We start from the raw sequence: 72089 nt of genomic DNA on the forward strand, positions 1-72089 counted from the left end.
CCCAAACGAACATCAGAAAATAAGTAGAAATTCATTTATTTTCCAAGAATACATTTTCCTTGAAAACATTTTCCTTTCATACCGAACACACCCTGTAAACAAAATAACCAACTCAATAGAGTTACTGCTTTGTATCTCAACTTCTCAAGTAGAGAACTAAATTAAAGGACATAGCCAACTGGTGAGTTCTTTTTTCTTTTGTTTTTTTTTTTTTTTTTTTAATAAGGTAACATCACTCAACAGTGAGCTAATTAAATTTGACATAGTTAAGAATAGAGGCGAATCCAAGATTTCAATAGGATGAGTTCATCTTAGAATTTTTTTTTTTTAAAAGACACAAAAGTGCATTTAGTAGGGTTCGATCTCATAATCTTAAGGGATTAAATAAAGATAGCACCTAGCTAGTGCTCCATTCGGTCTAGTTTGAGCATATGTTCCTTTAGTTAATATTAGATATATTTTACGGATTATATACATAATATATCGAGTTTAATCAGGTGACTACGTGTTCAAGTGACCCATTTTCTATACCTGGATTCGCCCCTGGTTAAGAATATCAAATTTCAGCGATAAAGGTTTCTTAACACGCTAATTAAATTTGACATGAGAAATAAAATTGAAAGTGAAAATGCAAAAAAGAAGAAGAAACCTTCTCCAGGTTATGAATCTTAGATGAAATGTGGGAAGTCTAAAGTTAGATTTTTCTCAAAAAAAAAAAAGGTTATTCGAATGCGGAAGCCTGCGCATTATAGGTGCGTGGCGGTGGCGCTAATTTTGTTTTTGTTTTTGTTTTTGTTTTTTTTTAAGAAATTGTGAAGCTTCTTTTATTTTTATTAAAAAAAAATAGGGGCCAAAAATGCTCTTTGTTTAACTTTTGGTCCAAAAATGCCTCTAATTTACTAGAAATATGGCAAAATTACAGCAAATTATTTTCGCAGATTGCCCTTCATACGGACTTGTCTTTAATTTTCGCCCCTCACATCACTGGTTTTTAATTTTGCCCCTGCTTCTCATTTAATGAAAATTTGTGGGCCAAAGTAATTTAATTCGCCGGTCTACGAAATTAGAGATTCTAGGTTCGATCCCCAACAGAGTCAAAAAAAAAATTGCAAGACTAAATGTCATATAAATTATGCCTTGTTGGGCAAAGTTACATAGAAACTATGTCTTGTCCAGCATAATTATGTAGAAATGAAGTTATTTGGCATGAGTTGTGTAGTAACTAATTCGTTCGGCATAAGTTTATGGAAACTTTTCCTTATCCGGCGTAAGTTCTGTAGAATAGAAGTTATGACGGTATAACTTAATTTCTACAGAACTATGCTGAACAAGGCATAGTTTTTATGTAACTTTGCCCGACAAGGCATAGTTCTATAAAAACTTTGCCTTGCAAAATTAGATCATAGATCCGAATTTGTTTTTTTATTTTTTTGATGTCAAAAATTATAGACCAGCGATTTGAGCCAAAAATTAAAGACCACGCGGGCATTCGTGCGAATTTCCCAATTCACTCTCGTCATTAGCAAACTGAATGAATTATGTCTCACTCTTGTTAACGGACCTCCGAGTCTATTATATCTCGTCTTAAAACTTATTTCTCTGTTAAGATGCACTACAACTTGAAAAATTAAGGTTATCCCACTTATTTCTTTTCTAAGATGCACTACGACTTGAAAAAAAAAATGTTATCCTACTTATTTTTTTGTATTTTGTGTTTTCTCTTTACTAGAAAGATGTACTGTTTTTGTTCTTGAGCTTTTTTCTCCACAGAAAGTTAGAGAGTATATGAGTGGCCTAATTGTTACTACTAATAAAATGGGATAAAATTTCATAAAAGCCCTAGGTTTAAAATTTAATAGAGAAAAAAAAATATGAGGTGATTTCTTTTAATCTATTTGTCATGTTTTCGGATGACAGAAATTATTGGATTTTTGTATGTTGCTCCCAAATGCACACGCAAGTATACGTGGTCGTACAAGTAATATAGACTGTTAAGTCCAGATATCAATCCCACAAAGACTTAGATTCTACTGTTAAGCTAATTCAAATTCGAATTAAACTATTCAAGAAAGTGAAAATCAAGATGTTTGTTGTACTAAACTAAAACTGAAAAGTAAACAATTTGTGATGGTTGTTTTTGTGACTGGGAATATCTTGACAAAGATTGTAAGAATTATCAGATGAGAGAAAGATCAAGAGTCATGGCTTTCGACAATCCAGTTGATCTGCGGACAATTCCACCTATTTTATTTCCTAGGTTACTAGTAGACGGGTTAATTATACTTTATGATATTCTCTCGAACTACTCACAAGCCTGTAAATGTTACTATAACGCCTATATCTCTATGGTCATCAGAGGTAACAAGAACGCATTTATTTCTCCATATTCAACTAAGTAGGGCTAAAAGGTATATCTCTATCCTCAGTAGCGAAACGATTAAATCGAACAAACTCTATTTATTCTTATTACGTACGTGAATTCCCTTTCTCAAGTCCAATTCGCGCACCACAGATAGTGTCTAACTATTGGCCAGATAATCAAACAATTAAGATCAAGAATAAATAAGCAACCCAAAATATGGAAAATCAATAGATAATAATTGTCATCAAACCAACTTTCAAGTCTTTCGCCACAACCCTAGAATTAAGAAGTTTAACTACTCATGATTCGATCATAGACAAAAGAATTCACGAATAATCTAGGGTTGAAAAAGATGAAAAATAAAATAAACCTAGAGAGAGAAAATAGAACCGTGGCTTACAAGTCTTTGAGTAATCCCAGCACCCCTTTTTCAGCTAATAAAACGTCTATATATAGTCTAGGGTAAAAACAAAAAATAAGTAAACCTAATCCTAGTCGAACCGGGAAAGCTGCGCAGAACTCCGCTTTCCTTCCGCGATGCGGATGAAAAGCGCAATGTCCTGAGGCCTCCCGCTTTCCTTCCACGATGCGGAAGGATCACCTGATGGTAATGCCTGGGCTGGTCTTGTCTGCTTTCTTCACGCGATGCGGATGAAAAGCGAGACCTTCAGTTCAGTTATTTTTCCTTTTAGTTCATCACTTGTGGTCTTCGACTCGTCACCTCGTCTAATCGTCATATGCTCCAAAATCACTCACTTTAAGCACAGTTTTCCATTGTTTGTCATCATCGTACCTATACACTTGAAATATAACGACATAAGTTCAAATACGACGATTGCCTCATGAATTAAGCGATAAAAGTCATAAGAATAGGATGTAAAATAACACAAAACATGATATTTGTGCCAAATATCACCACCCCCCACTTAGACTTTGCTCGCCCTCGAGCAAACTCAAACCAACACTAAATTACACTTCTAGCCTAACTCATTCAAACAGGTCTGCAACGGGATTCGGCTAGTATGACAATCTCAAAAGAAAATTTTCAAAACCAAAACAATAAGCCAAGTTGCGAAAATCATGCCAAAGATTTAAAACCCTCATTTTTAGCACCAAGGACCACCTTCCTAAAAAAAACACTTCAATTTTAAAACCAATTGATCCAACGACACCACTTTAAAGCATGTAAGCAACCTTATGATCAAGAAATCAACACTTCACCACTCTATTGCTAATTATGTGCCCTCACCAAAATAAAGTAGTCCATATCTCTCAAGAATCCGATATGTTTAAATCAATGGACCTAAAATCAATAAGTGAGCTCACTCTCACAAAGAATATCACATGTAAAATACGACATACCATAGGCTTGCCCGTAGTGTAACCACTCCACTAATACAAGTAAGACGAACCTAGAATTAAGTAGGACTTCGAGGGTTGTAATGTAGGCTAAGGGACGGGTAGGAATTTATTTGGATAATATTGACTAACCTCCCTAAGCACTTTATTACATATACTTTTATCATTCTTGCACAATTTTTTCATTAGCCCTTATTCAACACCAACCAACCTTTAAATTTCTCCCAATTCACCCATTTTCTTTGTTTAAGCACCACTCTTTTTAAAAGTCACACAAGTTAGAAGGGAAACTTTTTCGCTACATTTTTTTTGTCTTTTTCAAATTTCTTTCTTTTCTCTTTTTTTTTTCTTTTTCTTTCAATTCCCAACTAACAAATGAATTAGTTATGTTCATTCGGTGCTCTCATTGTCTTCCTAGATTACAATTAACAACCATTTCCCCTCTTTATTTCACATCCCAACTCACATTATACATGTAAATGATTAAAGTGCTCACAGAGAATTTGGATCAAAAATCAAGTTTTATAGAACGAAGGGGTAAAGGCTAATTAACTGCTATCAAAGAAAAGGCTAAAGGCTCAAAAGGGTTAACTAGGGTGCTATTTGCAAGTTGGTGGGATAAATTTTTAGTCTTTTTAGTGACTAATCAAAGAAACGCCTCTATCATTTTCTAGGCTCAACCGAACTTCATTTCGCTTTGTGAACACACAGGGCAAGTTCTAGACGTCAATACCAAACATGGATTCAAATGCAAAACCTTACTCACACATAACACACAATCAACGCAAGAGGGATCCGGTTGTCCCTTGAATCAAACAACAATGAAAATCAACAATGCCAAGTGGGTCATACGAGACAAACAAAAATCATTTTCAAGTGCTTTCAAGAAAAGTGATACAATTTCACGGCATGTTTTCACAAAAAATTTCAAGATCACTCATATGCCAATACTTCACCTAACCCGTGCACCTAGCATTTGAATACACCTATCCTAAGGACTAATTTTCCCTCAAGCAGGTTGTCATCCACCCGTCATTAAGAAAAGCCTTTTCTATGACTAAAGGAAAAAAAAAATCTACCTACGCCCGGTTCAAAGGCCCCCCCTCGGGAAAGAAGCGAGGTCATAAGAAAACAAAGGGGGTGGATGATGAATGCCTACTAATGAGGGACTTAAGAAGTTATCAAAGAAAAATAAGGAAAATAAAACCTTTTTGAATTTTTTTTCAATTTTTTCTATTTATTTTTTTTCAATACTAAGACGCAAAACTACTAAAAAAAATCTTAAGGCATAAAAAAAATCCTAAGGCATACTAATCATCATCCACAACCTCAAAACATGTTGATACAAACCAGGGACGTATTTTCCCACCCCACGCTTAAAATTATGCAATGCCCTCAATGTATATATATTTGGAAAAAAAAAAAACAAAGCGCAAGCAAGGTAAGAAATACACCTTGGGGCCCACTAGGACCTAGCTAGCAACATGCTCTCATCATCAAGGGTCGAATGACCCCACACTTAAAACTCTAGCATGCTTCTCAACTTTCAACTTTGGGTACTCAGACTTCCCCTAATCGTCATGGCACGACATGAATCAACTTTTTCCTCCACCTCGAACTTATGAATTTCACCCCTAATTTTGCATCCAATTTTCTATCACGCTTCTGGGGCGGTGGTGTGAAAATAAAGGAACCAAGCAATAAATATCGTTTCTTGAACTTCTTGGCCCTTAAGTGAGGAATGTCGCTTTGTCTTTTCAGTGTGGCAAATTTCAGGATGTAAGACTTTTGTTCCTCATCTATACACTTCTTCATCAGCGTGGAAGGCTCGATTTCCATGTCGCCAACCACGCATAATGTAGAAAAATGTTTAGAACGAGGACCAACACGCCCTAACTCTAAAATGCATTATATCTGACATCCTCACTTTTGTATACCTCCTCAACAATGACATCATCAACAAAGATCTGATCGAATGGTTGGAATTCCTCTATCTGCTCCACATGCGGGCCACTATCCAAGGTAATATGTAGTTGGGCATCAGACGCCTCAACCTTTTTATTCAATTGTGCCTGCAAGCCATGGATATCTGAGCCAAATTGGTCTATCTCTTGTCCGAGCTCAGTTCTACCTTCTATCAGTTGTGTAGCCATGTTTGTAAGACCATCATGGAGAAACCCATGAAATTTCATTTGTTGAGCTTGTTCTGTTAGCCAAGATTGGCTCACTATCTCTGCTTCTTCAAAGCTATCTACTTGTGGGAACTCGCTCTCTTCTTCTGTTTGAGGTTCGTCTTGAGTATTGGCTAAGCCTGTAACTTGTAGATCATTACAAGTTTCGGCCTCGGCCTGCATCTCTGTGAGTTTGGCACGAATCCTCACTATGGCTTTCCACATTTTTGTGTTTTGCTCTCTCATTAATGCATCATGCTCCATCATTTGCTCCCCTATTTGCTTCATCATATCGCTAACCCGAGCAAGACTTTCCGCATCCTCCACTTCGTTACTCCTGTCAACATCACAAATAACATGAGAATCATAATAGGGGCTCGAGGATGGGGAGTAAGAGTTAGGACAACCATTCGAATAACCGTCTTGACCACCACATATATTACAAATATTCCACTCAAAAGATTGGGAAGGTGCACACAACCCATTCCCGGAAATATTTTGACAGTGATGCCATAAGTGGGGTCCTCCACAAATCAGACAAGGATCACCAAAATAGGAACAACCAATATTCGACCAATTTTTCCTCCAAGATGCCATGTCAAGCAAGCTAACCAAAATATTAAATTAAAAATAAAATAAAATAATAATAAATAAATAAATACTTGAATAGAAATTCAAAAATCCATATTAGAAAAACAGTAATACTGTTAAGTCCCCGGCAACGGCGCCAAAAACTTGTTGCTCCCAAACGCACACGCAAGTATACGTGGTCGTACAAGTAATATAGACTGTTAAGTCCAGATATCAATCCCACAGAGACTTAGATTCTACTGTTAAACTAATTCAAATTCGCATGAAACGATTCAAGAAAGTGAAAATCAAGATGTTTGTTGTACTAAACTAAAACTGAAAATTAAACGATTTGTGATGGGTGTTTTTGTGACTGGGAATATCTTGACAAAGATTGTAAGAATTATCAGATGAGAGAAAGATCAAGAGTCATGGCTTTCGACAATCCAGTTGATCTGCGGACAATTCCACCTATTTTATTTCCTAGGTTACTAGTAGACGGGTTAATTATACTTTATGATATTCTCTCGAACTACTCACAAGCCTGTAGATGTTACTATAACGCCTATATCTCTATGGTCATCAGAGGTAACAAGAACGTATTTATTTCTCCATATTCAACTAAGTAGGGCTAAAAGGTATATCTCTATCCTCAGTAGTGAAATGATTAAATCGAACAAACTCTATTTATTCTTATTACGTACGTGAATTCCCTTTCTCAAGTCCAATTCGCGCACCACAGATAGTGTCTAACTATTGGCTAGATAATCAAACAATTAAGATCAAGAATAAATAAGCAACCCAAAATATGGAAAATCAATAGATAATAATTGTCATCAAACCAACTTTCAAGTCTTTCGCCACAACCCTAGAATTAAGAAGTTTAGCTACTCATGATTCGATCATAGACAAAAGAATTCATGAATAATCTAGGGTTGAAAAAGATGAAAAATAAAATAAACCTAGAGAGAGAAAATAGAACCGTGGCTTACAAGTCTTTGAGTAATCCCAGCACCCCATTTTCAGCTAATAAAACGTCTATATATAGTCTAGGGTAAAAACAAAAAATAAGTAAACCTAATCCTAGTCGAACCGGGAAAGCTGCGCAGAACCCCGCTTTCCTTCCGCGATGCGGATGAAAAGCGAGACCTTCAGTTCAGTTATTTTTCCTTTTAGTTCATCACTTGTGGTCTTCGACTCGTCACCTCGTCTAATCGTCATATGCTCCAAAATCACTCACTTTAAGCACAGTTTTCCATTGTTTTTCATCATCGTTCCTATACACATGAAATATAACGACATAAGTTCAAATACGACGATTGCCTCATGAATTAAGCGATAAAAGTCATAAGAATAGGATGTAAAATGACACAAAACATGATATTTGTGCCAAATATCATTGTACTAATCTCATGAAATAGTTGAGTTGCATGCAAATTGGCTATTAAAATTGTGAATTAAGTCATATACTAAATAACTTCAGTGAATATGTTCGTTAAGTCCAGATTCTACTGAGATATATCACGACTTCACGACTTGAAAGATATTTATTGGTGGAATAACATGAAACGAGAGATTGCATATTATAAGTCTCGTTGCCTTAATTGTCAATAAGTAAAGGTCGATCATCATAGACTAGGCGATTTAGCTCAAGTCACGGAGATACCGGGATGAAAGTTGGAACAAATAAATATGAATTTCGCGATTGGCTTACCACGAACAATCAAGAAACACTAATCAATCTGGTCATTGTGGATTGAGTCGCTAAATCATCTTACTTTTGCTTGTTAAAACGACTGACACATCTCCCTGATATGCAAAATTGCATATAAAAGAAATTGTGTGATTTCATAGTTCTCCGGTACCTATCACATCCTATAGAGATGCACAAATCGTTGCCCAGTTCTGACAGAGCTTTCAAGAAGATCTCCGTAATAGAATTAATCTGAGCATGATGTTTCACCCAGCAGCAGATTTACAGACCAAGTGAACGATTTAGATTTTGAAAGATATGTTACGAGCATGCGTATTTGATTTTAAAGGAAATGGGGATGGCCATTTGCCTTTGATAAAATTTGCCTTATAATAACAGTTACCAAACAAGTTTCAGATGGCCCATAGAATGTTTTGAGACAGGTGAGACAACATTCATCGGATCAAACATAGTTCAAGATGCTTTAAGAACGAGGGAGTTATTCAAGAATGGCTTAAAACAACCCAAAGTCGTTATTTCGAGAGTATCTAAATCTTCATGATTAACTTGGAGAAATTAAAAGGAGAGAAAAGGAAAGTATTTTGAATTCAATTAACCATGTCCTTTAAATTTAAACTATAATATTGCAAGTCCATGCCACATTTTTCAAAGCAGCTTCAGAACACTTACAATAAATGACTAACACTTTATTAACTTGTGAGATTACACTGGTATGTTGTTGTTGCTTCTCAGAACGTTGTCAGAATGTTTTTCCGGTAAAAGAACTGGCCAGAAGTCCCATCTTCAGGCAAAAGAGCTAGAAGTATTGGGCCTTCAGCAGCATCTTGTGGAGTCATAGGCCCAGTATTACAAGTAATGTCTGTCTTCGCAAAGCCTGGGCAAATGCAGTTGATGCATATGGCAGAATACTTTTGGGCCACAATTCTTGTGTATGCATTCATGGCTGCTTTTGAGACTTTATAAGCTGAAAAAACATTGGGCCAGCCTTTTTCTTTTAATAGATCCTCCTTGAAATTCATAAGAAATTCATTTAGTACTTCATCCACTTTTTCTGTTGTAAGGTTTTCCCCGTCACTTAAAGCCTTTATGGCCCATTCATTTGATACCAACTGAAAATGTATTTAGAAAAGAGTAAGAAAACAGAAAGATGAAAAAAAGGCAAGAAAAAAAACAGTATTGTGAACTAAAATTGTTACTTTTATTTCCCGTTTGGATTAGCTGAATGTAAATAGCTAATAAGTACTTTTAGGTGATGAAATTAATTTTGTAAACAGTTACATATTTAGATAAAGGTGATGAAACAGATAAGAAATAATTGATGTGTTTGGTGAAAAAGTGTTGATAAGCTGTATTTTCTGTAAAATGACGAGAAAACCTTTAAAAAAAATTATAAACATATAAATGTAGAAGCATCTTTGTGAGAAAAAAAGACTAATGATGGAAATGGAATGGAGAGAAAGTTAGTGGTTTTGTTTTGAAAAGGTATTTTGAGAATAAAAAATATTAAGGATAAAATATAAGAAATATTGATCAAACTAAAAGTGTTTACAAGCTGAAAAATTATAAGTTAGGGATGACCAACTTATAACGTTTTGCTTATAAATACTTAACTTATAAGCACTGTAGTTTGTAGGTGTTTACTAAACGCGTAAATAAACTAGCTAAAAAGTGTTTATAAACTAGTTTGATCAACTTATAAACTTAGTCAAACACTCTCTTAGAACTATGGCCCTAAGCATTTGCTCAAAAACAGGTGAAATTGTTTTTTCCGAAACTTCTTTTCATATTTTATATCAAGAATTGACAAATTTCTCGAAATAAATAACTTTTCTCTAATGACATCGAGTGGAAACAAATTTCCAACTTTAGCAAGTCGTTATTAGTAGTAAATGGAAAGAAAAGAAAAACTCGTACCTTTATCTTTCCAAGCAAAGAAGAAACATTAACAACCCTTGGTGAAGGAGACAAGAGGAGTAGTGGAATAAAGGCATCAATCATTCTTTTTGCTCCATAATAATTGGTGCTTATACATTCTTCTGCCCATCCAAAGTTCTCGATTAATTTTCCAGTTGACTTGATTGGAGCTTCATCCTCCTGCATTAGTATACTTGAGATATTCAAAATTCAATTACTATCTATGAGTATATTTTTCATACAATTGTATTGTTTATGGCATTGTATATTTTCCAAGGAAGACGATGGCAGATACGAGCTGACACAGTTTGAACCTTAACAGCTAAAAACACTTTGAGATAGGTTGCAGTGAAATGGTTGGGATCCCTCCACCATTAATTAGAGCTCTTGAGTTCGAGTTTATCGGAATGGAAAAAATTATGTGTGGAGCGCCGCCCCCAAAAAAGGGTCCCTGCCATGCGCTATCCGTATTTAGTCAGGCCCTAATGGGGGTACCAAACATCGAGTGACCCTAATGCGGGTACCGAACATCGGGTGAGGGGAAAAAAAAAACAAGCTTTAGACTAATGGTTACAGCGCTCTCTAGAATTCGCAAATGCGAAAAAGGATAGTGGTTATATTAACCATCTGGATATAACGAAAAATCTTTTTCGGAGGATGTTTTACCAAAAAAAATCATATACGTGTAGTTTTTCGTGTTTGGTTGTTAGAATATTTTTTTCCGTTCCCATCAAATGGAGGAAAATAATTTTGCCTTTTGGGCGAAAATCATTCTCTTCATGTAACCATCTCGTTTTTTGTTATAACAATTGCGTGCACCTAGATTAATTTTATGGGATATCTGTTATCTTCCACCAGTAACAAGTATCAGGTAACTCTGTCCACCAAGACTAGGACAGATGAAAAGAAATTTCTTACGATTCTCAACCCACTTCATTAACCACTAGGCCACACCCTTGAATGTTCAATTCTTAACTTCATGTCAATAATTATAGTTAACCAACACTGATACATTAATATCAAGTTTTAATATTCGAAAATTTCGTCATAACATTATTATCAATCTTTAATAAATATTTCTCCAAAAAAAATTCAACTATTTAATCCAAACACCAAAAACATTTTCCAAGAAAATGTAGGGAAAAATAATAATACTAATAAGTAACAAAGTACTAACCTCAGTTGTGTTGCTCAGACCTCGAGCAGCTTCCCGTTCTATCATCTCAGGAAGGATTGAAACATCTCCCTCTACCATTAATCCATTAACTCCTGCATTATTTACCTGCAATTATGCACTTTCACAATTCCTTATTATGAAAAATAATAATAAACTGAGTACTCTCTCCGTCCCATTTTGATTGTCTTACTTTCCTTTTTGGTCTCTCCCAAAAATAGTCTCTTTCTATATTTAGTAAGTGGACAATTCAAACATCCTACATGGCAAATTTAAAACTACAAGATTCAAAAGACATTTTAATACATTAGACATATCTTTAATTTAAGACCACAGGATTTAAAAATCTCTTTTTATTCTCTAAACTTCGTGTCCAGTCAAACTTAGACACTTAAATTGGGACGAATGGCGTAATAAATTTGTAACTCATACAAATAATTTTAAGGTGGTTTATTGTTGGTTCCTAAAGTTAATTAACGAACACAGAAGAATAACCTTTTCAATTATACTTATCGTAGAGTTAAATTAAAGTAAACTTGTCTCGTGTGTAATAAGAAAAATCAACCTTCTGTTTTGTTAGAATTCTATTAACATACCTAACAAATCAAGTACTTGCACAAAGCACATATGTTGATAATGTTGCTTTAAAAAGCGGAGGCGTGAGCGGAGCATTTTACTTAGTACGGATTGAGGCGTAAGTCTCGAGACATGAGCGGTAAGCCTTCTGAATTTTTATTATTTAAACTTATACTTTAATAAAATAGCATAATAACACAAAAATGTAGAAAGTACATTAAAAGTTTAGAAAAAATTAAAGAAACTCATGAAAAATAAAAACAAACAACGCAATAGTGTTAAAGTTATCATGAGATACAAATCAACTACTATATAAGCTGCTTTTTTTAAGATAAGCTAAACGGGTCAACTTATTTTTTTGGATTTATTTTAAGCACAAAATGGCTTATAAGCACGCCAGTCAAACACTCAAAAAAATTAAAAACAGCATATAAGCTATTTTCAACAACTTATAAGCTAAGCCAAACGAGCTCTAATGTCTCCACCGCTCGTTCGTAGAAAGATGGAAGGAAATAGTTTCCTAACTATAAAATATCGTCCACTACAATATTGACTATTCTATAACTTATAATAATAACATGACCAGAAAACGACATACCACAAAAAAAAAAAAAAAAAAAAAAAAAAAAAAAGATAAGATAAGATCGAAGAACCAAAAAAAAAAAAGGAGATAATGATATGTTATTGTTTATTTTTCAATGAATCTTGGATTAAACGATATTAATTAATTTAATTACAAAAGCAATTAGACAAATTCAAGGATAAATTGGACTAGTATCATGAATGGTTACCTTTTGCAATAAAGTAAAAAATTACTGTATATTTTTTCTCACTCAAATATAACTAGTAGTCTGTTTGGTCAAGCTTCTAAAATCAGCTTATTTTAAAAAGTATTTTTTTTCAAAGTACTTTTCAAAAAAACACTTTTGGCGAAGAACAGTTTGTGTTTGACCAATTAATTAAAAAAGCACTTTTGAGCAGCAATTAGTGTTTGACCAAACTTTTAAAAAGTGTTTTTATTTGTATTTTCTCAAAAGTACTTTTCAAAAAAGTACTTTTGGGCAAAAACTGTTTTTTAGCTTCTGAAAAACTGCTTTTGCTACTCCCCAGAAGCACTTATTTTCTCCCAAAAGCTTGGTCAAACACAACACTTTTTTTCAAATAAGCACTTATTGAAAAAATAAATACTTTTGAAGAGAAAATAAATTTGGCCAAACAGGCTATAGATCTTCCTATGTTGCTCAGAAAATTAAAAAGATCAAAAAATCATAAGCGGACTCCCCGAAAGCCAAATGTGATACGCCAAATCAGAGAAAATGATAATGACATATAACGTCCTAAAACTCGATAAAAACTCGATACATTTAGTTTTTTCACCATGCAAAATTTATCCCCTTCCCTCAATAAAATTTATCTCATAAAACGTATTTTGTCTGAGTAATTTTTATATTTCAGTTAAAAAGAGCTTTTTACGCATTGGCCAAAAAATAAATACTTATAAAGATATCAGGAGTTGATGTATTGTTTATGGTACAAGCTTAACAAACTCAGTAATTTTATCTAAAATCTATATTTATTTTAAAGTTTTTACTAATATGTAAAATTATAAATTTAGAATTTAGTAAATTTTAAGCTAGAAACTAGAACCCTTAAGCTTCAAATCTTGAATCCGCTATTCAAAGATATGAATGGTGAACTATGAAATTAACTGTTGTTTTTCTTAAGGCTGAAAAAAAAAAGGGAATTCTTCCAAATTATATAGTCCAACACCACATGTTCCAACCACGTAACTATATTTTTAGTTTATACCGGCACAATCAATTCTTTTATCGCAACAGTGTTTATACATTCGGTGCAAAATATTATACAGTATTTATGGTAACAATGTATCAATCTTGTATAGAAGTGTATAAGAGGTGTTGTACACACTTTTACACTATTATACAAAATTATAAAATATTATACAAACTTACACTAAAGTTGGGTTTCGTGTCCTACGAATTTCAAGTCACGAAACTCCATCGAGATGAGAAAAAAAACACCAAATAGCTCAAATTTTATCTAATAGCTTTAAAATTTAACCACAATTCAAAATGACATCCCAACCTCAATCATCAATTTGTCAAAAATTTTAATAAATCACAAAATGCATTTATGAGTTTTTAAGATTTTAAAACTTACAACAATGGAGTTTTAAACTTTTCACGTTAATTCATCCAACAATGTTTAAATTTGTGATGATAAACACGAACATCACTCTCAATCAGTTTCTAAGCATGGAAAATCGAAGATCAAAATTAAAAAAAAAAAAAATAATAAAAAAAATTTGGTGTATTATTTTTTCCCTAAGTTTCAAGTTATATACAAAATATGCTAATATGGTATCTAAAAATATAAACTTATTTCTATTATAAATTTGAGCCCAAGTGACGTATGAAATTGTGTAATTCCTATTTGAGAACATATGTATGTTGCTATATTTTCATTGGAAAAAGGAGTAGTTGTAGATGATTTACCAGAATATCAAGCTTTCCATATTTAGATTTGATGAAGTCAACCAAAGAGGAAACACTTTGTGGATCCACAACATCAACTTGATGAAACACAACAAGATTCATTTGTTGATAATAACAAGACTCTTCTCTCAATAGCTTTTCAACAGCTTCTTTGCCTCTTTTCTCATCCCTAGCTGTTAACACTACCATCACACCCTTTTCCATTAGTTGCCTGCATATTTCATACCCTATTCCTTTGTTTCCTCCAGTAACTACTGCATTCCTGAAAAAAAAAAAAAAAAAAGAGACACAAATTACTATTAATTACTTTCTCTATTTCAATTTATGTGACACAGTTCGAATTCGAGAGTCAAACAATTTAAGTTTGACCATGAATTCGGGTGTGGAATGTTTAAGTTTTTTGAATAAAATTTAGATATTTGGAAAATGCGTAAAAGGTACAATAAGTCCCAATAATTAAAAGATAGTATATGAAAAGTTACGGTAAAAACAAAGCTTGTTTGAATCTCAAAATTTAAAAGGTGCCACATAAATTGGGACGGAAGGAGTAACAAATAGCTTAATTACTGAAAAGAGAAAGAGAGATTTTGAGGGCAAGGAAGAAGACTTACTTTCTTATTGGATGGTTGTTTAGGGACTCTGCTGCCATTCTTTTTTCTTCAGTAGAATTCTCTGTTTGGTGTGCTTTTCTGGGGGAAAATAGGCAGAGCTGCAAGGTATATATAGTGCTAGTAGTGTTAGGAACTCGAAATCTAAGATATATTATTTAAATTTGATTTTTTAACACTAAATTATTGGTCTAGGAACTTGTATGTGTGGTTCGTATTGAAACTTCAAAGTATTTAATTTAGGTGAACGCACATTAAATATTCTCCGTCCATCCATCTTTACATATATCAGATATTTACGTCAAATTATATTAATTAGAGTGACAAAACTTAAAGTGAGAATATGTATTAGTTATGTTATTTTATGTTGTCTATTACATTGAAGAGTCAGGTTCTTCAGTAACCATGACAGAAGGAAATTGCAGAATAGTAAATCGACATAAGAATTTTTACGCGGAAAATTCAATGTTAAGGGAGCCAAAAATCACGACCTATTTCCAATAGGATTTTCTCAAACTCCCCACTACTCGAGTAATTATAAGGTTACAACTCTTTACTGGTGGAAGGTGACATGTATCCTATGGAATTAATCGAGATGCGCGCAAACTGGCCCGGACACCATAGTTATCAAAAATAAAATATGTCTTTTATCCACTTAGTTCATGTAGACACCGTGCGTGGATAATCGCTTTTGAAACCTAATTTTTTTGTTTTTATCCTAAAAGCATATCATAGTTTACTTTCTCTCTTATTAAAAGAACGGCAAAGGGCAAAATATACCCCTGTACTATCGGAAAAGGTTCAAATATATCCCTATTGTTATACTTTCGGTTCAAATATACTCCTCATCCGTTAAAAATGTTCAAATGGACTCCAGGCCTGACGTGACACTTACAACACGATGAGGTGGACACCACGTGGCATGCCACCTCACCACCCAACCCATTTGCAGTCAATGGAATATTCAAATTTCACCAGTTTGTTTCCGGCAAGAAATCTACTGATACCATCCTATCTCTAGGTGATAATCAGGTCATTCAAGACAAATTTCTCGGAGCGAGAGTTTCTTGGGTTAACAAAGTTGAAAGATTCGATCATGGAGGAATTTGTAATCGGAGTTTCTTGCTGAGGATTAAGAAGATGTCGATCGGTTGATCAACGAGAAATCAGCAACCACGACGACGACCTTGCTGGGTTTGCACAATTTCATGGATGGTATTGTAAATTCGTGTTGCGGCGACGAGAAAATCATTTTTGAGATCAACAATTGCCTCATCAGTTCTTCTACTACTTTCTGAGAACACCTCTGAATCATGATCTACGACAGGCCACACAAATTCCTCGAATTCGCTCTTCATTTTCATCGTACTAGTATGTGTCTTCAGAGCGTTGTTCATTCTAGTATGAATTACAGAGAGGAGAGATAGATCGAAGTAATCTTCTAATCTCTGATTCGTCACTTTAATAGCTCTCGAGTTTCTCCTTCTCTTTAATGGAGATGTATCTAAATTTGATTCGTGCTGTAATTCGTACCTGTCCTACCAAAAACATCCAGATTTTGTATGAGCACTTTGCAAATGAATTATATATGCATAAGTAGCTAAATTGAATAGAGAAAGGGATTACAGATGAGGTGCAATAACAGAGGACGAAGAACACTGAGGAGGGCGATTAAGTTTTTCTCTGTTTCTGTAAGATGTAAAGAGTAAGGGTTGGGTGGTGAGAGTCATGCCACGTGTTGTCCACCTCATTGAGTTATTAGTGTCATGTCAGGTTTGGTGTCCATGTTGGATAATTTTAACGGATGAGGAGTTTATTTGAACCAAATATATAATGACAAGAATATATTTGAACCCAAAATATAACAAGGAGTATATTTGGCCCTTTTCCGTTGAAAGAAAATATTCAAATCAACATACGAGTGTCAAAGAATTCAATTTTCTCTAATAATTTGAAAACATCTATTCCTTTGTTTAGACATTTTAAATAAAATGGAAATTACTTGGGAAGTACCCTAAGTCATTATTTCTCATAACTATAACTATTTTTCAAAAAATGACTTAGCCAAAAAGGTCACCGTATGACTACTGGAATGAAAACGGTATGCATAATTTTATTTATATTGAAATGAGTGGGAAGTGTTGAATGAAGATATTTTGTTTGGATATGATGTTTGCTAAACCTTTATATTATTTTACCAAAAGAACTCCAATTATGGAGAGTGCTCATATTTTATAATCAAGAGAATAGACAAAAAACACGATCTAGAAAAGATCTTTTGCCATCGAGTTTAAATTATATCAACTAGATCATAGATTAGTTAACATTCTAAAATGATGTTAGAAAACCACGTGGCATGAAATGATAAAGACATATAATTATATATTGTCATGGTTAGGAAAATTCAAAAGAAGAATATTTTGTATGCATTTGATGTTTGAATTTTGATTAACTTGTTTGTATCTACTTTTACTACTAATATATAAGCGGTCATAAGCAGGCATCTCAAGGTCAACATAAAGAATATTTTGTATGCATTTGATGTTTGAATTTTGATTAACTTCTTTATCTAACTTTTGTATCTACTTTTACTACTAATATATAAGCGGTCATAAGCAAGCATCTCAAGGTCAACATGCCTGCTTCATTGGGAGGGTACTTTCGTCAATTCAAGTTCTATTACAGGTACAAGCATCCAAATTTTGCTGACATAGAAAGCACTGCTTCTGAATTTCTGAGCACCGCTTTTCCCTTGCGAAGGAGAGCAGCAAATTTTTCTTGGACGCTCAGGTGCGTTGCCCGTAGAGTTATTAGGTAAGGTTTTTTCCCTGTTCCCTTTTCTTCTTCCATCTTCTCTATGCCCGTGCACGGGCCCAACAGATTGAATAGTTGTAATGTTTTTTAATATTCTTCCATCCAAATTATTTTCCTAATAATAGGACTTTTAAATGAACTACAATTTTTATTATTTAATCTCTCCTTCTATAAATTAGGTAAAGAATCTTAATATTTAGAACTTTAAAATCAATTAAAATTCATCAAAACAATGAATACAACAACATTATACATATGTGGAAGTTAAATAAAAAGTTAATACTCTCTTGACGAGAATTTAGGGTTAGTACGTGCACCGTGATAAAGTAAGTATCTTTTTGTATAATTTTGGAACAATATTTTAGATTATAAAATTATTAGTCTCCCATATGGTAAAGATTTTAGTCTTCTCCTGAAATATTTGGAAAAATATTTTAAAATAGAAAATTATTAGTCTCCCTTACGGTAAATATTTTTGTGATCTATTTTTCTCAAAATATATGTGTAATTATACCTAAAAACTAATAATATATATTTTTTGTAAAATAAAAAATTCACCATTATTTTTTAGCCCTTTTTGGCTTTGGCAATAATTATTTTCCTAAATCAACTATAACTTAAATTATTTAATTTTTCCTTATATAAACTAAGTAAAGAATCCTAAAATTTAAAACTTTAAAGTCAATTAAAATTCTATCAAAACAATGAATACAACATAATAAATATATGGAAGTAAAATAAAAAGTCACTACTCTTGACGAGAATTTAGAGGTGCTACCTGTACTATGATAAAGTAAATATCTTTGTGCATAATATTTGGAACAATATTTTAGATTATAAAACTATTAGTCTATCTAAACGTAGGAGCAAATTAATGGTGAAGTAAAAAAATAAGGAAAGTGTCTTTTAAGTATAGGTGACTTCAAATACCTAATTAATAGGCAAATTTCATTCCATAAATAGATAAATAAGGAAAGAGAAAGCCTAATTTTAGGTACATAATTCAAATAAGGTAAGGTTTAATAACCATATTTTAATGAATTTTAATTTTTGAATATTAGAGAAATAGTTTGAGAAAAATAGTAAATGGCAATTCTGTCTATTGGAGTCTTTTAATGAAGGACAAAAAGTTCAAACAACATTTCTAAGATCCTACGTACTTTTAATATAATATAGATTATTCCCTCCGTGTCAAAATGTTTGTCTGGTTTTGATTTGGCACGGAGTTTGAGAAAGTAAAGAAGACTTTTGAGTCCTGTGGTTGTTAACTAAAGATATGTAGGATGTACCAAAATGTCATTTAATCTTGTGATGTACAACATGCCATGTGGAAAGTTAAAATTAATTGTTTGTCTTGTTTTAACTTGAAAGTTAGAATTGTTTGCACAATAGTTTAGTTTAATGACCCGTCCGAGATTTTTGATTCATAGGACCCATTCTCCTAAATAAAACTTCTCGTAGGCTTAAAATATGAATTAAGCCTTGCGGGGACGGGTGACATGATTTACGAGGCAATTAATCGAAGTAGGAAACCAAAAAATAGAGTTTTGAGAGAAAAAAAAAATAAGAGTTAGGCGTGGATTAAAAACCAGGTCCTTGTGAAAACCCACTACTGTATTTCTTATTTTTCTTATTATATATATATGGCTTAACTATAATTGGTCCAGCCTAATGGAATAAAACAAAGATATAAAGGAAAGAATCAGTAGGTGACGGGTGAATCAATTTAATTTCTCACTGGAATTTAATAAAAGGCATCCCTTGAGCCTTGTTTTTCATGATTTTGATGTTGACTGTGAGTATTATTCTGTGTTACATGAAATTGTTGTTTAAAGTAATGAAACCCGGTGATATTTGTCTCATTGAATCTTGTCAGATTAAGTGTTGGACCATGGCTTTTATAAGAACTAGATGGCGTATGCCCGTGCGTAATTATAGTGTATCTATGTGTATGTAGTTGTGCGTGACTAATGATAATATATATATTTTATATTGCTAATAAACATACATAAGTTTGCACTATATATATATATATATATATATATATTAAAAACACGATTAATATAACATTGTAGTTTGTGCTTCGTATCCAAAACATTATTATATTAGTGTTTGCTACCAATATAAAGTTTGCAAAAATTTATTAATACTTTTTAAAAGAGAAGACTTGTTCAAAAGAAAACTATTTTCCTCTCTTTGAGACAAAACAATAGCAATATTTAAGCATCAGTTGATACTTTGAATTTTAATTCGATTAATTTAAAGGTGTAAAATATTATATTGTTAATGTATGTAGATTGGACCTAAACAATACTTATTATTTTTTATCAAATTTTGATTTGGATAATTCTAGTTCAAACTATTAAATTAATTTTACATGATTAAAACGAAACAAAGTAGAAATTTGATTTTCTATTTAAACGAAGAACTACTGTTTTTTAATTTTTGGTGATTGTTCTTGGTTTAGCTCATTTTACTTGTTGTGTTGTCCTTTGCACATTTTTTTTAAGGAAACGCCATTTGGAATTATAATTTGACTAGTTTATCTTATTTATTATTTGATCTCCATTTAATATTATTTTTTCTTTTACGATATTAATCTCTTTTCACATTTATTAGAGTAAGATATATATATATATATATATATATATATATATATATATATATATATATATATATATATATATATGTTTATGATTTTAATAAACATAACAAACAAATAAAGGACATGGCGGAATAGAAAATACAACAGTTAAATATCTAGATTAGATCTGAGGCTAATGTAAGAAAAGAAAGGAAATTATATGGTTTGGCTACTTATCCTTTTGAAGAAACGCAATAATATGGAGTCCACGTTTTTTACTGTACAATGATTTCATTTGATCCTACAAGTGGGTTGATACGCATGTGGCAATGAATCCACCATTATTGACTTAATGAGGATACTTTGGGAATTACATGGATATTGCTTGATTTTTTAATATATGGTTCATAGTTTTTTTTTTATTGCTTGATTTTTTAATAGGGGGTCCATTTTTTTTTTACATGAGTTTGGAGGTGGTGGGGTCCACCTTCTATATATATATATATATATATATATATATTTTAGTAAACATAACAAATAAATGACATGGCGGAATAACAAATACAACAGTTAAATATCTAGATTAGATCTCAGGCTAATGTAAGAAAAGAAAGAAAATTTTATGGTTTGACTACTTAACCTTTTGAAGAAAAGTAATAATATGGAGTCCACGTTTTTTGCTGTACAATGATTTCATTTGCTCCCACTAATGAGTCGATACGCATGCGGCAATGAATCCACCATTATTGACTTAACGGGGATACTTTAACAATTACATGGTTATTGCTTGACTTTTTAATATGGGGTCCATGATTTTTTTTTAATATTGCTTGATTTTTTAAATATGGGGTCCACTTTTTTTATTTTTTATATTACTTAATTTTTTAACATGGGGTCCACTTTTTTTTTTTTAATAACATGAGTTGGAGTTTTTAATATGGGATCCACTTTTTTTTTTTTACATAAGTTTGGAGGTGGTGGGGTCCATCTTTTTATTTTTATTTTTTTAATAACATGAGTTGGAGGTGAACGACGAAACCATCTCCACTCATGCTTGTAAAAATTATTAATACTTTTTAAAATAGAAGACTTGTTTAAAAGGAAACTATTTTCTTCTCTTTGAGACAAAACAATAGTAATATTTAAGCATCAATTGATATTTTGAATTTTAATTCGATTAATTTAAATGTGTAAAATATTCTATTGTTAATGTATGTAGATTGGACCTAAACAATACTTATTATTTTTTATCAAATTTTGATTTGGATAATTCTAGTTCAAATTATTAAATTAATTTTACATGTTTAAAATGAAACAAAGTAGAAATTTGATTTTCTATTTAAACAAAGAACTACTATTTTTTAATTTTTGGTGAATGCTCTTGGTTTAGCTCATTTTACTTGTCGTGTTGTCCTTTGAACATTTTTTTTAGGAAACGTCAATTAGATTTATAATTTGACTAATTTATCTTATTTATTATTTGATCTACATTTAATATTATTTTTTCTTTTACGACATTAATCTCTTTGCACATTTATTAGAGTAAGAAATATATATATATATATATATATATATATATATATATATCGACACACACACATATATGTATATATACATATATATCTATATATGTATACATAACAAATAAATGACATGGCGGAATAGCAAATACAACAGGTAAATATCTAGATTAGATCTCAGGCTAATATAAGAAAAGAAAGGAATTGTATGGTTTGGCTACTTAACCTTTTGAAGAAAAGCAATAATATGGAGTCCATGTTTTTTGCCGTACAATGATTTCATTGCTCCCACTAATGGGTTGATATACATGCGGCAACGAATCCACCATTATTGACTTAATGAGGATACTTTGGGAATTACATGGATATTGCTTGATTTTTTAATATGGGGTCCACGTTTTTTTTAATATTACTTGATTTTTTAATATAGGGTCCATGTTTTTTTTAATATTGCTTGATTTTTTAATATGGGGTCCACCTTTTTTTTACCATGAGTTTGGAGGTGGTGGGGTCCACCTTCTTAATATATATATATATATATATATATATATATATATACACACACATATATCTATTTTAGTAAACATAACAAATAAATGACATGGCGGAATAGCAAATACAACAGTTAAATAGTGATTAGATCTCAGGCTAATATAAGAAAAGAAAGGAGATTGTATGGTTTGACTACTTAACCTTTTAAAAAAAAAGCAATAATATGGAGTCCACGTTTTTTTGCTGTACAATGATTTCATTTGCTCCCACTAATGGGTCGATACGCATGCGGCAATGAATCCACCATTATTGACTTAATGGGGATACTTTGGGAATTAAATGGATATTGCTTGATTTTTTAATATGAGGTCAACGGTTTTTTTTTAATGAGTTTGGAGGTGGTGGGGTCCACCCTTTTTTTTAATAACATGAGTTGGAGTTTTTAATATGAGATCCACTTTTTTTTTTTAATAACATGAGTTGGAGGTGGATGACGAAACCACCTCCACTCATGCTTCTATATAGTTGAAATATTTAATTACATGAGTAATTCTTTTCTCACAGTATGTTATATAGTATGTTATGTATAAAATATTATATAAATTAAGAATCCAATGATTAATAAATAGTTGCTATCACACTGTTCTATTTGTTCGAAATCATTGATAATTTTTAAAGTTTATATATGTGAGAAGATATTAATACATGGATTAAGAATTTTGATTAATAAATCGGACCCATCAAAGTGGTCTATTTATTTGAGTCATTAGATTGTGCTTAATGTATCATATATAAATTGTCTTGATAAGTGTATGACTGTATGCTAGTGATAGAGTTTTATTTATCAAAAGGTAATTTACCTTTAGAGACTAGTAACGCTTAATTAATTCATGAGAAGAGATATTGAGGTTTTCACTTGAAAGGCAAAAGCATAATATTTTGGATTCTTAGGTGTATTAATCGAGAGAATAGAAACCTGAATCAAATTATTTAATCCTCAACTATGCCTAAAACAATTACATTTCAAATTTGGTCATAGTTTGGCGGTCACGAATTTCACGATCTCCAATTGACCTGAAATTTGGTGGGTCCATCGAAAACAACCTAGTGAGCAATAATCACTGCTTTTGCAATGAGTGATGTCGTTCTTTCGGCATTTCGAGGTTGTTTAGATGAGTTTTAGACAATTTGTCGGATTAAACTTGATTTAAGTATGAAAATATTATCATTATATCAGTTTTATGTTAAGTCCGGAACATAATTACACATGATGATTTGACATGAATTGATATGCAATAAGGATATAGATCAAATTATTTTTCCTTGAGTCGCCTGAATCAGTTATTTTCCTAATTTGATTATAGATTTAGAGATCTGAAATATCACGAACTCTGATTGATCTGAAATTCAGCAGGTTCATCGGAAATGACCCATTAAGCAATACTCACTGCTATGATTTGGGATGGTTTAGATGGTGTTTTAGGCATTTTTTCTATTTCTTGAAAATTATTTTAAGGAAAATAACTCGGCTATGATCTAGGGGTGATAGAAATTTGGCTATAATAGAAATGATTAGCTATTTTTAAAATGGCTTAATTGAAATGTCGCTCAAATTGCTTTCTTTAGATTACAACCTCATTTCCATAAATGGCCATGTTTGCCTTGAATTTCATTAAAGAAAGAATTTGGGCGAATCCTCTTTTTAACCGGCCAGGTCCAGTCCAATAACGGACCAGACCAGACCCATTCCCTCCATTTCTACAGCTTTAACAAAACAACCCTCAAATATACAAACGCAAGTTGGGTTTGTATTGTTGAGAGAAGGGTTATGAAACCTGTAGCGGTTCTATTTTTTCCGATTCGCATTTGCACTTGCCTCATTTAAAAAGGAAAGTGTCCCGGGGAAGTACAGTTGTTAATCGTACCGGGAAAAAGGAAAAAATATACTTCTACGTAATGGTACTCTAAATGGACTTATTTTTAGAGTCGCCACCTAATTTTTAGAAAATTAGGAAAAATCGAGTCGAAAAGGGTTCATTTAAAACAATTATTTTATGATTATTTTAAAAGAAACCTAATCTACACAGAGTCTAGGTAAGGGTTCTGGTGATCCCTCGGGGAAGGAGTTAGGCACCCCGGTATTAAGGATCCGCTCAATTGCGGTTTACCTACGGGTTCTGATAATATGTCCATATAGATATAAATTGGTTGTGATAAAAATAGTTTTGTTTTATATCTCCGCAAATAGAAATTAGTCATTTATGCAAAAATATCCCGTTTCAAGAATTAAAAGTGGTAAAATTTTGCCCAAAATTAGACGTTTAGGATGTTGGACTAGAACACTTAGGCTAATACCCGAAGGCTCTTAGCCTAAGCAAGACCGTACGTAAGTCCACCCAAAAAAATAGTTAGAGTATAGGAAAGTAGTTTTAGGAAAATAGGTTAGATATACTATTATAGTCCATAATATTCTACATATATAGTCCATTTTATTTCTATCCTTTTCTAAGTTTTAGTCAATTTTTATTTTTAGGCCTAAGTCTAAATAATCATAATTAGTCCTATCAGTGTTGAGTATTGGTCCAAATCGGCCCATATGTCATAAGTCCACAAGTCTTGTAAATGTTCATTTTAGCCCCAAATTCCACAAAATAGGCAATTTTTGTCCTTTCCAGTCAGTCCCAACTTGTAATGAGGTCTCAAAATTAGTCTTAATTTTTGTAGTAAAATTATTTTGGCGACTTTAAAATACGACAATCTCATAAGGGTCCCAATTGACACAATAACTACAAATAATAACTAAAATGCATAATTTAAAAGAGATATAGAATTTGGGCCAACCAAGCCCAAAAGAAAATGTTTATGCACTCAGGTTCGTCTTAATTTCAACGTATGCTCCATTTTGCTCCAAGTTTGGGGTTGACTCGATCTAGATACGTTAGTGGACCCCATTGGGGCCCACCAACGGGTTTGAGTAGACAAGGATGCAAACGAGTATACACAATATTAGAATACATCCACAAATTAAACTTGAACAATTAAAGTCTACAACTATTACATAGCCAAAAAATAAAATTACAACTTATTGGGCCTAGCCCGTTAATAATAACAAACGACATCAGATAACCAAAATGACCCAAATATGAAATAGACCCAAAATAGTAAGGATAATAAGTCAAAACTGGGGACGAAGATAATAGGCCCAAATAACAGGCCCAAGCCATTCTCTTTTTTTTTTAAAAATCGAAGTGTCAAGTGGTGGTATACATAGTATACCACAAATATACCAGCTGACTTACCCAAATTCTCTATGTATCAAGACTAAGATATATATGATATACGCCAATATACCATTAGATGTGAAGAGCAAAACCTTTCAAAAGGAGGGGGGGGGGGGGGGGGGGGGAAGGGGGCATACCCTTCACGTATACCTGGTATACACCAAATATTCCATCAACCTTAACTCTAAAACATTATATTCTGATCATATACTAGTTATAACTTGCCTAGAAATTCCTAGAAAAAACAAATCAAGAATAGCCAAGGTCTCATTTAACTTCTCAAACCAAAAGCTGGGATTTCTACTCAATTTTAACATCTTAGGCAAGTCCTACATCTAGGGTGTTAATCAAATAACTAGTCAAAGTAAATCATATAGGATTGTATTTAGCTTCAAACTAAAAGTTTAACTAAAAGAAGCAAACAGGGTCTAAATAGATGCCAAGCAGTGCAAGAGTAAGCGGAGTAAAGTGAAGCTAATGTCTAGTCAGACATATGCTAGCAGAACTAGGTACTATAAGTGTCAAGTAAGGCTGAAACAAACACCAAACCAGAGCAGGACAACAGTTCAAAACTAGCATGGACAAGCAGGGGTAACACACCAGAATAGGGACAAAGAAATGCCAAGCCAAGGGGTGAACAGGGTACACAGGGCACATGATAATTTCCCAGGTCCAAAATATTGATCAATATGGTCATATGAGTCACAACAAAGGGAGTTTAAGGTTGAATACTTGGTATCAAGTCCTGTTGAAGGCTATGAGGTGCATGATACTCAATTTAGGTTCAGAATGTTACATCAAGATATGGTAGGGCATGATCAAAATATAGAGAGCAAGTATTTGGATCATAGAATTAATTAAGTAGAAGGCAAACAAGCAAGAAACGGACTCCACACTTAATCTTTTAGAATACATCTTTTAGTCTTTGTATAGGCTTCCCTATGTTCAATCTCTATGTGATTTATAATGTACATGATATCCAAAAACTGTGACCAAGAACCAATTTAGAAGAGCACTAATCATGAAGACAAATCCCAGTGTTCAAATATAATCATAGGCCCCCTAGTTCCACTAATGTAGATCAACAAGTCTTCAAATTCAAACCTTAAGTGAAATCAATAATCAAAGGGATGGAGTGAGGATTAGACAACCTAGGAATTCATTTTTTAAGTCAACAAAGGTTAAATTAGTGCTAGGAACCATTCTTTATGTTCATTTACTATCAACAGGTCATCTCAGAAGCAACTTAGAGGTCCAAAGTCATTTTAGGCTACTTTTGGCTCAAAAGTCTGAGTGTGGTCAAAAGAAATAGCTCAAGTTAAACTAATTCATTCCCAGAACTACACAAACAAGCAAAAGCACAAATGGAAACTTAAATAAGATTCAACAAATCACAGCAAGGATAAAAGAAGACCTGATACTATCCTAGATTCAATCTAATACATTAGGCATAGTTTAATTTCAAACAACCAAATAAGGGCAAAATGCCTAAGGAGCAGCCTTAGATCTCATAAGAAAATAGTAAGGGAAGTATATCACAAAAAGCAAGTATCACACTTGATCTTCTAGAACAGCTTTTAGTTCTAGTTTAGGTTCTTTACACCTAGCCTTATTAGATGATCACATTAAGTAAAGGGAACCAAGAAAGCTATAACAATTTCAAGTATTAATACAAATCATAAGTGGCAAAACAATCATGGACATTGCAGACAAGTAACTATTATGGGTCAAGACCAATGGTATGTAAGGCATAAGCAGATCAAAAGTGAAAGGGAACTCCAGGCAGGAATAGTGACAAGTCCAAAAAAACAAAAAACAAATCCAAGACTACAACCAAAGAATTCATGACATTGTCCTAGGTGTAGTAGATGATTTACTAGCCAAGACTAGTTCAAACAAATCAACAAGGGACAAGTTACTAACATTACAAGGAAGTTAAGTGCAAGCAGGATCATTCGAGCATAGTTCTAGCTTTTAAAACTCATTTTTTCAGTCTACCAGGTGATTGTGATAGGTAAGGGAGATTAAGCAAATTATAGGCAATGTCAGTATAAGGAGGGTTCAATACACAAATGATAAGTCACACAGATACTGTACACAAATAGCAAATAGGACACAAGATGGAAATGAGACAACATTCCCAGCAATACTGATCTTTTCCCAAATTTCTTATCACATTTTTAAGTCAAGAAACACAAGCTTTTCTTTTATAATCTAGAATGAAAAAGGTAGGGAACCAAGGTTCATTTTAAAGATTCTTAGGATTGATAGATTCCATACTCCTCAAACCTTTCTCCAATCCCAGTTACAGATTGTATTAACAAGGAAATCATGAAAAATCATTTATTTTTTTGTACAAAATAGCTACTGGTTTTCAAGGTAAGACAAACTAAGTACCAGAGGCCATGGACATCTATATTTTAGGCTAAATGGTTATTACAGAGAAACAAAAAGCACATCTCAGAGTTTTCTCAAAGTCATTTCATTTTTTGAAGATCATCCTTAGATAGTGTAATAGGGTTCACTTGCAATAGGCACTGTTAATACTAAAAGATCAAACAAGATGCTCCAAAGATGCTTAAACATACCAGGGCACATAAAAATTTGATTTAAAAGTCTTTTAGCTAGTTTCATACTTAAAGTTTTCAAATTACTTTAAAGGACACTAAATATCACAAGACATCTCTAAGGAGGAATTTAGTTCATTGTCAACAAATGAAGGAAAAAACCAACTCACTTTGGCCTCAAGACAATTTCAAACAAAGATAGGAGGATTCATTTTCAAAACCATTTCTTGACTTTTGACCCTCAAAACCTATTTTAGACTCTAAATTATATTAAGCAAGCATGAAATCTCTATCCTTTGGACTAGAACCACTATATAGGATGATCAAAATTCAGAAAAAACTCAACAACTACCTTTAAGTGAGAAACCTCAGAATCTAATGAGAATAATAACAATATAATCAGAATCAAAGATAAACAAAAGAACATCTTAAGAACCCTTAACTGCAACACCAAAGTTCATAGGAATCCACATAAACAAACTTATTTTTTAGAAAATCCAATGTAATAGTAGACTAGAAACAAAAACAGACTCTTTTTCCTCATTTAAAACCCTTTCACTTATTAATATCTACCAACAACGCTACAAGCTGCACAAAACCACCCTTATAACAAAATTTTAAGAAAAAACCTTAGACTCCTATATTCAAACATTTCTTCCTATCTTTGAACTAATAAGTTAATGATATCCTTTTGGCCCAACATAATCTAATACTCAATTCATTTTACAACTAAAAATGATAAAGCAAGCACAGAAACAATAATACTGAACACTAGACTAATCATTTATAATATTCCAAATGGCAAACAGATTTAAACAAAACATTTCATAACTTGAAATCAAAAAGAAAAAGAACTAGAACAGGATTTTACCTTTATTTGGGGCAGCCTAAAGATCAAAATGGAGAGATTCAATCAGCTTTCAAAAACCAGCACTTAAAACCTCTTAAAACAGCCTTACTTTTTCAAAACCTTGTATAATGTGTGTATATTATAATCACATGAGTAGGTATGTCTTATAGCATTCTCAAAGTAGTCTCTTTTTAGTATCTAGGTAGTGTGTATAATATATATATATATATATATATATATATATATATATATATATATATATATATATATATATATATATATATATATTGGTCTTTCTAGTGTATAGGAGAGTTATATATTATGAGAGTTTTTGGATTTTAGCCACAGGTCCGGATCCCCTAAAAATGGCACAAATGCTTTCTATTTATAGTAATCAATTAGGGCTTTAGGGACAAAAGAGGGAAAATCCCTCATCCAAACTGATTTCCCCCCAAAATACCCTAATTTCCATATTACAAAATTTAAAAACGAGTAAAGGACCAGATTTTTCTCTCAGCATTGTACTACCTTCTCCTGTACTCAACAAAAATTAGATAAATTCCAATGGATAGTACTAAAATACACACAAAAAAATTCAATAAATTCCCAAACACTAGGATAGTACAGTGAGTCACACAAACAGCCAAAATTAGTACACTACAACGTTCACACAATACACTAACAGATAAAATCCCCAAAATTCCCTTAACCAATTCGAACGTTTGCGATTTCCCCCTTTAATTCTCCCCATTTGTGTGTCATGGTGCCAAGATAACAGCATGCTCAAAGGCCCCTATCCATGGCTCCCATGACACGGGGAAAACAAGAGTAACCTCCCAAATTAGGGTTTCGAATTGAACATGAAAACACGATTAAAACCTAAAATAAAACCTGCCATTAGTATTAGGAAAACAAGGGGAGCAAAACCCCTCAAGAATTTGCTTGAAAGCAGCCATGAAATGGCTACGATGAAGATCGCAAGAAGAACTCAACCCTAAATCGCCATTGCTGGCCAAGAAAAAAAGAAAGACGATCAGTTCCACAAAATAAACGAGGGGGCCAAAGTTATCTCTTGATAACTTTGGTCCCCTTTAAATATATATAGTACCCCCCCCCCCCCCCCCCCCCCACACACACACACAAATGTCTTAAGAAATAAAAAGGCCCCTCAGGTTTAGAAAATGTTTTCTTAAAGGACCCTGTACACAATTTAAAAAAAACACTAAATACTCAACTTTGTCAAACTACATATTCGTTTAGAACGCCTTCGTAGACCCTTTTTTGTAAATTTAAAATTTGGAATATGTCGCTTTAAAATACAAGCTTTAATATCAGCCCAATATTGACATAGTTCCGGATAATTTTTAAGGATGTGAAAAAATGCGGTAAAAAATGAACCGTAATTTGTATGTCGTTTTAATTGCTGAATTTCCCGAATTTAGACGGAGCGGGATACGCATCTTCTTTTGAATTGTATTTATGAATGTAAATAACTCGTAATTTCTTGCAATTGTTAGTTTTTATACAAATAATGATTAAACGCCAATTTTTGCAATTTTCTCGAGATTTTTAAATTTTTAAGGGCATCTTTACTCCGTCTTGAACTCAGGAAATTTAGAAAATTAAAATACGCATTTTATGAGGTGAAAATTAGGTGTCAACAAAACCCTAGAACCGCCTCAGCCTTTTCTCTCTCTCTACATCATTTTCCCAAGAATGACATCAGTACAGTGTACGTTTTTGCTTTCTCAATGTTGTCGATCCATTTTGGGTAAGAGAAATTAAAGCTCTCGCCCTCTCTCATCTACACCACCGTTGAACAACCTCACGTTGACCTTGTCTCTCTTTGCTTTTTCTGCATTTCGTTAATGGATTTTGTCTGGTTGTAATTTCAAATGTTGGGTTTTGATTGGTTAGTCACACAATTGGAGGGAATTCTAGAAGAATTCCCCCCAATTCCACTATTTTTACATCGGTACAAATCCTAGCTATTGGATTTTTGGAATTCTATATAAACCCCCATTTCCTCATTTTATAGACACGAAAAAAATACTAAAATCTTAGCAAAAACCCATTTCTAGGTTTTACACGGAATTTGTGAGCATACTTAGGGTTTTGGTTTGCTCGAAACATTTATTAGTTTTAAAATTTGGTTTTAGTTTTCTAAAACGTTTTCATTGTCTTTGTGTTCGTGTGGCTGTGAGGTGTGGAGGAGATAAAAGGCTCTCAAACTCCATTCTCGACCAGGCTACCACAGTAAAAGGTAAAAATCCCTCCTTTCTTTCTTTATTTGCTTAATTTACTGCTTATTTGTTTGTTAGTTTGCTTATTTGTTTTAGTTCTAGTTTAGTTCTAGTTCATTGTTTAGTTATATTCTTAAGTATTTTTGCATAGTCAGTATGTGATCAGGTGTTTTTATTTAGTATTGTTAGTAGTAGATTAGTCTAGTTAGTTAGTAGGATTCTAATGTGTAATCTGCTTAGTTTGTTTAATTCAAGCATGTTTAGTTAATATATTCAGTGGTTATCATATTGTATAATGTTCAGTTTGGATCTTCATGTTTGTGTATGTTGATGAGTTTAATCCTGCTTAATAAGAGTAATATATAGCTCGTTTGAAACCGAGTCTGGTCTCATATGTTCATATATTGTGGTACGTCTTGAACTAGGTAAAGATGTAAAACTTGTATGTTGTTTCCAAGTGGTGTTGGATTAGTTCACTGGGGCTAATGTGTCTTTTGTTGAATAGTTTGAACAGCAGTGCTTGTTGCTCCCAAACGCACACAAAAGTATATGCGATCGTACAAGTAATATAGGATTTAAAGTCCAGATATCGTACTCATAGAGACTTATGGTTAACCGTCAACTAAATTAAACTAATACTAATTATCTAAACAAGAAATAAAATCTAAATTATATTTATAAACTAAATAAAAATAAAAGAAAGCAAATAATGAACTTCAACCAAGAAAGAGTTGATTTTTATTAGTAAGGCCTATATTCTTATAGTCGCCAGAGGTAACAAGAATGCATTTACTTCTTTGTATTCAACTAAGCAAGGCTAAAGGGTATATTCCTATCCTCATTAGCAAAACGATTAATCGAACAAGCTTTATTTATTCTTATTACGCATGCAAATTCTCTATACGTAGTTCAATTCACACATCACAGATAGTGTCTAATTATTTCGTCAAATGATCAAACAATTAAGATCAAGAATAAATAAATAACCCAGAGATAGAAAATCAATAGATATAAACGATAATCAAACGTCAACTTTCATGTTTATTTCAAAACCCTAGAACTAAAGTGTTTAGCTCCACATAGACATGGAGGAAAAATAACAAATCATCCAAATAAAAACGTAAAAATGAGTATTACAGAGAAAAGAAGGTAAAACCTGTAACTACGGCCTCCACGGCGGCTCCAAGCCCTGTCTAGGTCAAAAGCTATGTCAAAATCGTGTAAAATATGTATTTATAAGATACCAAAAGACCTGAGCTTTTAAAAATCAAATCCAATTCGAATCGAAAAAAACAGCTGGCTCGCGTTGCACCCGCCTTGCGGGTGCAACGCGCACAGTAAAATTAGAATCAGAGAGTTTCTTTGCTAGCGGCACTGCCGCGACGTGTGTTCATCAGGTACGTTCTTCCTTTTCTTTGCCAATGCTTTCCTTTTCAATTCTTTTGTTTTGTCTTCTATTTGGGAGGCAATGGTTAGGGGACGGACCCCTTCGTCTCCCCTCTTTTTATTTCTTCTTCTTATTTTATTTTTCCTTCCGCGTTTTATTCAATTTTACTCCAAATCTCTTCGTCTTTACCCGCTTTATTCCTACGTAATAAAAATATACTATTAAGCACAATTCAATATAATTAATACGTAAAAAACGACTAAAAGTACAAAAATGTGAGGCACACAATGAATAAATATATATATTTTCGGTCGAACATCAGTGCCTTTTAGTATGATTATTGTCTCTATGTAGTTGTTATTAAGTTCAGGCTATCAAATGTTATCCTATGTCTGAAATGTTTTATGTGTCTGTATGATTAGTTTGGTAAGATCAGTGTAGTCTATTGGCCTCAACAAGTTTCAAATGTGCTCTGATTTAGATTAAATTTGGTCTTCATGGAAAGCATAGACTTGTGATAATGTTAATCATGCTAAAGTACCCTGTCTTGAGTCTTGAACCTGTCATCTATCTTATCCAGTGTCCCTATGTGTGTAAGCTTATTCAGAAATAGCTTAGTCCTTGTTGAATGCTAATGCTTTTGTTTAAAGTAGCTTAAGCATTATTCGACACTTGTAGGTTGTTGATCCAATTAGACGTTGTGCATCTCATGAACTTGCCATTTTGTTTTAACTTAATTTCTCAACATGAACTTGATTTTGTCCTGATCTACAAGCTTATGCTAGCATTGGTGGTTTGATTTGTCTTGGGTTTTTGCATAAATGGAAATCAGTTTATCTCTTACTAGGCTTGAGTCAACACGTCCTATCTGATTTGATGTGAAATGAATATGAAATGACCAGATGATAGTATAGGTGTGTGAAGGTGGTAAATCATAAGCATTGAGTTTAAATGCTTACTGTTATACCCTATTTTAACCGAAGTCAAAATAATTTACAACATTCCGGTAATTCCGGAGTTAATTAAAGTTAGGTAGTCGCCACCTAATTATTTATAGTGAATTAGGACACCTAAAGTCCATTTAAAGTTATTTTCTAAAGTTATTCCGTTTAAGGTCTACGAAACTTAAGATTTTAGGTAAGGGTTCAACTAATCTAGAGGGAAGGTATTAGGCATCCTCTAAGACCCATTAACAATAGTTAACCGACCAGACTTATGTTAATTAATAAGGCCAAGCGTTTGAGAAACAAGTAGGCAAGTACTTAACTTATAAATATTTACAAACCTCAAATGAATTAAGAAGAGGATGACTATCAGAACACTGTATATATAAAGTGAAATTAAAATAACATTTGATATAAAATGGACGTACAGAAGTTGGCCTTTGACTTTAAAAAAAAATGTTGGACTCACAACTTACTTTAGAAGCATATAGCGAAAGCATTTTAAGAAAATAGTTGGCAGAAACATTATTTTTTGACATGGTTGAAGCTAAATTCCAAAGAAAACTCTACTTGTTTTTCATTTGAAGGAGACAAAACTGTTTTTAAGAAAATGAATTCGAGTTCTATTCCGATTACGCAGCTTACGGTTCCTTTTGGTATAGGAAAACAGTGTACATTTGATAAATCCTGGGCTAACTGTCACACCCCATTTTTACCCGAAGGTTAAAGTAGAAGTATGACGTATTGGAGATTCCTGTTTTTTGTTTAATGTATGTTAGGAGTCGCCACCTAATTATTTATGGTGAATTAGGACACCTAAAGTTTGTTAAAGTTATTTTCTAAAGTTAACTCTGTTTAAGGTCTGCGAAACTTAAGATTCTGGATAAGGGTTCAATTAGTCTAAAGGGAAGGTATTAGGCACCCTTTAAGACCCATTAACAATGGTTAACCGACCGGACTTATAATTAATTAGGCTAAGTGTAAATATAGTATTATAGAAAAAGAAAGTAGTCTTATAAATATGACTAAAGTTATAAATAAATATGTAAGAATGCTATTTAAAATGGAACTTGTAAAAAATAATAATAATTCGTATAAAAGAGTACTTTTAATGTTGTTTTGAAATACAACTTATAAATATGATTAAGGTTTTAAGACGAAAGTATAATAGCATTATTTAAAATAACACTTGTAGAAAATAGTAAGTGCATAAAAGAGTTTAGTTAAAATGATCTAAAAGATAATGTTTGTACGTATTTGAAGAAAAGTGAGCTATGTCGACTCACAATTTCAAAGAGTTATTGTAAAATCAATATTGAATAAATATTAAAGGCTTCATATAAAGACTAGCAACTTAATATATATATATATGGTGCTAAGGTTATTTCGAACAATCGTGTATTAAGTGTTGGAAGGAACTAAAGTAAAAAGTTATCCATTGAAACCTATTTCCTTTTATTTTCTTAGAATAAGTTAGTATAAAATTTGGAGTGTTTTAACTTCTAAAATAGTAAGTGCAATTTGATTCTCTTAGTCAAGATATATAGTCATGGTACTTTGAAGATCAATTATTCCAAAAGATAAATATTAGGGATAATAAATAATTTCGACATAAACTAGTGAAGCTAATTATTAGTTTTCTTTTTTTGAATTAACTACCCACTATTAAACTAAACTTCATTAATACACTAGACATTATCTACATTAATAAAATAAAATAAGATGTTAGTCATACAAAGCAAATAAAAATACACAACACAAATAAAAATAAGGAAGAGAGGAAAGAGTAAATGGATCAGTCCATTTTTAGGACTGCCGCTGCAGCCTATTTTATTATTGGGCTTTGGCACAGAAAATCCTTTTAGTTGCTGCGGACTGATGTGACAGAGGCTGACTCGAGGTAAATATTTCGTTGGGCTTCGGCCCAACATCGAATGCGGGAAGAGACAAGTCCCCGGACTCATACGCGATGTTCATGCATAAGTAACAAAGAAAAAGGATTAGTATGGGATCGATAACCAAGGCTAACACATAAGATATAGACCCAAAAATCAGCAAGTTGAATATATGTAATGTATATATTTGAGTATACTCGTTCGTATAATCAACATAACGCAGCAAAATCCCTTCAACGCATAACAATCCGAGATAAGGGTTACAAGACACGTAATGTGAACTTCTTTTAGTTATATATGTAGTGTACCTTCCCATGCATAACCAAGCGTATACCAACCATGTATATCTTGTATATTTCGTATATATAATCAAGAATTTAAAACCCAGAAATTCAGCAAGATGAAACCACAGAAAGGGGTAAGCTTATACATAGCCTGCCTACATTCGGCTGAACAATCACGATGCACGTCAACTAGAAATAGGCATAAACCAGCAACAAACAGTCGATCAAAGGGAAACTGACCATATTAACATGCTGAGCAATCTTGAATCATGTGAACAACAGAGTATCAATGTATGATTAAATAAACCAGAATTTCATAATCTCGGACAGATATAGGGCAGGAAATTAAAATAGCAGAACAGCCCAACACGAGATAATTCAGTTCTAATTCTGTGAAAACTGAAATAAAACTAGAAACTTTGGTATTGATCCATACTTAAACAGAGGAAAGAACTGATTGCTTAACTTGACACACATGGTGGAAAATATGCGCACATTGGTAACCAAATTAACTCAACTGCAAACAAAACTCTTTTTACGGTTGAAGCATAGAAGAAGTCAAAGAACCAATTAAGAGAATGAACTAAACCTAATAGAATAAGCAACCTCTTAATAAGAACTAGAGCAAGCTAAAACATGAAAGGCTAATCTAATAACTTAATGAAGGCTAAATTACTGACTAAACAACAGACCGGAATTAGACGAGAACTAAAATCAGAAATTAACATATATAAACCCATATGAACGCATAGGTGGGCTGAGGAATGAAAATAAGAAACCAAATAAGGTCTGACTATTATCAGATATTTGGACATAGTCTACAAAAACCTACTCCCCAAATATAATTCAAGCTGCAGAGACTCCATCACCATTTATGATATCATTTAGACTGGTTTTATAGGATTTCAAAACATATAAATCTAGGAGTTTGTATCATGCCCTTATACCATAGTTAGCTTATTAGGGTGTTCACGTGAGAACATCCCATATGATCATCAAATAGAGATCTTAAACCATATTTTCAAGTGAAACACCGAATATGCTAAATAAGCAGCAACTATTATCAAATGTAGCTTCCTATTTTACGACCTCGGACATAATTTCCTATTTTTGCGACATTGGACATACAAACTCCATCACAGCACTAAACTTGAAACTAACAGCATCTTAAACACGCAAACGGGGAATCCCAACACACATCAAAAAATTAAAGCGAATCAAATATAGAGGAAAGGGATTGCACTGACCTTTGTCGTGTGCAGTGAACGGGGTGTCGACGGCGTCGAATCTACGTTTCGAACAAGACGAACTCAAAAACTCGAACAATCTTTCGAATCGAAATCCCTATAGTACTGAATGATCTAAAAAGTTTGGTTTTGATTTTTTTTTTTTCGAATAATCCACTAAACCCGAAGCCGAGTAGAATTTGGGCAAACCAAGATTAAAGTAGTGGTGGTAAATAAAGTCTTGCGAAATCGTAAGATCTGGATGTTCGACCCGATTAAATAGGAAAGATTTTGTAACGAGAGAAATGCTCGGTTACTCTCCTCTCTGTACCCCTTTCTAAAAAATGCTCCCCCCCTCACATTGAATCAAATCCCCCGCTTTATAGGACTTTGTTTGGTAAAAAACAAATAGAGGAGCGTAAGAGAGAGACGGAGTGGGGAGCAGCGTGTAGGGGACAAGGGAACGTGGGCTGGTATAAAGGTGGAGGGGAACGTGAGGATCGAGGCGAGAGGAAAGGAAGGAGAAAGAGAAAGGGAAGGAGAGGAGGCGGGTGAAGATGAAAAAGAAAAGAAAAGGGTTAGGGATTAGGGTTAAAAGGGTATTGGGCCGGGTAGATGTAATGTGGGCCGAAAATATGGGTTGAAAATGTGGGTTGGGTATTGAAATGTGGGTTGTTTATTTGGGTAGGGAAATAATATTAAATTTGTATTTTGGGCCATTAATTTGGCTGAAAATTGTTGATCCTTCCTCCGCTATTTGAATTATTTTTGGGCTTCTAGTTTAATAACTGGTATAATATATATTATGTAAATATAATAAATAATTAATATGTAGAAAAATAAATATTTTGCAAAGTGTTGTCTTGTAATTAATTTAACGATTCCAAACCCGAAAAATGAAACGATGACTAACCGTTTAAATTCTGTGATAAAGTAATACTTATAATGTTAAAAAATAAAAGTAGCGAAAATAATAGTAGTGAAAATAAAGTATTTAGCTCGTCAGTAAATTTAGAAACCCGGGTAAATTAAATAGGAGAGGGACAAAATTGGGTGTCAACAGATGCCCCTCTTCGACCGGAGATGATGTAAGAATCTTCGGGCGAAGAAGTTGACGTAGTAGCCAATTTTGTTTGGACCAACGAATATGAATTTATAAGAAAGTACGATTTTTTGGAAAATTGATGGAAAATATTATGAGGATCGCAGGAATTATGGAAAATTATGGCCGAATCTCGGTTTCGAGTTGTCTACATATCTCGGGCTGCACGAGAATCAGGCCATGTGTAGTTCGAAAGTTTTTTGTGGATTCACAATCTTGCAGGGGTTGTAGACAGGTGACGCGAACGTTCAAGAATGGAACATACGCTTATAGCCTCCTAATTATGAATGTGGCGCGCAACACAGTTTCAAGTAGGACTCTACTAGGCACGATATGAATTCTTCAAAGATGCCCCAGTGTTGAGTTATGGAGACACTGGGGGTGTAGAAAGGAATATGAGATTGTGAAAAGAGTAGATTGAGTAGAGTTTTAGCGGAGGATGTGAAAGAGAATTTAACCTACGTATCACGTGTTTGTGGACATAGGCGGAATCGAGTTCGAGAGTAGATCCGTGACCTTTGCTTGTGAGTTTGGTATTCCTCTTCAGCAAATTTTCCCCAGTTCACTGCGTAAGATAAAGTTCCACGTTGTGTTGCGTCCCTGCAGGTTGTATTTTCTGCCAAAACTGAAATTCATGTCAAAATTAGTAATAACGTTGAGAGTGTAAAATTATAAAGAGTGTAAAATGATAATAAATATGAGTGTGGGAATGAAAATGAAGTCGTATGGCCAGTGTTGTCTCTGGTTGTCTTCAGGGACTTGAATGAATGCGTGATGCGTATGCTGAGGATGTGATAATATCTCTAGTTGCATTTGAAGATGATAGTGATAAGGTCTCCGGCTGTCTTTCGGGACTCGACGATAAATGATATCTGCGAAATTTAAGGTAAATTCGTTAAAGTAGGTAAAGTAGATGATGAAATAAAGAAATGAAGTAAGGAGTAAAGTAGGTGTATAGCCGTTTGGCTTATGCAGGTGAGGCCGTGTAGCCATGCGATGTCTCCGGTTGTCTTCGGGGACTTGATGATATGTCTCCGGTTGTCTTCGGAGATTTAATGCAGACTCTTGTACAGTCCGGGGTAAAGTCGTAAAGTGTATGATGTCTCCGGTTGTCTTCGGAGGCTCAATGATAATTCCTGTAAAGTTCAGGGTAAAGTTGTTAAAGTTGGTAAAGTAAATGATAAAGTAGAGGGTAAAGTCGTAGTGTAGCCGTCTGGCTTATGCATATGAGACTGTATAGCCGAATAATGTCTCCGGTTGTCTTCGGGGACTTGATGGTATCTCTCCGGTTGTCTTCAGAGATTTGATGATGACTCCCGTAAAGTCCGGGATAAAGTTGTAAAGTGGATGATGTCTCCGGTTGTCTTCGGAGACTTGATGATAATTCCTGTAAAGTTCAGGGTAAAGTTGTTAAAGTTGGTAAAGTAAATGATAAAGTAGAGGGTAAAGTCGTAGTGTAGCCGTCTGGCTTATGCATATGAGGCTGTATAGCCGAATAATGTCTCCGGTTGTCTTCGGGGACTTGATGGTATCTCTCCGGTTGTCTTCAGAGATTTGATGATAATCCCTGCAAAGTTCAGGATAAAGTCGTTAAAGTCGGTAAAGTAAATGATAAAGTAATTGGTAAAGTAAAGTGATGGTGTAGCCGTTTGGCTAATGCGGAAGAGGCTGAATAGCCAAATGATGCCTCCGGTTGTCTGCGGAGATTAATGTTGATTCCTGTAAAGTTCAGGGTAAAGTGGTTAAAGTAGGTAAAGTAAATAATAAATAATTGACAAAGTATGGAGTAGAGTGATAGCATAGCCGTTTGGCTGATGATGTTGACGGTATCGTGACAGGCCAAACTAATGACACGTAATCTTGATTTAATTCGTCTTCAATCTCGACAACCTGCAAAATAGGTATATTTATTAATAAAGTCATAAAGTTATTGTGATAAAAATAAAATTAAAGATAAAGTTAGAAATAAAGCCGTTTGGCTTTTGAGGGAGGCCGTAATGAGCCAAATGATGCTTTTTGGCCTTGATTGATAGACTTGACTTTTGATCTCGCGATTTTAGGTTCCTGCACTCAAAGAAAAATTCTTAGTTTGGGAGGGGGAAGTTGATTCGTGTTGACTCGAAGCTTGACGTTGTTGGCGCTCCATTTGTCTTGTTTGTTTGGATCTTGTGATCTCCGTTCAAGCCTCGGTCGATGAACAGTAGTGAAATAATTGAAAGAAAGTATTTCATTTGAAAGGTAGGTGTAAGTATATGTATAAGGAAATATAACTATACGTATATAAGTTGTGAAATATGTATATGTAAACGTATGTATGTAAGGAAAGATATATATATGTAAATGTATATATATGTAAGTTGTAAAATATTCTGCCAACTTCGGATTGTGACACTTCTAAAGTAATTGGTCTATAATAACTTCATGTCTGGTAGCCTCAATATTGTCGATGTCCGACCGTTCTTTCGTCTATATTTTTCAAAATATGCCCCAGTTTTGGGTTCAGAAAGGGTATGCTAAACTTATGTTGTGGTGTGACCGAACCTTATATAGGTTGCCTACGTATCCCTCCAAGGGAATCAGGTCAGAACGTAGTTCGTAAGGTATATAAGAATGGTTTAAAATTTTCTAATAAGGGACCGAACCCGATCTGGATTGCCTACGTATCCCGCCATGAGAATCAGGTCAGCGTAGTTCTGTTATGTAAACGATAAAGTTTTGTTGGATTTCTAACTAAATACGACAGTCTGTATGTTGATAGTCTGTGAATCCTATCGAGGGAATCAGGCTAAGCATAGTTCTCCTTGTATAAGGGTTTTGTTTTTTTGGATTTTCTGTTATAATGCAACCGAACCCTATGTGGGCTGCCTACGTATCCCTCCATGGGAATCAGGTCAGCGTAGTTCGTACGCATTAAAATGGCAAAAATTCTAACCTAGTATGACCGAGTCCCTATGTGGGCTGCCTACGTATCCACCGAGGAATCAGGTCAAGCGTAGTTCGTACCTGGTTGTTAAAGGAAAGGTTGCAAACTCCCCTGTCTTACCTAATGTCATCCTTTGGTTTCTTCCTGGATTGCTAGCTTTCAGGCTTATGTCATCACCTATCGGCTATTTCATTTTCTTTCAAAATGGAATCTTGTCTTGTTATTCTCTCGAGATGTGTGTTGTCTATTCGTACATTTCATGTCACAATCGTAGAGTTGACAGTTTTGATAAATAAAGTAGAAAATAGATGATTAAGAAAAATCAGAAATGCATTCATAGTTTTGCAATTCAAGCTTCCACAAGGTGAAGCAACACAAACAAAATTTTGAGTACGGTTCAAGCATCAATAAAAGAAAACAAGTTCACTACATGTTCATGCTACCAAGGCTCCCGACGGATCGAGGACGGAGTACTAGTCTAATTCTTCAGAGTTTTTCCTGGTTCGGCGCCCCATATTGTCAGTGCCTTGGTGTTGCGAGTAGTTATATTGGATTGTTCCCACGAGAGCGACAAAGTTGTTGATCTGACTCTTTCCGCACTAGACTCCTCTAAATCTTGGCATTTCCGTGAGCAGGCAAAGGATTGTTGACCACATTGGGCTTAGCTTCAGCGAGCTGAATTACTCCTTCCTTAATCAGGGCTTCGATTTTGTTTTTAAGCCCATAGCAATCTTCAGTGGCGTGCCCAACAACTCCAGAGTGGTATGCGCAGCTTTTGGAACCATCAAACCATTTTGGGATAGGCTCGGGAATTTTCCCTTCAATCGGTTGTATTATGCCTGCTGCTTTCATTCTTTCGAACAATTGAGCCAAGGGTTCAGCGATCTGAGTGTAATTACGGGTGTTTTTGGTGTCAGGGTTTGGACGGGCTCTAGGTATAGTATGTGGTCGATTTTGGTAAGTTGGAGCTTGGTTGGGTTGATACGGGCGTGGGTTTTGATGCGGAGGCGCTCGGGGTTGGTAGTAGTTTGCTTGGGTGTTGTAAACAGGGTAAGGAGGTAGTGGAGCTTGGTAGGGTTCAGGGTAGTGGTAAGGGTAGAAAGTTTGTTGTGGGTGGTTAAAGTATGGAATGGCTTGGCTCGGCTCATGTCCTTGAGCGTTCATGACTGCAGCGACATCTTCCTTCTTCTTTTTAATCCCGTTGATAGAACCAGATTGTATAGCTTTGTTCATTGTTTGTAAAGCAATAAGATCCTGAATTTTTCCAAATTTGATTCCTTCTTCCAAGGCTTCTCCCATTCGAACAACTTCTGTGAATTTTTGTCCCATCATACCTATCATTTTCTCGTAAAATATGCCAGCCTGGCATTCAATGAAGGTAGCAGTCATTTACCTATCATTCATCGGAGGTTGAACCCTGGCTGCTTCTGACCTCCAACGTAACGCATATTCGCGGAACGTCTCAGTTGACTTCCTGGTTAACTTAGTCATGTAAACTCTATCTGGTGTGATATCGGTGTTAAAACTGAACCTGTCCATAAAGTCTTGCGCCATGTCACTCCAACCACGCCATTTACGGACATCCTGTTGTGTATACCAAGTAAGTGCTTCGCCAGATAAGCTTCTTATGAAGAGCTTCATCCTTATGCTCTGGTCTCTGCCCACTCCAACCAGTTTGTCACAATAAGCCCTTAAGTGTGTATGAGGGTCGCCTGTTCCATTGAATGTATCAAATTTTGGCGGTTTGTAGCCTACGGGTAAATCGATGTCAGGTTGGACACAGAGATCCTCATATTCTACACTCTTAGTTCCTCTAGCAACTTGAAGGTTCCTCATTGCTTCTTTGAGACTGTGGATCTCTTTTAGCAGTATGTTATCTGCCCCTGCCTTTGCATCCCTTTCCATTTCTTCGTATTGATCTACCTCGGGTTGGAACCTGACCGTTACTGGGTTGGTAAAGGTTTGTGTTTCTGTGGCATATACCGGAGGAACATATTGTGCATTTGGGTTGACAAAGTGTGCCCCGTGCATATGCTGGGTTGGATAAGTCTGGACGATGGGGGTGTTTTGGACAAGAGGTGGTGTGTTATAATTGGTGTTTATAGGTGGTTGATTTGGTGGGTTTAGAGGAGTGGTCGTGGGTAGTGGATTAGTGTTGGCGGGTAAAGGAACATAGGGAGTGTGAACTAGCGATTGATTTGGTGGGTTGACGGGTGGTGGATTATGAGTAGCATAGGTAGTGTAGGTGGGTGGTTGATTTTGTGGAGGAGTATAGCTAGTGTAAGTGGTTGGTTGACTTTGTGGGGGAGTATAGACGGATGTTGGATTTGGTGGATTTGCGGGGGTGATCGGAGGCAAGTTGTTGTTAGTAGGTGCATTGTTTTGGGGAGGAAAATGCTCAGGAACTGGGGATTCGAGTGATGGGAAACGAGGTGGTTCTGGTGCAGTATTGCTAGGTTCAGAAGGTGAATTTTGGAGTGTGATGGATAAATTGGTCAACTCCCTTACCCGATTTAGTTCTCCACGTAGATTCTCAATTTCTTGAGTCAGGCGGGCGATATGTTCATCCCGTTGAATAACAGTTCCATGTTCGGAAGTTTCAGGCGGATCGCTAGCGATCACGAGGTTTTCTACACCAGTTGGAACAGATGCGGCCGGATCAGACATAGTAATTTCATTTCCTTGGACAGCCCAACTACGTTCAGGTAACGATGACGTCTTTGACCTCGTGATGTAAGGATGGTCGGCCATCGAGCGTCAACACGAATCAACTCTCTGTTCGGGAATAAGATAAAATAGACATACAGTATAAACGATGTTAATCTCATGAACATATCTAGGTAAAGTCATGGTCACGTAAAGTCGAGTAAGGCATGTAGCGAATAATTTATCAAGTAGAGTCAAACAAGTTGTCAAACAAATGTAAACGATTATATCAAAACAACTAGCACGTCCTAATATGCATGTGACCTCTTTGCGCCAGAGGTGGGCCTAACGTTGTTTAAAGGATAAAATGTGCCATAATATGTCATCCCGTTGCTTTGATTAATTAAACAGATTCTATTTCTCAAAAGTAAAAAATAATGTAATATTTATTACATGTCAAATGAATACAACATAAAGTGTTTCCTAATCTAAATAAAGTAAATAAAATTTCTATGCCTAACTTCTAGCTCCATTTGTGATGCCCTTGATCTTCGTCATTTGTTGTACTCCGATGCAAATGCATACCTGTCATAGAAATGTTAGTCATTCCCTCCTTTCCTAAAGTTTAATTAATTAGAGCGAATAGTCAATATTTAGGCACAGTTATCCTTCAAACATGCATATAAAGTATGGTTGGTATCACTCGGGGTCATGAACCCACTTGGACGTTTTGGGTAAAGTCATCTAATGAATTTAATACACCAAGGGTATTAAACCTCCTAGGTCATTAAATGTATGCTCTTAATAAAGGGTGTTGGTTTAGCTCTATCTTAGGCTGACTAAGAGTTGGCTTCCTATGACACAAGGTTCCCCCAAGCGGACAACTTGGGAGTGGAAAGTCTGTGGCCGTCGACTGCACCGCTGATCGACTAAATCCACAAGATCGATCCAACTAAAAGGTAATTTAATAGTGAACGGGCGCGAACCGCGAAGCCGTTTTGAGTGTGTGAATATGTGTGAGTTTTCCAGGAGTGGAAGAAATATGAACGGAATGACAGTTTATCAAAGCAGTAACACATAAACAGTTTATATCAAACAAACAGTTTATATCAAGCAAACAATTAATAGCATGTAAAAACAGTTAACAAACAAATAAAGTAATTAAAATAAGCACACAAAACCTATTTAAACTAAGTCTGTTATGGTTAGAACCTAAGTGATTTCCCAGTGGAGTCGCCAAGCTGTCACACCCCATTTTTACCCGGAGGTTAAAGTAGAAGTATGACGTATTGGAGATTCCTGTTTTTTGTTTAATGTATGTTAGGAGTCGCCACCTAATTATTTATGGTGAATTAGGACACCTAAAGTTTGTTAAAGTTATTTTCTAAAGTTAACTCTGTTTAAGGTCTGCGAAACTTAAGATTCTGGATAAGGGTTCAATTAGTCTAAAGGGAAGGTATTAGGCACCCTTTAAGACCCATTAACAATGGTTAACCGACCGGACTTATAATTAATTAGGCTAAGTGTAAATATAGTATTATAGAAAAAGAAAGTAGTCTTATAAGTATGACTAAAGTTCTAAATAAATATGTAAGAATGCTATTTAAAATGGAACTTGTAAAAAATAATAATAATTCGTATAAAAGAGTACTTTTAATGCTGTTTTGAAATACAACTTATAAATATGATTAAGGTTTTAAGACGAAAGTATAATAGCATTATTTAAAATAACACTTGTAGAAAATAGTAAGTGCATAAAAGAGTTTAGTTAAAATGATCTAAAAGATAATGTTTGTACGTATTTGAAGAAAAGTGAGCTATGTCGACTCGCAATTTCAAAGAGTTATTGTAAAATCAATGTTGAATAAATATTAAAGGCTTCATATAAAGACTAGCAACTTAATATATATATATGGTGCTAAGGTTATTTCGAACAATCGTGTATTAAGTGTTGGAAGGAACTAAAGTAAAAAGTTATCCATTGAAACCTATTTCCTTTTATTTTCTTAGAATAAGTTAGTATAAAATTTGGAGTGTTTTAACTTCTAAAATAGTAAGTGCAATTTGATTCTCTTAGTCAAGATATATAGTCATGGTACTTTGAAGATCAATTATTCCAAAAGATAAATATTAGGGATAATAAATAATTTCGACATAAACTAGTGAAGCTAATTATTAGTTTTCTTTTTTTGAATTAACTACCCACTATTAAACTAAACTTCATTAATACACTAGACATTATCTACATTAATAAAATAAAATAAGATGTTAGTCATACAAAGCAAATAAAAATACACAACACAAATAAAAATAAGGAAGAGAGGAAAGAGTAAATGGATCAGTCCATTTTTAGGACTGCCGCTGCAGCCTATTTTATTATTGGGCTTTGGCCCAGAAAATCCTTTTAGTTGCTGCGGACTGATGTGACAGAGGCTGACTCGAGGTAAATATTTCGTTGGGCTTCGGCCCAACATCGAATGCGGGAAGAGACAAGTCCCCGGACTCATACGCGATGTTCATGCATAAGTAACAAAGAAAAAGGATTAGTATGAGATCGATAACCAAGGCTAACACATAAGATATAGACCCAAAAATCAGCAAGTTGAATATATGTAATGTATATATTTGAGTATACTCGTTCGTATAATCAACATAACGCAGCAAAATCCCTTCAACGCATAACAATCCGAGATAAGGGTTACAAGACACGTAATGTGAACTTCTTTTAGTTATATATGTAGTGTACCTTCCCATGCATAACCAAGCGTATACCAACCATGTATATCTTGTATATTTCGTATATATAATCAAGAATTTAAAACCCAGAAATTCAGCAAGATGAAACCACATAAAGGGGTAAGCTTATACATAGCCTGCCTACATTCGGCTGAACAATCACGATGCACGTCAACTAGAAATAGGCATAAACCAGCAACAAACAGTCGATCAAAGGGAAACTGACCATATTAACATGCTGAGCAATCTTGAATCATGTGAACAACACAGTATCAATGTATGATTAAATAAACCAGAATTTCATAATCTCGGACAGATATAGGGCAGGAAATTAAAATAGCAGAACAGCCCAACACGAGATAATTCAGTTCTAATTCTGTGAAAACTGAAATAAAACTAGAAACTTTGGTATTGATCCATACTTAAACAGAGGAAAGAACTGATTGCTTAACTTAACACACATGGTGGAAAATATGCGCACATTGGTAACCAAATTAACTCAACTGCAAACAAAACTCTTTTTACGGTTGAAGCATAGAAGAAGTCAAAGAACCAATTAAGAGAATGAACTAAACCTAATAGAATAAGCAACCTCTTAATAAGAACTAGAGCAAGCTAAAACATGAAAGGCTAATCTAATAACTTAATGAAGGCTAAATTACTGACTAAACAACAGACCGGAATTAGACGAGAACTAAAATCAGAAATTAACATATATAAACCCATATGAACGCATAGGTGGGCTGAGGAATGAAAATAAGAAACCAAATAAGGTCTGACTATTATCAGATATTTGGACATAGTCTACAAAAACCTACTCCCCAAATATAATTCAAGCTGCAGAGACTCCATCACCATTTATGATATCATTTAGACTGGTTTTATAGGATTTCAAAACATATAAATCTAGGAGTTTGTATCATGCCCTTATACCATAGTTAGCTTATTAGGGTGTTCACGTGAGAACATCCCATATGATCATCAAATAGAGATCTTAAACCATATTTTCAAGTGAAACACCGAATATGCTAAATAAGCAGCAACTATTATCAAATGTAGCTTCCTATTTTACGACCTCGGACATAATTTCCTATTTTTGCGACATTGGACATACAAACTCCATCACAGCACTAAACTTGAAACTAACAGCATCTTAAACACGCAAACGGGGAATCCCAACACACATCAAAAAATTAAAGCGAATCAAATATAGAGGAAAGGGATTGCACTGACCTTTGTCGTGTGCAGTGAACGGGGTGTCGACGGCGTCGAATCTACGTTTCGAACAAGACGAACTCAAAAACTCGAACAATCTTTCGAATCGAAATCCCTATAGTACTGAATGATCTAAAAAGTTTGGTTTTGATTTTTTTTTTTTCGAATAATCCACTAAACCCGAAGCCGAGTAGAATTTGGGCAAACCAAGATTAAAGTAGTGGTGGTAAATAAAGTCTTGCGATATCGTAAGATCTGGATGTTCGACCCGATTAAATAGGAAAGATTTTGTAACGAGAGAAATGCTCGGTTACTCTCCTCTCTGTACCCCTTTCTAAAAAATGCTCCCCCCTCACATTGAATCAAATCCCCCGCTTTATAGGACTTTGTTTGGTAAAAAACAAATAGAGGAGCGTAAGAGAGAGACGGAGTGGGGAGCAGCGTGTAGGGGACAAGGGAACGTGGGCTGGTATAAAGGTGGAGGGGAACGTGAGGATCGAGGCGAGAGGAAAGGAAGGAGAAAGAGAAAGGGAAGGAGAGGAGGCGGGTGAAGATGAAAAAGAAAAGAAAAGGGTTAGGGATTAGGGTTAAAAGGGTATTGGGCCGGGTAGATGTAATGTGGGCTGAAAATATGGGTTGAAAATGTGGGTTGGGTATTGAAATGTGGGTTGTTTATTTGGGTAGGGAAATAATATTAAATTTGTATTTTGGGCCATTAATTTGGCTGAAAATTGTTGATCCTTCCTCCGCTATTTGAATTATTTTTGGGCTTCTAGTTTAATAACTGGTATAATATATATTATGTAAATATAATAAATAATTAATATGTAGAAAAATAAATATTTTGCAAAGTGTTGTCTTGTAATTAATTTAACGATTCCAAACCCGAAAAATGAAACGATGACTAACCGTTTAAAATCTGTGATAAAGTAATACTTATAATGTTAAAAAATAAAAGTAGCGAAAATAATAGTAGTGAAAATAAAGTATTTAGCTCGTCAGTAAATTTAGAAACCCGGGTAAATTAAATAGGAGAGGGACAAAATTGGGTGTCAACACTAACAGCAGTGAAACTCTTAAACATAGGTCATTTTAGAATTACCCATTCTTACCCAGATTAGACATAATTTTAATAATCCTTTATTCGATATTATAATCCACACGATAGAATGAATAAATAATTTGTGACCTAGAAGGGATGATCCTATGTGACAAATGACTTACTTAACAACTAGATATATTCCTAGTCGTCTGGGTCACGGATCTCGATTTCAAAACACTTCAAACTTCAAGCCAATCACAAACACAAAAATTTAATAAACAATATCCATGGCAGCAACTAGAACGCTAGCAAAAAAGGAAGAGTATAGCCAAATGTTATCATTTTCTTTCTCGAATCTTCAGTTCTGTTCGGGTGAATTTCGAGGAACTAAGAGGCATAAAGGAGGACGTGGATGCACATTTCAAGCCTTTGCGGGGTGACGTCGAGTCTTAAAGTAAGACTCTTCGACTCCGGTGTATCATGCAAAAGAAAAGAAAAAAGTAGGATTAGAGCACGGTATAATTTTATAGTATTCGCGATCATCATACATGGAAAACTTAAAGATAATTATCATATGCGAAGGAAATATCCATCCCAAACAAAAGCTTACAGCCGAACTGATGACATATAAAAATAGATAGAATGGACCGTAAGACCCAATACCAACAAAGCAGTTAAAGGAAAACAAGTGCAGGCCCAATAACGCGTCCAAGCAACAAAAGAAACGAATAACGTAGGTCCAAAATAAATGGAGCAGTTTCAGTTTGGTCACGGGCAGAGATGGCTTAAAACAATATGAAGCAAGAAGAGGTAAGATGTGATCTAAGGAAATCAGGTTTCAGATCTGAGGACAGTGTAATGCAAGCAGTGCAAGATCAACATTTTGGTTCATGATAAACATTTCATTCACAACTATAAAGAAGGCATAAATGGACATAATTCATAAGCACATTTTAGGCTAAGGTGACATTTAGACATGGGAATGCAAAAGCTGAATTTTCATCACACACTGTTTCAGTTTGGCGGTAAGACAACTCTTTAAAACTTGAACAAATTAGCACCTTAACTAAGCATATATTAAGACTTAGGAAAAAAAACCATTTCGTAGCACCCTATCTTCAACATATAGCTTATTTTTGGTTTAGCAACTCAACATTGAAGAATTCAGTCAGAATCATATATAGATTAAATGCTATCAAACCTCAAGATTTTAATTACCGACTTAAGGACCTGATATTGACACCTGAGTAGATAGCGATCTATAACATATTAACATCTAAGAAACACAAGAATACTATATAAGTGATTTTGCCAAAGTGATTAGCCCCTTTTAGATTAAGTTATACTAAACTACCTTATGAGCTAATACTATATAACTTATACATGATATAGGCAGAATGTCAGATCCATGTATCAACAACCAAACAAGAGATCATACTAACCATCATTAACTAACAAATGAGCAGAAAACAAGCCAAGTGAAAACACATAACTAAACTAAAAGTGAGCTATGCTAGCACTTCTACTACTTAACAACAAAACAAAATAAATAGGCTTGCCTACATAAACAGATGACCAAATTAGCTAATTTTAGACTAAGATAACAATCAAACAGGTACGAACTATCATAAACTAAGCACAAACAGGCTATTACTTAGATCTTAATATCATGATTACATGAAAATGACTCGGAACCAGAACTTCGACATAATATTTTGACATAAGCGACTGGCTAAACAAAACAGAGAACCAAACAAACCTAAACATGATGAAATAAAATCCTAAACCATAGCTTCCAACAAGTCAAATAGCATTACTACTATATATTTCAGGAACTAAAAATGCAATGGTCTCAGATATTACCTTTTGTTAGTGCAGTGAACTGGGCGTCGAGGCCTGATCTACACTCGATTTTAAAGTAACAGCAGAAAGGATAAACGACTTAATCTTTCAAACTGAGTATTCCCAGGTATAGTGAAAAAAGTGTAAATATTTTTAGGAGGAGTTCAGGCGGCTGGAGAGAACTCTTTTGTTGAATCAAAATGCGAGTATTTATAGGATGATTTAGGGTTTTCCCGGTTCGAAATTAGGCGGGACTTTAACATCTAGGGTTTCAAAAAAACGAATCCAAATGGATCCGTTGAAATCTGGATGTTGAAGGCGTTTTTCAGCAGATTTCAAATGGTTGACTTGGATTTTATCTGCAAATGGGTCGACCATCTATGGTCTTTTAGGGTCACATGCGTTTGAAGAGAGAAAAAGAAACGCCTTTCTCTGTCAATCGACAGAAAGCTCAAACGAAGTAGACGTCGAGACAGTTTGTGTGCCAAAATGGTGTAGACACGACTGCTCGTGGTTAAAGAGGAGTGTATCGTAGCTAGAAATGGAGGAAGGAGAGAGAGAGGGGGAGGAGAGAGAGAGAGATGAGCTGCGGCGTCTGTTGAAGCGATTAGGTTTAGGGGGTAGAAATGTAGAGGTTGGGCCGGTCGGGTCGAGTAGTTTTTAGGCGGGTAGTGGGTATTGGGCTGGTCTGTTAAAGATATGGACTGGTGGGCTGGGTGGAATCCGAATTTGGCCTTTTTCTTTCTCTAATTAATTTATTTGGACATCTTCATCTTAATAATTTGGACTAGAATTAACCACTTTCAAATAGATAATACAACTTCTTATTAAAATAAATAACCGTGCAATAAATATTGAAAATATTAATATAGTGCTTTCTTAAGTAAATTTGAAATAACTTGTCCAAATTATTAACGATCAAGAAGCGCAGATAAAATTAATTGAAGGAAAAATGGGACAAAATTGCGTGTCAACACTTACCTGTCTTAAATGATCATAACATATACCTCTTTGATATTACTAAGGTGTTGAGAGTTTGTTTCAAACACATGATAGCATGTTAAGAGTGGACTGTTGTTTCAGTAATTATAAGAAGTGAAGATTTATGTGGTTTATGAGACAGTCTTAACTTGAAGTAGTGGAACATTATAGCTATTATGTTTGAGAATCCACTAATCCACTCCCTACTGTTAAATGTGATATGATTGATGACTGTTTTAAGAGAGTTGTTAAGGTTGTACTTAAATATTAAGTTCAATGGCATATTCATGTTTTTACAAAAAGTCATTATATGTGCTTCATGGTAATATGTTGGCCTGTGGAATATTCAAAATCATTTGTTTGACTTTAATATGCATACATATGCCTATCATTCTAAAGAAAATAACTAAAAGAATCTGTAATTGCATTGGCATGTCTGTTTGAGTGAAAGTTGATAGCCTAAAATAGTTAAGAGCCTGAATGGATAAAAAATGTTGGGCTTTTATCATGATAAGTTAAACTGGTGAGATACATCTGCGATAGATAATGGAATTGTTTATGATCATTTAAGTACAAAAGAGTCTTAAGAGGATGTCACTTTGATGTGGTAAGGCAATGAGTGATTATCCTAGGGGTAGGGAAAGGTTAAGAAATACTTTGAGTTCTTTTACTCAATCTAGTACTACTAATCCTAGGCTGCTGGGGTTCCTCTTTTTATGAACCACAATTCTATGGGACCCTCTAAGTTTTCAGTAAATGAAAAAGGGAATACTGTGAAAACAGCATGATGAAATGAAGTATTGGGTTTTGTGTGCAGCAACAAAAAAAAAACAGTATTGCATATGTGTAGCCTTGTTTCCTCTTTAGTGTTTTCTGTGATTATGTCCTGCCCTTGTGCTTCTTGATGTTATGGATTTGATGAATTAAAGTGATATTTATTTTCTAGGATAGTCTAGGCTATAACATGTCCACACTTGACTATTTTCGTGCTTAAGACACTCTTAAAGTAATCTAGATGCTCTTGTCCTTTTATAAGTATAAAAATAAGAAATAATGAAGTATAAGGATAATTCAATGTGGCCACCCTTCCCATTTTCCCCTTTATTTTCTATGTTTCTGAAATGCTGAAATGTATGTATAGTGGTCCAGTCCTGAAAGAAAATGATCCTCTAATAGTGCATATTCTCTGTCAATGTGAGTGTGTTTGTTTTTCTTTAAAACTTGAAATGTATGAACTGAGTATCTTCCTTGTTGAGTACTGTGCCTGAAAGCTGGACTTAAACTATGTATCATATGCTGATGAGATGAGTATAGAGTGAAGCTTTGTGTCTTTTCCCTTTTCTAAAGTGAATGAAAATCTTAGCTGTTGTGTATCAGTTTTCTTTAATAAGTATCATGATAGTCTTTGAGGAGTGAATGTACTGAGTATATTGGTGTATATTCTCTGCATACATGTGTCTACTTGATGTATTGAGACTTTGTTGAGATGTGTGCCATCCTGCTTGCTCGAGTTGCCTTTTTTTCTCCCTTTTCTTCTTGTCTAATGTTGTTGTGACTGAATATACATCAGGTATACAAAATATATATGCTCTATATACCCTGGTATAAATTGGGATTGTATATCATGTATACCCATGGTATATCATGCTATTGCTTGTGGATCGGAACTGATATTAGCTGAACTGGAACTATTCTTTTAATGCTATCTTCTTAATAACTAATTTGGGCTTTCCTTGCTATTATTTGCATACAACATCACATCGGGCCTGTTGTTTTCTTTTTCCTTAATCATATTTGGGCCTGTCTTTCCCTTTGTTTGTTTTTGATCCTTCTTATGTGTTACTTCAGCAGATATAACTGAATTATACTCAATATATATACTAATACGTGTGATCATGCTTAAGTTTTTTTTTTCTCTCTAAGTTCTTGTTAAATTAGTTATTAAGTATAGGTACCCTCTAACCTCTACTTTCCTTTTTCCCTCTCCCTTTTGCATGAAATCCAATGACGTGGGCCATTTGGGCCAAGTTTATATCAGCCACAGTTGTTGGGCCAAAGGCCCAACATCCCTTTCTTTCATCGAGTCCGAACCACCTTGTAGGCCCAACCATGAGTGAAAATGGTTAACTGGTGGGCTCGGTAGGCCCACTAGCATTCCTTTCTCCTTTATTTTTGTACATGTATTTGTAATTATACTTGTAAATAATTGTGTATTATTGAAAACCTTTTGGTTGGAACCAAGTTAAAAATTAGGCAAAACGATGCGTATATCGTTTAGAATGGATAGGAAAATTGGCTTCGACTGTTATGATGCAAACTTCCTTTTCCTGAAAACTTATAAAAGTTTACTTTTGCAAGAGCCCACTACTATGAGTATTTTTTCTCCTTTTGCTTCGGGAGTTTACCCAACCATATAGTCCCCCCCCCCCCCCCCCCCTTTTTTTTTAACTTTTGCAGGAGCCCACGACTATGAGTATTTTTTCTCCTTTTGCTTTGAGAGTTTACGCAACCATATAGTCCCCCCAACCCCCCACTTTTTTTTCTTTTCTTTTTTTACCTTTCGTTGACTTTATTAACTACTTTAACTTTGAATCTTCCATTCGCCATAAACCACTACCGGGATGTACTCAACTCCGTCCGATGTCAGAAACTCTACCTGCTTATGCAAAGTTGAAAGTATCGCCTTCGTATCATGAATCCACGGCCTCCCCAAAGTAATTTTGCATTCCATGCTGCCATTTACAACATAAAACATCATATTCTTCTCCCCACCTCCCGTAACAACCGACAACTCTGTCAGACTCTTCACTATTCCGCTCCCTCCTACAAATCCACTAGATATTTTTACGGATGGCTTCAGCTCACCCATCATCTTCAGTTGTTCGATGATCCCCCATTGAATGATGTTGGCCAAACTACCTGGATCAATTACAACATCTGTATTTCTAAAATGATTAATCATTACAAAGACTATCAGAGCATCAGAGCAAGGTGAGGTTAAGTCTTTCGCTTCTTCATCGGTAACTGACAACATATTATTCTGTCTATACCTTTGAATTTCTTGATCGTGTAACTCCGATAACCTAACCTTTTTAATTAAATGAGGTGCTTTGGTGCCCATGGGTTCATCAGTTATCATATTAATCAAATGAGGAAACTCAACCTGAACCTCCTGCTTGATCAGATCCATATTTTTACCATAGTTTTAGTTGGCTCTGTCACTCAAGAATTCCCTCAAATGACCCTCTTTCAACAACCGAGCCACTTTATCCCGTATGTGGCACCAATCAGAGGTTCGATGACCATGAGTCCCATGATAATTCGCAAAACAAATTTAGATCCCTCTGTCCTGGGTCTGACCGCATTAGTTTGGGCCATTTTGCACCCTCAATCTTTCCTATTTCCACAACTAACTCGGCTAGGCTAATGTTGGAATTATATTCTGGCAACCTCAGATTTTAAATGTTGCTCGTCACCGAATCTACAGTCACAGACTTTGTTTGCAAACTTCTTTTGCCTTGGCTCGGGTCTTCCTTCTTGTCAAGATTTGGTCTCTCGAATTGGTTGTTACGACTTTGTTCCGGCTTTGAGCAAGATATTTCTTGATGTTCATATGACTAATATCTTTCCTTCCAGGATTTGGAATCAAAATTTGCATTTCTCTTAGGTTTATCATGGCTCTGTTGATCCAGTCGGCAACCCGAACTGATTGTCTTCCACTCGAATTTTTCATTCGTACCTATTGTGAACATTTGCCCATGTTGTGGAAGGAATTCCAATAAATTCTCCTTCAATTTCAATGAAGCGCTTGAACTTTTCGGTTTCAATCCCTTGGTGAATGCCTCTGCTGCCCATTCATCCAACACAAATGGTAGCAGCATCCGCTTCTTTTGGAATCTTATAACAATTTCATGTAGCAATTCTATATCATCTTGTTCTATCTTGAAGATATCCGCCTTTCTTGCAGCCACCTTCTTCGCACCAGCATGTGCTTTGATAAAAGCATCTGCAAGCATCTCGAAGGAATGAATCGAGTGCTCCGGAAGCAGCGAATACCACATCATTGCCCTTTTGGACAATGTTTCATTGAACTTCTTAAGTAGTATGGACTTGATTTAGTCCAATTGCATATCATTGAAGTGCAGGTATATACAGTCACATGCTCTTGAGGATCTGTGGTTCCATCATATTTGGGTAGATCCGACATCTTGAATTTTTATTTTTTTGATTAATTTAGGTGCTGCACTTGGTGGGAATGGTAATTGAACATATCTTTTTGAATCTAGTCCCTTTAGTACTGGTGGTGCCCCCGCGATTTGGTCTATCCTAGAATTAAATTCCTTTTCGTTTTGATCCAGTCAGTTATTCAATTTTTTTATTCATTCTTTTCTAGCCGACTGGAAAGATCCTTCGAATACTACATGACTTTGGGTGTTGCACCGCGACCACGACCACTTCTGCTGCCTTCTTCGTGCTCCATAACCGCATTTTTCAAGTTTGCATCAGCACCACCTTTCCTTTCTTGTAAATCTGCAATCACTTTTTTGTTGCTTTTCCAGCAAATCGAAAATCTTCACCAACCCTAGATCAGCAACTCTCATGTCTTCCTCCACGTCATCATTATTATGAAGTGTCAAATCATTCCCTGTGTGTTTGGATCCCTGAGGAGAAATCATAGAATGATCGTTTCTTGCCCTGACTTCTCCTATTACCAGATCTATCTTTCTTGCCCTGACTTCTCCTGTTGCCGGATCTATCTCTTGTGCATTGTTATTGTTCAGCACACCATCGACTTGATCTCCATTGTTCGTTATGATCACGTTTTTCCTGATTTCACAGAGTTGCGAGTGATTAGTAATGTAATTAGAGCAACAAAACAATATCACAATTATCCTTAGCCCCACAATGGGCGCCAAACAGTTTACCCCAAAAAAGGTAAGTTGAATTTGTTAGTGGTTTAACGAATAAAAGCAATTAGTGACGAAATCAAGAAAATATAAAGCAATAAACCATAAAGTAAGCCTAGGCCGTATGAACTTCGGAGAAGATCCTTTGTTGAATTTTCCTATGGTGGAACACTTGTCCTTGAGGAACTTGAATTCACTCGGACTAAAAAGAATGATAAAAGAAGAATTTTGCTTGTAACTAGAATTGAATCATGTAATTGTGTGTAAGATGTATATTTTTTTGATGATCATTACACTAAGCTTAAGCTCCATTTATAATTGATGAACGTCAGCTTCGAGCTGTAAATCTAGCCTAATAATAGGCAATAATAACAAATAAATGCTAATTTTAATATAAAAATGTAGCGTTCAGCCCTAAATCTTGACCGGTTACGTAACACTTGCTGTCCACAAATGACCAGTATCAATTGCTCCGTAGATCTTGATCCGGGCACATATGAAATTACTAATTCCAGATGCACCAAAATTCACTCCATCGTTTGACTTCATTTGCCACGTGTCCTTCTTTCTTCATGTCACGTGTCAAGTTATATTTCCGATGTACACAGAGAAATACATGTAGCAATGATTTTGGTAAATGAAATTATTAGAGTATAATTTTGTTATAAGATAAAATATTGTTAAACTCCGAAACATAGAAGATTATTTTGTAGTGAAAAAATGATAATTGAGTTAATGCGCATTTGCGTTCATATACGCACAAGACATCAAACTAGAGAAACATACATACAAGTAACCTCACTAAAGTAATCTCACTATCTGAAAATTCATAGAAAACTAGCATAATTTTAGATAAAAAAATCTAATTAGAAGACAGTTAGAACTTACAACAATAGCAAAAACATACCTAGTGAAATCCCACAAAGTGGAGACTGAGGAGCATAGAGTATTGTACGCAGGCATTATTCTTGAGAGGTAGAGAGGTTGTTTCCGGTAGACCCTCGGCATGCATAAGGACAAGTAATTCAAAGAAGAATATAAAGCCATGAAAAATACTATAAAACGAATGATAAAGCTATCTGGAAAAAAAGAGTTGTAACTACACAAATTAATACAATAATCAAGTACAAAAGGAGTATGTAATAACAGTATATAAAAAAATAAAAGGAGCCAAAAGGTGAATAGAATTATATTATGAAGAAAAAAAACAGAGAAAAGAGGTATAATAAGTTGGCATATAACTAATTTAAAGAAAAAAAAATGAGAAAATGAAGAAATATGTTTCTATTAGTTATATAAAAAAGGTGAACAAATATTTACTATGTCAGTTATCTTTTCTATTTTATAGGAAAAAAAGAAGAGGAATTTTTATAAACCACTACAGTTTAGTAGCTAATTACAATTCATAGCTATAGTTTCCATATTTGCATTCGTAGCAAAACTTTGGTTGCCATGCACTTGTATCCAATGTACTCATTTGTGCAACGAATACAACATGTGTCAATTGTGTTCGTTCGTGCAACGTATACAACCTATATCAGCTGTATTCGTTCAACTAAGACGAAATACAGAAAATACATAGTGCATACAAGAATACAGACAATAAAAACAGAGGTATATACATGGGTACATAACCACAAAAATACAGTAAAATAAAGAATACACCCACAACAATACAATCAAACAAGGATACAAACAACAAAAATAAATCCCATACCTGAAAATATAATACATACATAGTGCAAAATCAAGGCGAAATACAAAAATACAGGAATTTGCTGGGAAATTTCTTTCAAAATACAGAAATACAGGCGAAATAAAAAATATACATCCCAAATCTTAAAAAGGTTTCCAATGCTGGAAAATTCCGTTTTCATCGGAATACAAAAATACAGACAAAATACAAGATTTCTAATGCCGGAAAATTCGTCTTTCCTATGTATTTACCAATCAAAATCTGACCAGATCTATGACCGACCTATGAGCTTTTTTCTTATTGAAAACCTGTGCCTCTGCAACTCTTGATAATTCGTCCAGCGGCCATATTTACATCTACCCATGCTGGATTGACTCGTGCCTCTACAACTCATGACGATTCGTCTGGCGACCGGATCTACATCTACTTGTTTAGATCGCCGGAGACACCAAAACTTTGAAGCCTCCAAGGTTTTCTAGTCGTGGAGGGAGCTTCTAGGCATGAAGAAACTGCCATATAACAAAGACAATGATAACTATGAAGGTCAAAAAATTGAACCAGGGGATGGGAGGAAGAGCAGGAGAGGAACGATTATGATATGTATTGAATTGTTGTGTCTCACAGATAAACCCAGATCCAACGGCTTGGTGTTTTTGGAATTTCACTACAAAATTCAAATTATAGCTAAGATTGGTAAATAAGGTGTATAAGTTAGCTGTATCATGTAATTTTTTTCAAAAAAGAACAATAAATAAAAGGAGCAACAAATGTAAATGGACTCCAATTATGGTGAAAAAATAAATAAAGTAAAGAAAAGGAGAGAAAACAAATAAAGAAAAGAAGAAAAAATAGAGAAATAAAAAAAGAAAGAGAAAGGAGTAATTACCCACAAAAGCTACAATATGCATATACCGTGTTCCACCAGGAACAAGGTATCAAACTAGAAGCTCATGCACTAAACCTATTGTTTTATAATGAATGCTATGATTTGGAACATTAGGTTTGTGAACACAATGGAAGTTTTTCAAAGGTTAACAACAATGCACTTACAATATCATTTTGGTTTTATTGGGTTGTTAGAGCCTTTTCAAGAGGCAGACAGAATAGAAGGATACAGAAAAAGATTGAATATGTATACGGCATTGGTGAATACATCAAGAAAGATTTGGGTGTTTGTAGATGACATGTTTGAGGTGGAGGTGCTACTGGACCATGTACAACACTTGACTATTAAACTAAAAAGTCAAGGAATGCAAGAGGAACTAGTTGTAACAGTGGTCTATGCTAAGTGTACTCAAAGAGAGAGGCTAGAGCTATGGGATAGCCTAGAAGGGATGGCAAATAGTATAAATAAACCTTGGATGGTGGGGGGTGACTTTAATGTCATCACCTCGGATGAGGAGAAATATGGTGGTCTTCCAGTAAGTAGTAATGAGGTGCAGGATTTCTTGTCATGTATTCAAAGCTGTGGGATGCAGGACTTGGGATTCAAAGGCAGTAAATACACATGGTGGAATGGACAAAGTGGAGAAGATTGTATATTTAAGAGACTGGACAGATGTTTAGGGAATCAAAGCTTACAAAGTTGGTATCCTAATATTGAAGTTCAGCATTTGATCAGAACAGGGTCTGATCATGCCCCACTTTTGATTACCTATAAAGGCAATGCTGAACCTATTAAGAAACCTTTTAGGTTTCTAAATTTTTGGGTTAAGCATGATTCCTTTTTGGATATAGTGAAAGAAAATTGGCATGCTGATTTTATGGCCAATCCTTTTATTATATTTCACCATAAGTTGAAAAACGTTAAAGCTGCCCTTAGTCAGTGGAGTAAAAGCACCTATGGGAACATATTTCAAGAAATTGAAACATTACAGGATGTGATCAAGGAGCAAGAGACTCAGTTTGAAATACAGCCATCACCCAGCAACAAAGAAAGTTTACATAGGGTTCAAGCTGATCTTAACAGGTATTTACACTTGGAGGAACAACTTTGGAGGCAGAAAGCTGGGCTACAATGGTTTGAGGAGGGGGATAGGAATACTAGATTTTTTCATTCCTTTGTACAAGGGAGAAGAAAGAGATTGCAGCTGAGGAGAATATAGGACAGGGATGGATTTTGGCTGGAGGAGACAGAGGAGATTGCAAGAGAGGCTGTTAATTTTTTCAGCAACCAATTTACCAAAGAAGAAGACCCTAGTAGATTTCAAATACTGGATCATGTACCATGCATGGTTTTAGAGGATCAGAATAATGGCATCACTGCATTTCCAACTGAGGAAGAGGTTAAAAATATTGTTATGAATTTAAATGGGGAAAGTGCAGGAGGACCAGATGGCTTTACTGGTATGTTCTTTCAGAAAAGTTGGGAAATTATAGGGGGAGATGTGACTAATATGGTTATTGCTTTTTTCTGCGGTGCTGAGCTCCCTAAGTTCATAACTCATACTGATTTGGTTCTCTTACCAAAAAAGGATATTATTAATACCTTTTCTGATATGAGGCCTATTAGTTTGAGCAATTTTGTAAACAAGATTTTCTCAAGGCTGATTCATGAAAGGATGCAGAATTTATTACCAGACTTGATATCCTTAAATCAAGTTGGTTTTGTTAAAGGGAGAAGTATAGTGGAGAACATTTTGCTAACTCAAGAAATTGTTTCAGATATAAGGCTAAGGACCAAAACTGCTAATGTGGTGATGAAACTGGATATGGAAAAGGCATATGACAGGGTATCCTGGCTTTTTCTAACAAAGGTGATGAGGAAAATGGGTTTTTCTCACATGGTAATTGATATGATTTTCAGGATTGTGAGCAATAATTGGTACTCAGTGCTAATTAATAGTCAACAACATGGTTTTTTCCAATCATCAAGGGGGGTCAAGCAAGGGGATCCTCTTTCACCCACTCTTTTCATTCTAGTAGCAGAGGTTCTGACCAGAAATATGAATCAGTTACATCAGATCCCACAGTTTAAAGGCTTTGGTTTACCTAAGTGGAGTCCTAAGGTAAATCATCTATCCTATGCAGATGACATGATCATATTTTCATCTGCTGAGGTGGATTCCCTGAAGTTAATCATAAAGGTATTTGAAAGATATGAGAAGACATCAGGCCAGAAGATTAATAAGGAAAAAAGCTTTGTCTATTTACATCATTCAGTCACAAATGACATTAAGGTGATTGTTGAAGTAGTGACAGGCATGAATAGAAAAGATTTCCCTTTTACTTATCTGGGATGTCCTATTTTCTACAGTAGGAATAAGATTGGATTCTTCAGTCCTATTGTAACAAAAATCATGAAGAGATTACAGTCTTGGCAAGGTAAGATGTTATCATTTGGGGGCAGGGTAGTGTTGATCAAGCATGTGTTACAAGGAATGCCTGTGCATTTATTATCTGCTCTTAACCCACCTGTAGGGGTGATTAGACAGTTACACAAAATTTTTGCTCAATTCTTTTGGAGCAATACTGTGGGAGGTAAGAGTAGACGCTGGGTATCATGAATACAGTTGTGTATACTTGAGAAGGAAGGGGGACTTGGTTTTAGATCCTTACATGATGTGTCCATGGCACTATATTGTAAGATATGGTGGAATTTTAGGACTACTCCATCTCTTTGGAGGGTTTTTATGTTCAACAAGTATTGCAAAAAGGAGAATCCAGTGGTGGTCCAATGGAAATATGGGTCACAAAACTGGAAAAAGTTGCTACAGGCTAGAGACATTATAGAACATCAAATTTGGTGGCAGGTGAGGAAAGGAAATACTCTATTCTAGTATGACAACTGGACAGGATTAGGGGCACTTTACTATGCTACACAAGGGGATACATATGATGACTCAATTCAACATGTGCATGAATTAGTGAAGGATGGAAAGTGGGAAGAACAGAAGCTGCAGGGTCTTTTATCAGGGGAGATAGTACAACACATAGTGGAGACAGTGAAGCCACCAAATAGTCTAGACAAGGAGGATGAACCATGGTGGCTTCTGAGCAATAAGGGGCAATTTTCAGTGAAGACTGCATGGGAGTACTTCAGAGTTAGAGGGCAGGAGAATGATATTTATAAGAACATCTGGATTAAGGGACTACCATTCAAAATTTCTTTCTTTCTGTGGAGGTGTTAGAAGTTTAAAGTACCAATTGATGAGGTGTTGAAGAGAATTCATATTAACTTAGCATCTAGATGTTGGTGCTGTTCAAGTTCTAGGGAGGAGATAGCACAACATTTATTTACTAAGTATGTGGCTGCTAACAGGACTTGGTCCTTTTTCTCTTCTTTTGCAGGTTTGAAGATTCAAGGATTACAATTACAGCAAATTATAGTGAAATGGTGGAGTGAGCCTGTAAACAACAGACTTAAACCAGTATTCCAAGCTATGCCAGCTGTAATTATATGGGAACTGTGGAAGAGGAGGAATGCTTACAAGCATGGGGATAAGAAATCAGTAGGAAGATGTATATTCCAGGTGTATGCTACTATTCGGAGACTGGTCAAAATTAGAAATCCATCTATTCAGAATATTCCTAATAGATGGGATGAACTTTTACAATTATTAAAAGGGTACAAACCTAAAGTGAAAGTCACTAAGGTTATCTGGCAATCACCGCCTAGAGATTGGATTATTTGCAATACTGATGGGGCAGCCCGGGGAAACCCAGGCAGAGGGTCTTATGGCTTTTGTGCTAGAAATGAGAAAGGGGATATCATTCATGCTCAAGCAGAGGAATTGGTACATATCAGCAATACAGAGGCAGAAGCAATAGCAATATGGGAAGCAATTAAATGGTGCAAATTTACATAGAGGAACAAGGTAATCATTCAAACAGATTCATTAATGATGCAAAAGATTCTAAATGAAGAGTGGAAACCACCTTGGAATATTGTGAAATACATATAAGACATTAAATCATTTGAAGCAGGAAAGCAGTACATATACACACATATAATGCGAGAAGGTAACAAGATGGCAGATGCTCTAGCAAACATAGCATTAGATAGTGGTCCTGTAAATTGCCAATCTTTCATGGAGCTAGATATCAAGCTAAAGAGAATCATTAACTGTGATAAATCGAAGATTCCGTACCTGACAGTAACTTGCAAGTAGATCTTTGATGAAAGATACTCAGCGGAAACAAATACAACTCAGCATTTCAGCTCATGAAAGAAGGAGATACAGATTAGAGCTCAAATACACAAAATCTGCATGTCACGACCCAACCCCGTAGGCCGTGACTGGTGCCCTAATTGGGCACCCTGACATACCTATCCATATCGAATCACATACAATTAGCATATACGGCCACAATTACTATATACCGTCTCAAACTATATCAAACTGTATCGAACACATTTCAACGCAACCATATGCGGACATATATATATATATATATATATATATATATATATATATATATATATCAAAAAGCCGGCAAGGCTATCAAACATATCAAGAGCCGACAAGGCTAACAGATGTATCAAAAGCCGACAAGCCTAACGGATGGCACAACGGCCCAAAACATATACAAAGTGCACGCCGACAAGGCTGCCATAACGAATAGGGTCGTACAAACACATCTGTACAGAGGTAGGCACATACACCCACAAATACGTCTACAGACCTCTAAACAGACCAACAGAACATATGGCAGGACAGGGCCCCGCCGTACCCCTGAACAAATATGTACATACACAACGAACAAAATGTATACCAAAATATGTGCTCTGAAATGAGAAGAGCACTCCAACGGCAGAAGTGGGTGTCCTAGACTGGAGGATCACCAAACTGTGCGTCTGTACCTGCGGGCATGAAACGCAGCCCCCGAAGAAAGGGGGTCAGTACGAAATATGTACTGAGTATGCAAAGCAGAATGTACAGAAAGCAATTCTGAGATATAAACGAAATGGAAGTATCTAACATAAGTGTAAATCCAACATATCAAAAAAAAATTACTTTCAAAAACATGTAAGTCATGCATCGGGTACAGAAGAATATGGTCGCCCACCCGTCGATGGCGCCATAACACAGCATAACACCAGAAAGTCTCAAATCTCCGTATCCCCGTCACATATCACATCACAACATAACGCCATACACAGCATAACACCACAATATAGGTGGAACCCGACCCTCTTTTGCGAGTAGCTCGGTGAACCATAAACACAACATAACTCCGGAGTATATCAAAATGCGCACGATAACAGAACCGGCCCGGGACTCGGCGAAAGGAATAACAGAATGCACGAATAGAGTCGTGAGTAGTCATATGCATAAAATCATTATCATAGCTTCAAACATAAGTAAAATGATCATATTTGAAATCGGAATAATGGTCATACCAAATTCTTTCTTTCAAAAACGTAATGGTTCATTTTTCATCAAATCATACCTAAGAGTGCCAAGGAATATATATAGATCATATCAAGCTCGGATTCCGGATTTGGAATTTTCTTAAGGCTCTAATCTAGCCTATGTGAAACTAAGGCATGCCAAGAAAAGAAGGTTGCTTTACATACCTCGTACGCACTCCAAGCTAGCCAATCTAAAGCTAATCCCAATCTACGCCTCGGGCTCCCCAAGGTCTACAAGTACGCCAACGAATATCATACATTAGCCATGGGCACTTAAGCAATTTATTCCAAACTAACTCTAAATTCTACAGAAAATTCGGCAGCATTTCCCCTGTAAATAGGCCACCCCGAGAATTTAACTCGGCCAAAGTCAACAACGCAACAACAATAACCAACCTTATAACATCAATGACCAACCCGAAAAGCGATATAACATTAATAACTCTCTTTTACATCATTCGACAACATTCATAATATTCAATTCGACGGCTTACATTCAAGCCCCATTATCGCTCATACATTCAATTATCAACCCGAATCCTTACCAACGATATTCAAGAGCATTTTTAACAGTTTACATAATAATTCCAACAATCCAACAATTTGCTCCAATTTGGCCGAAAACAGTCCCCCAAACCCGAGAACAGCCCCCTATACATATTCCTCATTTTCAAGTCATGATTTGTATCAACAATCCACATTATAACGATATCATTTCCATAACTATACAAATTTCATCAAACGCACAATAAGCCTCAAATCAGCCCATACAATTACAACATCATTCTTGAGTCATTAAACGCTCATTTCCAAACTAGAATTCATAACGACAACACCTAAAATGCTAAGCGATATTAATGCGTTCTTCGGCATACATTGGAGGCTATATACACGGCTACATACCCATATACACATTTAGATGGTTATCATTTATTTCTTCACCCTACAACAATCAAATATGCTATATAGAATTAATTCATCCACCCAATCATACACCCATTTACACGGCTAACTTCCAACCCACCATATCTCACAAATTCCACCCATATTAACATACTACAACAAGCATATAACATTCACAACTCATAAAACAAGAGAAATTCTTACCTTTCTTCTTCAATCCCACAAATAGTTAGGGTTTGCGATCTACCAAACGGATGATTTGATCGCTCCAACAACACTTCCAAAAGTCCCGACTTCAAATCCCGGAATAGTCTTGGCCTTAACTTATCATAGTTAATCCGGGTTGTCCCAATGTATAAAAATACGGGATATAACATCCTCCCCCCCTTAAGAACATTCGTCCTCGAATGTTGGATCAATTCTACGAGTCTTATTAAAATTTTCGGGGGGAGTTTCTTTAATAGCCATTACATACAAGTTATTCACAAATCAACATAGTCAAACGAGAATTTGGATTACCTGTAGGTGCCGGAAATAGGTGAGGATACTTTTTCTTCATCTGCTCCTCAGCTTCCCAGGTCAATTCTTCTCGGTTATTATTCCGCCATAGCACCTTAACAGAAGCCACGTCTTTATTACGCAATTTTCTTACCTGACGATCCAATATGGCTATAGGCTGCTCTTCATAAGATAGCTCCTCGGTGACCTGTATATCATCTGTAGGAGAGATTCTGGAAGGGTCACCAATATACTTACGAAGCATAGAAACATGGAATACCGGGTGTACCGCTCCCAAATCAGCTGGCAGATCTAATTCATAGGCCACTTTGCCTATTTTACGAATAATCTGATAAGGCCCAATATATCTCGGACTGAGCTTTCCTTTCTTGCCAAATCTCATAACACCTTTCATTGGTGACACTTTCAGGAACACCCAATCTCTAACCTGGAACTCCAAAGGTCGACGTCGTTTATCAGCATAAGATTTCTGTCGACTCTGGGCCGCTAACAGTCTCTCTCGGATAAGCTTCACTTTATCGACTGCCTGCTGGACTACATTTGGACCAATCAATTGAATTTCACCCACGTCAAACCAACCGATCGGAGACCTACATTTCTTGCCATACAAAGCCTCATATGGTGCCATCTGAATACTGAAGTGGTAGCTGTTATTATAAGCAAATTCAACAAGCGGCAAATGATCATCCCAGCTACCCCTGAAATCAATAACACAGGCACGCAACATATCTTCCAGCATCTGAATAGTGCGCTCGGCCTGTCCGTCGGACTGAGGATGAAATGCTGTACTCAGACTCACCTGGGTCCCCAATCCCTCCTGAAATGATCTCCAGAAATTAGCTGTAAACTGGGCACCTCTGTCGGAGATAACAGACACTGGAACTCCGTGAAGTCTCACAATCTCCTTAATATATAGCCTGGCATAATCTTCAGCTGAGTATGTAGTCCGAACTGGAAGAAAATGGGCTGATTTTGTCAGCCGATCAACGATAACCCATATGGAGTCGTACTTCCGTGGACTGCGAGGCAAGCCTACTATGAAATCCATATTAATTATCTCCCACTTCCACGTCGGAATCTCCATCTCCTGCAATAACCCACCGGGCTTTTGATGCTCAATCTTTACCTGCTGACAATTTGGGCACTGGGCAACGAACTCTGCTATGTCCTTTTTTATACCGTTCCACCAATACAAGCATCTAAGATCATGATACATCTTCGTCGACCCTGAATGAACAGAATATCTGGCATAATGTGCCTCGCCCATAACCTGTCGCCGCAGTCCTGCAACGTCAGGTACACATAATCTGCCCCCGTATAATAATACTCCATCGGATGTAATCTCAAACGGGGTCTTCTCCTTTTCACGGGCTGCGTCTCTGTACTGTATCAGAACAGGATCCTCATACTGACGTCGCTTTATCTCACCCAGAATAGAGGATTCGGCCACTCCTTGAACAGAAATCCCAGCATCTCCAGAATCGGCCAAGCGGACTCCAAGACTAGCCAGCTGATGGATATCGCGAACCATTTCTTTCTTTTCTGAAGGCGTGTGCGCTAAACTGCCCATGGACTTACGGCTGAGTGCATCTGCCACAACATTAGCTTTCCCTGGATGGTATAGAATATCAACATCATAATCTTTCAGCAACTCTAACCACCGTCTCTGCCGCAAGTTCAGCACCTTTTGCTTGAAGATGTACTGAAGGCTCTTATGATCTCTATAAATATCAACGTGAACCCCATATAAATAATGTCTCCACATCTTCAAGACATGAATCACCGCGGCTAGCTCCAAATCGTGAGTGGGATAATTTCTCTCGTGCTTTTTGAGCTGCCGGGAAGCATAAGCTATAACCCTACCGTGCTGCATCAATACACACCCCAAACCCATACCAGAGGCATCACAATAAATAACATACCCATCTGGACCTTCAGGAAGTGTCAGGACTGGAGCTATAGTCAACTTTTCTTTCAGCAACTGAAAGCTACGCTTGCAAGCATCAGACCACTGAAACTTAGCTCCCTTCTGAGTCAGCCTTGTCAAAGGCGCTGAAATTGAAGCAAATCCCTCTACAAATCTCCGGTAATAACCGGCCAACCCCAGGAAGCTAGGCACCTCCGTAGGCGTCGTAGGTCTAGGCCAACTCTTTACGGCCTCGATCTTCTGGGTATCCACCCGGATGCCATCCGCTCTAATAATATGCCCCAGGAATGCCACTGAAGACAGCCAGAATTCACATTTAGAAAATTTAGCATATAAATTCTGGTGCCGGAGTGTGCCAAGTACCGTCCTCAAATGATCTGCATGCTCTGCTTCTGATCGTGAATAAACCAAAATGTCATCAATAAATACGATCACGAACATATCAAGAAATGGCCGGAATACCCGATTAATCAAATCCATGAATACCGCTGGAGCATTAGTCAGCCCAAAAGACATCACTCTGAATTCATAATGCCCGTAACGGGTCCTGAATGTTGTCTTAGGAATATCCGCCTCTCGTACCCGCACCTGATGATAGCCTGACCGCAGGTCTATCTTCGAAAAACACCTGGCACCCTGCAACTGATCAAACAAATCATCAATCCTGGGGAGGGGGTATTTATTCTTGATGGTTACCTTATTCAGCTGTCTGTAATCAATACACATCCGCAGCGAGCCGTCTTTCTTTCTGACAAATAACACCGGAGCTCCCCAGGGAGATGTACTGGGCCGAATAAAGCCCTTCTCAAATAAATCTCTCAGCTGCTCCTTCAATTTAGCAGGTGCCATTCTGTACTGAGGAATAGATATAGGCTGAGTATCTGGCAACAGATCAATAGCAAACTCTATCTCCCGCTCGGGGGGAAGACCTGGAAGCTCGTCTGGGAATACATCGAAGAATTCATTAACCACTGGGACTGACTGAAGAGTCGGTGCCTCTGCCTCTAAATCATGTACACGGACCAGATGATAAATATAGCCCTTCCTGATCATTTTTCTTGCCTTGAGGTATGAAATAAACTTACCCCTCGGCGATGCTGTATTACCTGCCCACTCTACAACTGGTTCACCTGGAAATCGAAAACGGACTACCTTCTTTTGACAGTCAACATTAGCATAACAATAAGCTAGCCAATCCATACCCATAATAACGTCGAACTCAATCATATCAAGCTCTACCAAATCTGCCTTAGTGCAGCGGCCACAAATAACTACCGAACAACCTCGATAAATCTGTCTAGCTATAACAGAATCCCCTACTGGTCTAGCTACCTCAAAAGGCTCTATCGGCTCAGATTCTATCCCAATTTCATTAGCAACAAGTGGAGAGATATATGATAAAGTAGAACCAGGATCAATCAGTGCATATACAGATCGGGAGAAAACCAGTAAGGTACCTGTAACAACATTTGGCGAAGCCTCCTGATCTTGGCGGCTAGCCAATGCATATATGCGGTTCGATGGACCGCTAGAACCTGAACCACTGCCACGGCCTCGACCTCGGCCCGCCTGTGCCGGCATACCTCGCCCCGCAGGGCGCACAACTGAGGGAGTAGAAGATGAACCTGCGGCTGATCCCGTCGGCTGAACTGTACTACCAGAACCTCTCGCCATCGGACAATCCCGCATAACATGGCCTTGACGGCCGCAAGAAAAGCAGGCTCCAGTAGCTCGATAGCACTCCCCTGGGTGCGATTTCCCGCAATAAGAACAACGGGGCCTGGGTGGTCTGGACTGGCTGGAACCTCTGGCTGTCTGGAAACCTGATGCTCTGGAACTCTGACCGGCCCCAGATGGTCCTGCACTGTCAAATCGTCTGCTGGCTGACTGTGTACCCCGGCCTGACGGAGGAAAATATCTACCTGACGACTGCTGTTGAGGCTGTCCGCCTCGAGAATCTCCAGAATACCCCGCGGACCTGGCCCTCTTGGGCGGCCTCCTGTCACGATCTCTGCCCGACAGGTCCTCTCTGTGCCGGTCCTCCATACCCTGCGCGTGGGCTGATAAGTTGGTATTTTACCAACTTATTTCTTCTTTAATCTTAGATTGTTGCTATGTTTTGATTGAAAAAATAGTGCATTTAATGTCGTTTACTTCCATTTTATAGGTTTATGTGATTTAGAAGTGATCGGAAGAAACCAAGTCAAAAAGAGGCCAAATTGGACAAAAACTGCACAGTTTTGCAAAACTGTCAAAAGTGGACAGTTTTGCAAAAACGGGACAGAACTGCAAAAAACGGGCAGAACTGCAAAAACTGAAATTTGGGGCATATTTTGTCATTTTTGGAACTTGAAAAAATGAGGTAATTACAAAAGAAAGAGAAGGGAGCAATTTTATTCATCTTTTTGCCATTTTACAAGTTTTGGAGGCTAGGGTTACTTTCACCTACACCATTGGAGGAGAAGATTGGAGCTCTTTAATGAGATAATTCTTAAACCTTTCTTCAATTCCTTGTTTTGTATTGTATATCTAAGTGTGTAGTATTTATTTTCTTCACTTGAATCTCGTTTATGGAAATATTCTATGATTAAAGTGTTGAATGAAACTCTTGTTTTGCTTATGTATTGAATGATTCTTATTGCTATTGAAGTGGGTCTTTGTTGATTTAATTAATCTCGTTCTTGAATGTTTCCAAAGGGATTAGCTAACCCTAGGACTCACCCATTTACTTAGATTGAGCTTGGAAGAGAAAATCTAGGTTGGGAAAGATTAATTAACAAGAATTTGGGTCATTAAACTCATCTAATAACTTGAGCTCGGAAGAGGATAGTTACTTGAGGTTAAATTGATTGTGCCTAATATCACACTCTAAGGCTTGGAAAAGCTTAGAGTGAAATTCATTGATTTGGTTGGAAGACTTTCAATGAGATTTGAGAAATCATTATCTATTGACACAAACCCGCTCTTAGTTGTAAAATCATAAAATACGTTGGATCGTTACTTGAGTGTAATTTCCTATTATCCAAACTTGTGGCCATTGATCATTTTACTTGCTTTCTAGGTTAGTTTACATTTCCGCATTAGTCATAATTTTCTCAAAAACCAAAATATTACCTATCGTTTGGCTTTAGCGTAGTTGGTGAAAGTTCCTTACTTTCTTAATCGCCTAGCACATTGTTCCCTGTGGGATCGACCCCGACTCATAGTTGGGTAAATATATTGCATACGACCGTGTACACTTTCTCTTTGAGGAGTGTAATTGGACGTTATCAAAAATGGCGCCGTTGCCGGGGAACAATTTGGCGTATTTGAGTTAGTTTGGGATTTAAGCTAACTTGCTTTGGTTCAAACTTTCATTGCTTTAAAAAAAAAAAAAAAAAAAAAAAACTGACCAGTTTTGCAGAATTGCAAAACTGTCCAGTTCTGAAAAACTGTCCAGTTTTTGCTTCTGCAGAAACTGTCCAGTTCTGAAAAACTGTCCAGTTTTTGCTTCTGCAGAAACTGTCCAGTTCTGAAAAACTGTCCAGTTTTTGCTTCTGCAGAAACTGTCCAGTTCTGAAAAACTGTCCAGTTTTTTATTTTTTTGCAAAAACTGTTCAGTTTAAAAAAAAAAATGGCATCATGTAATGATAATTGGTCGGATGGTAGTTATGCATACTTTGATGACCCTTGTCTTTATTGCGGAGGACCACACTCATGGCAAAATTGTTTGAATTCTTCCGGGGGCGGGTTGTGCGCACAATCCCAAACCTATGAGTGGAGTATATGTGATAGATGTGGTGGTCAAAATGGTCATTGGGATAATTGTGATTATTTGTCCTTCCCTTCCCCGAACCCCCACTATGACTATTCTAGTTGTGATTTTGATGATAGTAGGGATAAGGAAATGGAAGAAGCCTCAAATGCTCAAAATGAGAGGATAATGCTCATGTTAGAGACCATCCTTGAAAAAGTTGAAAAACAGGACTTAGCGGTTAAGGACTTGAGGCAACCACTTGATGACTTGAGGCAAGCAATTAATTGCAATGACAAAGCTATTCACATCTTGGAGGATCAAATGAAATTATTGGTTCAGATTCATAATGCTCAACAACTTGAGGATGTTGAAAGTAGGCAAGAAAGTGACCAAAACATGAATGTCTCCAAGAGTGAATTTCTACAAGCTTTGAACGACTCTCAACTTGAAGAAAGCCTTGACAAAGTGGAAATAGTGAGCCAAGATTGGCTTATGTCTCAAGCTCAAC

General features: G+C 35.6%; 1 protein-coding gene across 1 annotated transcript; it reads right to left on the bottom strand.

The window, feature by feature from the left end:
* Nucleotides 1–8738: 8738 nt before the first annotated feature.
* LOC132632948 ((+)-neomenthol dehydrogenase-like) lies at nt 8739–15120 on the bottom strand. Its single transcript, XM_060349103.1, has 5 exons — nt 14968–15120; nt 14357–14618; nt 11268–11372; nt 10091–10270; nt 8739–9285 (listed from the first exon to the last, which is right to left on the bottom strand). The coding sequence occupies exons 1-5, from the start codon at nt 15003–15005 to the stop codon at nt 8905–8907; spliced, it is 966 nt and encodes a 321-aa protein (XP_060205086.1). The 5' UTR covers nt 15006–15120; the 3' UTR covers nt 8739–8904.
* Nucleotides 15121–72089: the final 56969 nt, after the last annotated feature.

The sequence above is a fragment of the Lycium barbarum genome, chromosome 1 (genome assembly GCF_019175385.1).
Source record: "Lycium barbarum isolate Lr01 chromosome 1, ASM1917538v2, whole genome shotgun sequence".
NCBI classification, from domain to species: Eukaryota; Viridiplantae; Streptophyta; class Magnoliopsida; order Solanales; family Solanaceae; genus Lycium; species Lycium barbarum.

Coding starts and splice junctions, on each gene's coding strand:
- LOC132632948 (XM_060349103.1), bottom strand. CDS start 15,005: ATGGCAGCAGAGTCCCTAAACAACCATCCAATAAGAAA. Junction 14,619..14,967: donor AACAACCATCCAATAAGAAA/GTAAGTCTTCTT, acceptor TTTTTTTTTCAG/GAATGCAGTAGTTACTGGAG. Junction 9,286..10,090: donor CTTTGCTTGGAAAGATAAAG/GTACGAGTTTTT, acceptor ATACATTTTCAG/TTGGTATCAAATGAATGGGC.